This window comes from Hoplias malabaricus, chromosome 6, assembly GCF_029633855.1.
Source record: "Hoplias malabaricus isolate fHopMal1 chromosome 6, fHopMal1.hap1, whole genome shotgun sequence".
NCBI lineage: Eukaryota > Metazoa > Chordata > Actinopteri > Characiformes > Erythrinidae > Hoplias > Hoplias malabaricus.
Window position 1 is genome coordinate 25,943,321 of NC_089805.1, and position 72,089 is coordinate 26,015,409.

At 39.5% G+C, this 72,089-nt stretch overlaps 1 protein-coding gene across 1 annotated transcript; it reads right to left on the reverse strand.

Moving 5' to 3' along the window:
* Positions 1 to 12,209: 12,209 nt before the first annotated feature.
* On the reverse strand, positions 12,210 to 38,746 carry hs3st2 (heparan sulfate (glucosamine) 3-O-sulfotransferase 2). The gene is made up of 2 exons (XM_066674804.1): positions 37,461 to 38,746; positions 12,210 to 13,770 (listed from the first exon to the last, which is right to left on the reverse strand). The coding sequence occupies exons 1-2, from the start codon at positions 37,997 to 37,999 to the stop codon at positions 13,152 to 13,154; spliced, it is 1,158 nt and encodes a 385-aa protein (XP_066530901.1). The 5' UTR covers positions 38,000 to 38,746; the 3' UTR covers positions 12,210 to 13,151.
* Positions 38,747 to 72,089: the final 33,343 nt, after the last annotated feature.

The following is a 72,089-nucleotide window of genomic DNA, read 5'->3' on the forward strand; positions in this document are numbered from 1 at the left end:
TATCCCCACACTTAAAATTATTTTGTTCGGTTGTCATGATTCCCCTCAGATGTGCACCTGTACATTTTACCTCCAAATGAATAGCCATCTACACAATGCATTAAAAAAGCCAAACTGGTTTAATCTTCATAGAAAAGCACTGGTCACTCAGGGGCAGCTGCACATACAATTAATGTCACAAATCCTTAATGACAAATGTCACCATGAGGTCAATACAGTCCCTCTAATGTTGACCTATGGACCATTGCAACTCCAGAACTAACCATCAAACATCAGTACTTCACTTCACTGAAGTTTAATACCTAAATACCACCAGATTCTCACAAGTGTTCCAGTATGTAAAGCTTTCCTAGAAAAGAAGTACTGATAGCTTTCTTTTCAGAAGAAATCCTGGATGAGCATTTATACACAAACGTTGGGCCGTGCAGTGTAACTGAATTAAGTCTGTTGTGAATACAGGTGGCGAGAGACATTGTCAGTATCCTCAGAGATCTATAGGTCACCTCTTCTCATTATTTTCTCATAATCTATAAAAATTAGAGGCGTCCAGAAAACTGTAGGCTACAGTGTGATTAATAAAGCCCACGCTCAGTTTTAGTGTCTGCTTTTGTGAGTGTCCTGAATATAGTCAGTGACAGAAAACATTGGCTTTCTCATTCATCAAGCAACCACCATCCGAGTATGTGCAATCCCTCTCTCCTTTCCTGTCATAGGAATTTTCCCAACATACCTCTTGATGGCCCTGGGGGATTTAATAGTGCATTGACGCTAAGAGAATGCAAATGGCACATACACACTCACACACACATATAAATATGAATCTGGGACAAGATGGCCATGACCTGCAGAGGTCTTCAGAGTGAGTCGGGTATCTAGGGATTGGCTCTTCTCTCCAGCCGGAGCTTAATTAGCCTGCATGTGCTCCGGGAGAAGTGTTCTGTGGTTGACCTTTCCTAAAGGTAAGCGACCGGTGTGTGTGTTCAACAGGCTGAAGGAAAATGAGCAGCGCTGGGGAAGGAAGCTGACGAGCTAGACGTGGAGGTGAGGAGGAGGAGACAGAGGCCAGACACCAGTCCAGATAGAGATATCCGTTAAAAGGGCACCTATCTGCATTAAGCCCATTAGCTGAAAACTGTTGATAAGCCAGGACATATGTTGCAGTTCATACTTTGTGTTCTCCCTTTCGTTTTGTTCTTCAATATTCAGGACCACCACAGAGCAGGTATGATTTGGGTGATGGGTCATTCTCAGCGCTGCAGTGACACTGATGTGGGATCAGACACAACAATGCTGCTGGAGTTTTTAAACACTGTGTCCACTCACTGTCCACTCTGTTAGACACTCCTACCTCACTGGCCCACCTTGAAGATGTAAAGTCAGAGACAGTAGCTCCTCTGCTGCTGCACAATTTGTGTTGGTCATCCTCTATTCTCAAATCAGTGGACACAGGACGCTGTTGACTGGATATTTTAGGTTGGTTTTTCAGTCAAGCTGTGACACTGAGGTGTTTAAAGACTCCAGCAGCACTGCTGTGTCTGATCCACTTGTACCAGCACAACACACACTAATACACCACCACTATGTCTGAGAACGATTCACCATCCACATAATACCTACTTTGTGGTGGTTCCATATACAGATATAATAAACTGTCTAATTAAATTAATGTACATATGTAGATCACATTTCATTGATTTGAAGGTAGCAGTTGAAGGGCACTGGTTTTGGAAGGTAATAATGGATGATGGTTAAAGAGCTGTACCCAACTGAACTGAGTCAAATTACACTTAAGCATTTAAGCAGCTGAAACATGAAGGTGTAACTGTATCACTGTTGATGGAAGAGATTTACACCCTTATCTTCAGCTAATAGAAATAAGCAATTGCTTCTTAAAGTGTCTGCTATAAGTGAAGTACCCTATTACCTGAGTCCACATTTAAGAAGTGTAAGATTAATGATAAAATCTCTCAGGCTAGTTGCTACCATACTGCAGCAGCGCTACATGCTATTAAGTGTGTTTCCCTTTCACCATGCGAACATGTCGAGACCTGATCTTCATCAAAGCTGGACTTTAATAGCCCACCCTTCATTAGTGCTTGATGAGAGCTAGCAGGTAGAGTGGGCTAGTTGACAGTTAGAGCGAAAAAGTAAAGAGCAGCAACTTCCACGCTTCTCCATTAGGCCACATCCTCTTATCGGGGCATTTCTGCTTTATGGAATGGTCCGTTTTTTTGTAGTTCAAAATGTCTCTTTTGAGGTAATGGACGCCATTGTTTAGCGCCGGAGGGGCTCTCGGGGAGTTGAAGGCGCTGAGGCAGGTAGTAGCTTTGCTCGCATGCTCTTCCTGCACGTAATGAGAAATCCTTTGAGGGTGGGACATGCCTGTCATCTTATAAATCATCCATGGGCAAGTGTTCCTTCTCTCTCAGTGCACCGTGCGGTCGGGCACCATCCTCATTATCCTCTGTGGGTTTGCCTCAACGGAGAGAGAGAGAGAGAGAGAGAGAGAGAGAGAGAGAGAGAGAGAGAGAGAGAGAGAGAGAGAGAGAGAGAGAGAGACGAACGGCAAGGTGAGAAAAACACACTACAGATAGGCCATGGCTACTAGCTTGTGGCTGTGCATTTCAAGTCACTGTGATGAAGATAAGGACGGTAAGTCCTTATATACCATCTGAAAAAAAAACCTGAAGCCATATCACAGACTTTTACTGACACTGTGAGTTCTTAAAGACAGCCTGCTGTTTCCTAATCACCGTTTCTCACATTCTTTTTACTGTGAACCCCTCAGTGAAATAGTGATTACAGATCCCATCATTTAAATGCTGATTGAATGAACCTTAAACATTTAAATCGTTCCAGGTTTTACAACTGATTTGGTCCCACTTTATATTGAGTGTCTCTAATAATAGTGTAATTACACATTAAATATCCGTCCAACAGTGTAACTAGTAATGATGTATTTAAAGTTTAAGATGGATTACTTTTTTGTTTTATATGAATACACACATTTATCAATTTCAATTTTGACTGTGTATGTAATTACACTGATAGTGACTACATATTTTGTCTTGTTTAATTACATACATATAAAAAAGTGAAGGTGAAGCACCGCTGTGTCGCACCACACATTAACACGCCACGACGTTAGTGTCACTGCAGTGCCGAGAATGATCCATCACCCGAATAATACCTCATCTGTGGTGGTCCTGCGGGGGCTCTGACTATTGAAGAACAGGGTGGAGGTGGATTTAAAAAGTATGCAGAAAAACAAAAGGACTACAGTCTGCAATTGTAGAATTACAACATGAAACACTAAGGTAAGCAGTTCTGATCAAATTGAGTAGCTTTAATATTATTAGATGGTTGCTGTATACACACAGTAGTTTCTATAATAAGAAAATATTGCACCTCACTACACAACATTTAATAAATGGTATTTGAAAGTTTACATGGTGCACAATTTTAAAATGTAAAGTAGTTTTCTGAAGACAAACATCAGACAAAGGTAAAAGGTGCTGTGAATCTTTATTTACTTTTTTTCAGTGAATACATGCAGTTAACTCACCTTACTTTGATTTAATCACAGATGGAGTCAGTGCTGTGGCAGGACGTGAACTGGAAGCACTAGATTTAAGGTGTAAACATGGCTTGATTCTAACAAGGATGGACTAATATCAGATGAAAACAGACACTTCTCAGACATTGTGTTCATTAAGTGAGACAGCATGGTGACACTGGCAGTCTTTGGCTGTTCCAGTTCTTCGCCGTTCACCAGTCGTAGCTCTCAACACTCAAACTGCTTCAGGACACCAATTTGGCTGTGACCTGTAAAATGTGACAGGGAGGTGGCCTTGCTGAATGAAACTGGAATGCTAATTGAGAGATAGTGTTTCAGGCTAAAAGCTCAAGTTCTTGTTCTCAGATTGAAAAAGAAAAAAAAACCCTCTCATGTTTTTACTGAAATCATGGTTTATCTGTATAAAATTTATAGTATATTTACACCATTTTTTTTCTTGCAAGATTTCATAGGTTTATTTATAAATTTATTTATAAATACATTTTATACATTTGTTTATAAACTAATTTTATAAATTTTACTATTAATAGTATTTATTAAACGTTAGCATCAAAGCTAATGTATGATTTACTCAATTAAATAGTACTGTTTTCATGACTTAATTTCAACCAGTCCAAAGCCCAGATTTAATGCAGCTGTTAAATGGTAAGTTTTGCCGTTTTGATATCCAGCTTCTGCAATTTTGTAGAATTTTTGAGATTATAATATCATTCAAATGCTAATAAGTCACCACTGATGCCAAAGATATCAGTGAAATCAGTAACATTAGCTCCAGAGTTCACCTCCAACAGACTACACTTGAGAGAACTTGAAAAACTATGGATAAATCAATGAGCAGCAAACTAACAAAAGCAATAACAAAGTGCAAAGATAAAGCTACTCTATAAACATGATGTAGCCAAGTGGAAAGCGAGGCTACAATCCTGCATGAATTGAAACAGGCAGCCACTGTGGAAGTAACTGGACGTTCTTGTGAATAATTAAGCTGAACAACTGAAGACAATAATCAATTTGGATTAAGTTTATTTTGTGATCAAATTAATTATTAATTAAATTAAATTTTCATGAAATCATTTGCTTTATAACAAATAAATCACATTTTATTGTGGCCAAAATCAGCAAATAACACAACTTGTGAACCCTTTTGGAAGCATTTCCATTGATCCATATGCTGATATATAAAAATAAAACAGGAAAAAAAGGTGATTTTCTTTAGATGAGCTTCTTTAGATGATGTACAGCGATAATGAAAAGACTGTACAGCATGTGAGGTATCTCTTTGCTTTAACTTGCAGGACACCAAAGGTTATCCTGTTCATCTGAGGGTTTTTTGCACCAAAGAAGCAGAGCCATAAATACACTCCAGCGAAAGCTATAACAGGATGATTCCTCCAGGCTTGGATTGCACTGCTGTCTCAGGAGCTGGCTGCTTTAACTTTCCCTCATTAACACATCTCGTAGAGATATGGAGGTTATGGTGTGAAAGAGGTTGAGATCCACCAGTGCTTCGCTCCGATTGGCTCCAGATCACTACATGAGCAAGTTTAGCATCTGCTGGTTCCTCATGCAGCTGTGTGAAGATAGATAGAAAAAGAGAGAGAGAGAGAGAGAGAGAGAGAGAGAGAGAGAGAGAGAGAGAGAGCTGCATGGCAGAAATAGTCAGCTGTGTTTTAAACCTGCGGCAGGTTGTCAAAGCGGTTTATGTAAAAAGCCTGTTAAGAGGCATCTGTGGCATGAATCACATCTGTCACAGTCGTGTGTACAATGCTTTGCATGTGCACCAAAGACAAACAGCTGGAGCAGTAGCTATTTGTCATGCATGTTTCAAAACAGAACTTGATGTGCTGTGTGCAAATTGTTGCATTTATTATGACTGTGTCGGTTCTTTTTAAGTATCACATTTCTTTATAGTTGATTAGCAACTCACCAATGTACTCCACACAGCACAATGCAGTTTTGTTATTAAAATTGAGTGATTTTGATTGAGAGATATTTATGTCAGGGTTTATATGACTTCAGATTATATTTGCACATGCACAGATGTACAATACGGAAAGCAATCCATGCTGTAAGCTATATATTCATTACAGTTTATTCAAATGGCAGAAAATAATTTGAAACTGTGCATTATTGGTATTTTGCATAACCAAATGAGGATTTTTTGGAGGATGAAATGTGGCATTATTTTATTTGCCCTCCCTTTCATTTTCACAAGTTTCCACCAGTAATAAAAATTCACTGGCAACAACCAGCCTGAATGTCTGAGAGAACTGCCCCAGTCACTGAAAACAGATGTGACTTGATTCTAATGATTAAAATATGTCTAAAAATTTGTAGACAGCCCGTATCATTGCATTGAAACAAGTCAAAATCTGTTTTTTCATATTCTGTCACGACTTTATCCTGGTCAGGGTGATGGTGGGTCTGGAGCCTACCAGTGGGTGTAAAGCATATATTCATTCACAAACACACACCTATGGAAACATTTCAACAACCAATCCACCTACCAACTTGTGTTTTTTTATTGTGGGATGAAAACAATGCACCTTGGAGGAAACACATTCAGACACAGGAAGAACACACCAAACTCGTCACTGTGACATGAAGTGAAGCTCGAACCCAGTGACAGTGATACTACTGTGCCATCAAAATACAGAAACATGTACACGCTTATATAACAGGCTCAGTACCCGATGAGTAGACAAGACTCTTCACACTGAGTGAGTGCTCTTTTAAAGAGGATTTAATGAGGCTTCTTCCTGGATTTCAGAATCAGATGTAAACCAAATATTGGCATTTCAATTTTTCTGTAAGCAGCAAAAGGATTTTCATCAGGAATGTTTTGTCTTTTTTGTTTTTATTCTTCACTTGAATAAAAAGTAGGACATGGCAGGTAAATTATAAAACAAAACAAAAGTGTTTTAGTGTTGTGTTTGGTGTGTATCAGCTTTAAAGTGGCCATTAAACCCCTATTTCAGTGCATGTGTATGTTACTTTGGATATGCTGGGTGCCTAACAACCCACAAACTGCCAAGTCAGTGTTTTGTGGGCTGCCTAAGTCAGAAAAAAATGGGATAAAATTAAACTTTCTGACTTTACATTACTTCTCACCCCAAATGTGGAGACTTTGGAATTTTATTGCCCCCTCATATGAGTACCTCCACCGTGCTGGACGTGCATTAAATGGAGAACACAAAGGTGTTTAAAACAGACACAATGACAGCAGAGAAATGAGAGAACCAGCAAAAATAAGAGCAGAGAAGTAAGAAAACAGAGCTAAAACACCTGAAAAAGAGCTTCTATGTGCCTCAATTTTTGCTGCTGTGTGTGACTCATAGTCATTTAAAGGAACAGCCATTTAAACTGTCTGTTTTGACAGGTGGAGAACGGTGCTTTGGCATTTGACCCTTGTGGTATTTTGATCAAAACATGTCACACGTATTTAATTAAGACCCCAGGGAACTGCCTTATCTTGTGGAAAAGGGTATAAATGTCCCCTGTAAGGGTATACACCAGATTACTGAGCTGACATCCATGTCTCTCCATAACATTTTAGAAATCTAAGAACAGCTTCAATCTAATGCTTCAATGCTGTCTATAGAACTATTTGAAAAATTAGAACTGCTTAAAATTCCATAATTATTGTCTTACTGGGGAGCATGTAAACACACAATAATAATGGCACTTTTTGAAGGAAACAGTGTTGTTAGCATGGGAATTGCATACAGTTATCTGGTTTGTAAGTGTGTATGCATCTGGCAGACAGAAGAGCCGCTTTGCAGTCTGCAGATGTTCTGGTGTGGGTCATTACTGTGGCCAGGGCATGACAACGCCGTCAGGGGTCATGTCAGCAGTGTTATAGCAATGACAAATGAGCTTCACTTTGCGCACGTTGTATTCTGATTGCTAGAGACGAGTGAAAGCAGAGCTGTCTCTCAGAGCACTGTACTGCTGTAATTAGACACAGGTCTTTTATAATGAGGCCAGACAGCAAAACAGAAAAGCGAGCAGTGTTTCTGAAGGGAGCTGGTCAGGGAGCCAAGTGGATATAGGGTTGTGGACAATGCACCAGGGTGTTCAGGTATTCATATTATATTCCCTTAAATGTGTGGTGGATTCACAAGGAGAAGCAGAACGTAAGTCCAGTGCCTCATCCCTAGGTGCTGTAACACATTCAGATCTCTGACACTTCACAGGAAAAGACACTATATGTATGTCACTTTGTTTTTAAACGTATATAAAGCAGCAAGTCATTTTAACCATTTCTTTTTTTAACCATGACATGTTCAGCAAACTATATAAAAGGATTTTTAAATGGTACAGTCATAGTTTAAATTTAGAGTGACCCCTGGTCAAATGTTTGGCTTATGTTTCAAATAAAAATAAGCACAGAGACTCTGCAGAGAACACACATCTGAACATTTTAATGGACTGTTAGAGTCTTTGCTAAATTTAACATAGCAAAAGCTATCGCATGTTATTTCTCACAATATTATGAACTTGTTATGTGCTTAAATTAGCAATGTTTAGAAAAATAAAATCATTCCAATGAGAAAAACAACCAAACCAAACATTAAAACCTGACAGAGAAAGTGAATAACACTGATTATTTTTTTTACAGTTGTACCTGTCAGAGTGGGGTATATTCAGCAGTCGATGTGTGAGAAGCAGTAAAATGTGCAGGCGTAAGGATCTAAGTGGCTTTGACAAGGGCTACAATTATTATGTTCATAACTTAAGTATTAACTTTTCAGCAGTTTGTGCTTCAATAGATGTTCCGTGGGACAGAACGAGACAGGCAAGCCTCCCCTCCTCACATGCAACCGTCAAGAATTGGGCACTCGTAATCCTGTCGCCCAGTTCTGCGACTGTCCTGCTTTGCACCACTTGCTAAATGCACTCTTAGTATTAACCACTGACACCAGGAATGCAGAACTGACATTTTGCAGACGTTCTGACCAAGAAATGACGACCATCACAATTAGGCCCTTGTCACTCAGATCTCTTGTGCTCATTATTTTCTGCTGCCAATACATCAACTTCAGGATCTGAATGTTCGCTTGCTGTTTACTATGTGCAACTAGAACTAGTCACGTGCCATTTTATCAAGTTAATCAACCTTTTTTTACAGCTCGTGGCAGTGGTTTTAATGTTTTAATGTCTTATTGCTGTATATATTTTCCATGTACAACTGCTTGAAAGAGCATTTCAGACATTGAATACTAGTTCATATTTCTGAAAGAGTTTAAATGGTGGTTAAAAAAAAAGCTTTTTAAATTAATCTCACAGAAAGGACATGCTTTCATTTTAATCAGCCATTCAGTCCATGTGAGTCACAAGAATTTTTTTTCATTTGCAGGCCTGAATGAAGTGTAACCTCCCCAGTTCACACAAGAAAGACACAGGGCAACAGTAGACCAGTAGTGTCCTATGATGATTTCCAGGTGATTTGCAGCAAAATAAAAAACAAAACCAGAGCTACAAATGAAAAACCTGGGATGGTAAAACCTACAAAAACATGGCTAAAGTCATTAATAGTGCTTCAATTTTGTATTCTGCTCTGATATTCTAATTCGAGTTAGAGGCTGTAGCTTAAGGAACTCTATACCTACAGGTGTAAGATGATTGATTAGATCTGTCATTCCTCTGTGGTAGACCAGCGTCTTGTCAAAAACCGTGCACTGTGCAGTTTGGTTAATTCATCTTTCATTTATTTAAAGTCCTTCCACAGATGACATTTCTTAGGCGTATTTGCCCTGCTCTGATCTCTAAACAACTACAATGTATTTAATTTTAAGGTTTAACACAGCAATACGTCATTTCACCCTCTCATTGCTTTTCTTGTTATGAAACAGGGAATTATACTGACACCTAATGGCTTGGAGGTATAGAAGATTATTTTTAAACATGGCTAGAACCATATGGGGAACCTGCTTTGTGGAGCATGAATGAAGTTATTTCAGGAATTAAGAACAAAAAAAAAAAAATACTATACAAATGTTTTGGTGGCTAAAATAATATTTCCTCTAGGTAAATGCTTTCATGGATGATTTTGTCATTTAAAAATGTAATTTCTGAATTCCAAACAGACTTGCAAAGGCTACCACAGTAGAAAGTGAACACTCCAGTATTGGAAGTATTCAGGCCAGCCCTACAGCAATGATGTCTACATGATTCATTTCTAGTAGCTTGGACAACTGCACTGCATTGAGATGTTGTAAGTCTTTTTTTGTGCAACTGACTTTATCCCCAGGGCAAACAATATGCTTTGTGTGCCACAAGCTTACCTTGAGGCTGGAACATCCAGAGTAGGGTTTATATTTCCATAGAATCTCTTCCTGATGCGGCAGAAAGGAAAGATTAGTTATGAGTCTCATGATTACAGTGATTCTAACGAATCTGACACCTGACAGCAACAAAGTCACAGATCATTTGATTCAGACAAAGAGAGATCCCTTGCCCTTCTTTTACATCTCCCTTTCCATGGCTTTTGCTTTGAAACAGCTGATTGTTTTATTTTTATTTTTTTTGTCTAGTTCAAATACTCAACACCGTAACACTCTGTCTTTGGAGAACAGAAAAGCACTTTTAGAAATCTCAGTTGACATTTACCTACGAGACGTTATCCAGATTTTATCTTGGCCTATCTCTCTTGACTGATAATGAATGTAATACACTGATCAGCCATGACGGTTTCTTCACTCACAGTCCATTTTGTCTGATAAGTACAACACCATAAAGTCTGACAAGCTGAAGTTCTGACTGGGCTAGGAAACATGACTTTTTGCAAACGGAAAACTCACTAAATCCGTCACTGTGGCGGTAAGTTTTGCTGTCAATGTGGTGGTACCCTAAAAGGTACATATAAGTACTTTCATAATTATTGTAGATTTTAAAGCTGTGTTGATTTCATACACTACATTTCTACTCCAGGACTTTTATTTTGTTATTTTATTTTACACAATTCTATAATGAAATCTTACAACTCCTTTTCGAGAAGAGAATATACTTTCAGGGAACACAACTGGTACAGTTACGTTTTAAAGGTACATTTATACCTTCCACTTATTTAACTTAAAATATATAAAGAAAATGGGTCTCCTAATATCCTTCCACTGTGAAATAAGAACTAAGTGCTATGGGACTATACAGACGTGGAGCTCCTAACAAGCTGTTACTGAGAAAAAGAAAAATACAACAAAAAAGAACACATCCTTGTAGAAAAATATCACTGCACAATGTTTTTAATGAAGGGAAAAAACAGACAGTCTAATCATGGAAAAATGTTTTATTATATTTTGCTGCTGAAGCTTCGGTTCAATTTCATTTTCTGCTTTTATACTGAATACTGAATACTTTGTACTGGACTTTAAATTAATGAAGAGATATCTCTAACTTATGCGCAGCATTGTACTAAGCTATTTCAAATAGAAATTAATTTTTATGCACTTGTCCCAAATTGTGATGTATAGTTAAGTGTGTACCAGGTTTTTGCTTTTGGGTAATATTATAATGCCGTTATAGCATCCACTTAAAACAAATCACTACCATACTTCCTATAGTGCCATGAGGTTTATATATAGACATTAGCTGTTGTGTTACAGTGTTGTAGTTTTTACTTGTCCCTTGGTCCTGCAAACATTACGTTGTACACATAAAGCCACCCATTTAAATGCTGTACACAGCTGCAATGCACTGACATTTCTCAAAATCTCCAGTGCAAGGCTGTGTAATAGACAGAGCTGTGAAAACATCAACTCATATGTCGCTTTGTTTGACAGAGCTTAATAAGGCTGAGGTACAAGTTGCTCCCGAGAACCTCAAAGTTCATGACATTTATAACACGGCCTGTTTGTTTCTCGGTATTTACTTTGAAGGTTAAACTGGCCTCAAGCGGTAATTACATTGTAGCCTCTCCCATGATCATATCGAATCAATGGAAGACCTTTAAGGATGACACAGAGGATGTTTAGAGGACCAGCCTCTAATTTGCAATGCAGCTAATTAGGATCAGGATTTAATTCAATCATACAGACTACAAAGCATGTGATATAAACTGTGGTAGTACACAGAGAGCCAGTGTTAGCACAATGTTAAAAGCATTTTGTTTTTTTGAGTATTCACCATAACAATGTGCTGCTGCTGACTGTTATTAGGTGTACAAATATGTTTTAAAGTGTTTCGTGTAATGCATAAACATTCTCCCGCTCTTTGGTCATTTTACAATAAATGCTGTAATGAGTGGTATTTTAAATGACAATATTAATTTTATTATTATAAAAAAAAACTAAAAAAAAACTGAGCAAATGATGAACATGCTCTTTTTTCAGCAATTTTTCCTTCATGGAACTCATACTGAAGGAAGTGATGAATAAATTCTTCTTGCTTGCCATTTTCAAACAAAGCATTTCTAGGTTATATTTTTGTTTAACACTACGGCATATTTACCATAAAATGACAAAAGAGAGGATAACGTTTGAGTTTTAAATTGCAGTTTTTATGTTGCACAAAAAAAAAATACACTTTAAAACTTATTTGCACACATATGATATTTCTAAACTTTCAGGTATTCTTCAGTACTGTCCACATATGTTGAACCCTTTTTGTTTTCTCTCCCAGATTGGCTTAGTCAGACTTGCACACATTGCCAGTGGGGATTATCTGCAAAACAACATTGTAGTCTAAGACTAGCTGTCATCTATGTGTGGAAAGCCATCTCTTCATGTTTTGCAATAATGGCGTTTTTTTTTTTTTTGTATTATCCCAGGGGGGTTTGACAGGGGTTTCAGTCTGTTTGGAGGATCACATCTGTTATCAGATAGTGAGACGTCTGCTGATAATGTGCAGTTTTGAGATATCTGCAGAAAACGAAAATGACATACACCCTTAGAAATCATAATCCCACAAAAATCAGTCAACCGTGTCCAAACCTGAGCTCAGTTTCACAAAGCAACACAATGTTTCCCATTGTCCTGACGGAAAGAACTTCAATCGACCTTAACGTACACCAATAAGAATAAGCATGAAGCTAAAGTTCTTGAGGATGTGTTTAATTTGTTTTTCCCTTTTTACATTTTATGAAATATAATGACACACCTCAATAGTCACTGTATGCTGCACGGGTTTCAATTTCATATCAAGATGATTGACACGGTTGTTGTATTTTAAATAGTAACAGTGAACAGACACAGTGCTGTGCATGACAAATACTCTGAGACTGAACGACAGCTTCTCAGTTATTCTCTTGATTTAATGAACCAGCTTCAGTTCTAAATGTATTAAAGGATTTCAAGTGAAAGGCAGAGTCTCTCGAGCTACAGTACGAACACCTTTGGATTTTGCCTGCGTTTAATCGTTTCCGTAAGCTTATAAGCTATTTTAATATCCTAAGAGCATTTGGTCTTAATTGGTTTAAGGTGTCCTTTGAGGTTTTCCTGTTTTCATTTTCTCCGTATACCAACAATGCGCCAATGAAAACCTGTCTTGACTGGCAGATCTGATGGCATTCATCCTTTAACAAAGTGAAACACTTTCTACTCAGGGTCTGTCCCTGTACCTCCCCTCACTGCCCCTGTCAGTCCCATCTGAAGTCATGTCCTACCATTTCGTAAAACTTCACGTTGAAAGGCCTATAAAAGTCTCGCAGTTGCTCAATGACCTCTTGGTCGATCTGCACGTGTGTCCTGCCCTTGGACTTGCCGAGGCAGCGAGGAAGGCTGCTGCTCTCTGGCTTCTTCAGACAAGGGAAGCCTTTTGTTCGGTTGAAGTAGAAGTGCTTGTCCGTGATAATGCGCTTGAGGCCCAGGAAGTCCTGCACGCGGCCCAGCTCGCCGGCCGGGTCTGTGATGAGCCGCTCGCCGCTTACAAAGTGGATCTGCGAGAGCCGGAAATACTGAAGCCAGTTTTCCAAGTGCAGGATGTACATACCGATGCGTATAGCATTCCAGGAAGTGTCCACCTCCCCCTGGCTCCGATTCTTGAAGGCTAGCTCCTCAAAAGTGGGAATGTCAGGCTTTTTGGACAGTGTCTGAGTGTAATCTGAGATGGCTCGTGTAACAGGGTTCCGCACCACCACTATGAGCTTGGTCTCATGTGACATGCTGGCAATACGTCGTGGAGCCTCCCGTGTCACAAAATAGCTGGGCGTTTTCTCCATGGTGATCTGACTGTCCAGTGTGCGTGGCATTAGGCCTCTAGATGGGTTAAAAGAAAGGGCACAGGTTAATGAGTATGTTTCTACTTAATTTATTGAAAGACTTACTGTAAAAATGTTACAAGTTAAATGACACAAGCATTAAAAAAAACATAAGAAATGTCTTTAATATGCTTCAAACATCTGGGTTTATTTTGGTATGGCCAAAAAGATGATTCATGTGTGTGGTCTTAAACTTAATAATCACATACTACCCTTAGAACAGACCCTTTGACTTTGCTTAATTTTTTATGCCCACGTTTTCATGAAATTAAATCAACTACACCAATAAATGTGTAGTATGTCAGAAAACATACTAAAAACCTACGGAAATTATAAGCTAAGACCTGAGAATGTGAATTTAGCCATTCTACGCGTTAAGGTACACCACATTATCACTGATGTATAAAAAGACAAACTGTGGTGGTTACATCATTAAATGGTTAAACCTGTTAACAAATATGTGATGAAGCCAACAGGCTTAATGCTGACTGATGAAGAAGACAAAGGTCAGTATCTGGCAAGATCTGAGGTTTAACAGTGTAGATGGATGTGGATTCACTATTCGGCAAACTACAGGTCACTGTTGTCCTTTCTATCTATGTGTTATTACTGATTATTAATGACTATTAATGTATTAACAACATAATTAGTAACTTAATATACATACTGTAAACAATTTATATAAATCTTAAGAAGTGTAGTCCTATTCTAAAATGGTGCAATTTAAGTAACGTTTGCTCATTGTCAAATTAAGTATCTGGATGTAATTATTTAATGGATTTTCTTTGAGTGGATTTTCTTTGAATCCCATAAGTGTATTTTTAATTAGGTTTTTGAGTGAATACTGACCTACATGCTCTGAACAGCAGTCAAAGCTTTAATATTGAATGTTTGTCAATAGCAACTACTTTACACAAACTTTTATCTACCATAAAAATAATGTTACATACTTCTTAAAAGGACCGTGACCCTGAAATTGATTAAGTGGAAAAGATGATGATGATCATGATGATGACTTCTTAAAAGTTACATAGCAATGAATGTGAAGAAATGGTGTGTGGGCTCACTTGATGAGATTTTAATATTAGTATAAAAACACAGAAGAACTTTGAGGGATATTAAACGTGTGTAGGCTACTTCATGAAAAATGACACTTCATCACATACTTGCCATCACATACTTTTTCACATTTCATATCACACTTCAGACTGAGCTGTGAAACACCACTTCTTAACAAGCGACTTACAACAGACTGGAGCTAACACATTCATACAATTCAGACATCTCGAAGCAACACCTCTCCTCAGTGCCTCCTCTAAGTTGGGTATTAGATAAGAATGAGCTGTGGTCATTTCTTTAATTTGCTAATCTCAATCATACATTTATAGCATTCAGCCAATATGTAAAAACGATAATGATAATTTGCTCTTCAACTGTTCTAGCAGTAGCAGATTTTGAGAAACCACAGAGCTGTCCAGCATTCTCAGAAACAAAGGCCAATATTCCTGATGAATGGTAAAAATAACACTGACATTTTCCCCTGGAGTTGTATTTTGAAAAAAGGAAAATAAAGAGGATGGAGTAAAACGGTCAATGCACATAGGTGCAAGTCTCAAAGTGACAAATCATGATTCTGTTTTGGTCACAAAATCTAAACACACACACACACACACACACACGCACAGAAGCTTTTAATACTTCCAGCCAATATTTCCAGTCCCTTATCTCCCGAGTGAGTTTGATGCTGAAGGGCATGGGGGAAATTATCAAATCTCAGCCACATCCTGCACTCCTGGTCATAAATCACCATCACCTGCATTACAGATGCACAATGGAGGAAAAGGCTTTGGGAAATCTAGGACACGTGAAATAGGTCATTATTTTTGCAAGTTTTCCTGGAGAAACCCATCAAATCCTCCAACTCCAGAGTTGTTCGGACTTGAACTCATGAACTACATAAGGAGAAATCCAATCAGCCATGGTTGTTCTTTTGTTGTACGAACCGATCTGCCTTGCTTTTTCTTTCCCCCCACAGACTAGCACTGCAGCAGTTAGTTAAAAAAAAAACATCTGACAGGGCATGGTAGGCTTTTGTATTTCTCACCCGGAAATCGTATTCCTTCTATATCACAACCCGGAAATGATAACACCCGGTATATTTTATTTTTCTTAGAATTTCACTGTAGACAAACCACAGTGAGGAAGGCATCACATAAGATGTGAAGATTGAATTGTGTCATCACTCAAAAAAAAAAAATTCATGGATCACAGCACTAAGCTTGAGAATTTTGAAACATATTATGTTTAAGGATCGCTACAATAATTGATCAATTTTGTACTTTGCTGTGAGCAGATGTCGGTTTGATGTCATCTTTTTAACGTTTTAACGATTGAACGTATTTATTATGCTTCAAAGCACATTTCTCTTTTATTCTGTAACATAAGTGTATGATTATAAAATCTAACTTAATTAATAAAATAACTGTATTAAGTAAGTCTCATCAAGTACGCAGCCAACTGAAAGCAGCAGGTGTCACAGACCGGACTTAACACTTAAACTGAGTTTTATTACAGACTAATATAAGAGCTATTTTCATGCTATTTCATAAAATAAAAATCCATTACACACCAGACTATGACAGCATAGACATTTCTTTATGTTCCTTATGTACAGCATTAATAATGGGATTTGTGGTCCATTTTACATTCCTTTTTACACTTTTCCTTTTTTACTGCTCTTGTGAATGTCTTAAGCTGCATTTACAAATGGACTTTATATGCAATTAAATCAATGTCAATATGTTAAGTCAAGCTTTTATTGCCATGGGCCTGTATAGTTGACAGCAAAAGAATTTGTATCTTATTAGCACAGAGCAATAATACAGATTAATATTATATTGACTGACTCATAGCTGTGAAAGCAGGGGTCAGAGAATAACCTCACGTTTCCATCAGATGTGAGTCATTCCTCGTTTTTAATGGGCTTTCCTGGGGTAGGAAAGACTATAAGTTACCTCCACAGTCTCAGAGATATTGATCCATTTAGCTTGATTTATGATTGGTGTTCTGCTGGCCAGGGTGTCTCAGTTAGCCTTACTAGTTCAGGGCCAGAGGCGAACATTAATCTTACACAGAATGGAGCGGCGCCTCTCCTCCAAACAGCTTTACTGTGTATTTAAATACATGCCACCAATCATAACTTTATGTTGATGGAATGCACATTAAAGTGGCATAATCAGCCTTGTCTCTCTCACTGTTCACCCATCGTAAATGTACCCTTGAAGGATAACTGTGTTGTTGTGACATCGCCCTGAGTTTTATTGCCCATTTTGTTTGTGATTTATCTTAATGGACTGGTTTAATTAATCTAGCCATTTCTATAAATCATAACATTGTGTTTATATTCATTTATCTGCAATGTATTATAACCCAAAAACAAGTTGTCAATGTGTAGTTTTATAGAATGCTTTCTAAATATCAAAAAGAAAAAAATGAATCCAGCTGTGGTTTTAGTAAGCTTTAAAGGAATATGTAGCATACTAAAACCTTAGCTACATCATGTAACAAAATTATCTAAATTAGCCATGGCACAGAACAGCATATTTGGAATCCAAACACCATGTTAGCCAAACATTCCAACTCAATTTATCTCTTTCCTTGAAGCATTATTGTCAAGTAGTACACTGTTCTGTTCATAATGAAAGTGAAAGACGTAATTAATTATCTGAAGCCATATTGAATTCTAATGTTTCTACTATCTGTTGATTGGAAAACCAAACGAAATAAAGGTGCTAAAAATGGTATACTCAACAGAATTAATGGCGGTCCTAATTTGATCCATTTTTTTCCACTGGTCTTGCAGATAAATATCATTGTATGTGACATTTTGTTTAAAGACTCATGGCACCTATGTTTAACTATGTCAAGTAAAACTTACACAGTACACAGAAAAACAGCCCAGCAGTGATTTTAGGTGATGAAGGTTCAGTGTATAATAAACCTCAGGAGATCTCAACAAGCCAAATTATATACACAGACTAAGTGGGGTTTTTAAGGGGACAATCAAGTTCTGCAAAATGTTTATAATGTGGTCATCATTTTATTTAAGAGTCATAGTCCATGGTCCATGAACACACTTACTTTCAGTGCTAGTTGGCATGTTAACAAACAACTGTTCCACCCGAATTCATGTAACACTGAAGATAATTAGCTGTGACCAAACATCAGCCCAATGTACTTAGATGCACCGTGAAATGATATTGAAAATCATTATTATCATCAAAAAACTTGCCTCTTATTTATGTCTACAAAATACATAAGTTGAGCTTCCACAAAAAAAATGGGGTTGTCTCCCTTTATGCTGAAAGTTTTTGTTGGATTTTCACACTTCATCTCAGTTTATTCATGACCAGTTATTACCCACAGGCAATGGCTTCTCCACACAGTGCCGTCAGCCTCATGGTGGTTTTGGGGTGACTGGGGTTGGAGGCTGGGAGTTTCAGACCTCTGACCCAAAAATATCAGAAGCATTGTTGGGCACTGAACTTGCACAGCAAACAATAAAACAGAAACATCTGAACCATTTCTAACAGGTAGTTTGCTGTTGTATAGCTATATGATCAGATAAAAAACAACTTGTGTGTAATGCAATAACAAGATTCACAGCATGGAAATAGTCAATTTAAATTTTTATTTCTAAAAACACAAAAATTATAAAGGTCAAACATCCAGTGAGTAAGTGTTTTCAACTGTAAAAGATTTCTAATTTGAAAAAGCAGTCATAAAAAGACAATGTCAGGTGTTACTTCTTCAGCATTCAATGAAACAAAAAAGTAATTTTCTCTCTTTTTTTGTTTTACCTTTAATTTGTTTCAATGAACTGAAGACCATTAGTGTCAGAATACTGTTTTTGAATGTACAAAAAAAAAAAAAAAAAAAAAAAAAGGTTAGTCGATTTCCATCACTGGATGTTCTTGGTAATAATCAAGTGGATATATAAATAAATGCATCAATTAATGACTGCTAAAAATCTGTATTAATTAAAAAATAATTCACTTATCAGGGAAGTGCAGAAGGCTCAATGTTCAGACCTTTTTATCATTGCCTGTGGAAATAGCTTCTTAATTTTGAAGTTGGTCTTTCATAGCAGTGAGACAAATTAATTCCTAATTGAATTCCTCCATCAACAAGTCAGACAGTAAACAATTACTGTCATCTTTTAAAATGAGCAGCTTCATGAGATAAATACCTCTCCAACAATTACTTTTAAATCCTACAGAGACACAAAAATCTGTCCTCATACTGTACCTTTGAGACCTGCGCAAGGAGGGGATTCCTGATGGATGCTATCACCGGCTTTTGCTTCTAATAAAGATTGACATTCCAATTCATCCGAGGGCTTACTCAGTTCATTACTTCAGACGCATCTACCACCTTAATGTAATGAGGACTGACACTGGGCCATGGTCTCATATTACATCTCAAAGATACACCGGCATTAATTGTCTGCCATTTATTTGTCCTTGTCCCACACACCCACCTACTTTCCTGTCAGTTACAGGGTTTGGCTTGTGCAAGTTGGACAGTGGTATGAATGGGACCTGCTGACAAGGTCATGTTCACATATCAATGAGAAAAGAGAGATGTGACCTCAGTGTATAGGTGTGGTCACGTCAGACCGAAGCTGATGTGTTCCCCAAGAAAGCTCATGTCCAGGACACTGAACTGCTGTGTTGCAGAGAACTGTATGCTGTGCTTTACAGAGGACACTGTGTACGAGCATAGCTTTTTTCAACAATAACATTTTGCAGCCCTAAAAAGTCTAAGCTTACACTAAATTGGGTGGAAAATTGAATGAACAAACATAATTGGCTTTGTAGTTTAGTCAATTATTAAGCGTAATCCTTAATGTAGCACATAACTATCACATTACATATGCAAATTATTTTTTCTAAGTAGAAACACCATTTACAGAGAACACACTACACATTTTGCACACTGATTTGCACAATATAGCAAACTGGAAAATGTGGTCACTGAAAAATCTACAGTCATATAGACACATACAGTTGGAGCAACATAAAAACATTTGGGAAATAAAGTCTAATCTGATACCATTTTCATTTGTCAAGTGCTCTGGTTCTCTCAGATTTCTGGGCACTTTTTGAAGTATGCTTTGAGTCATTGTCCTGCTGGAAGACACATAACCTCTAATACAGATCTGGCTTTCTGACACTGGGCCCTATACTGTGCTCTAAAACATGTAGTTTTCAAATTTCATGCCATGCCATGCACAGTCAAAGCATCCAGAGCCAGATGTGACAAAGCAATATATAAACATCTGTGAACATCTGCCATTTGTAAAAGCTACAATGATTTGCTCTCAATTTTGGTCTCAGCTGTCTACACTAAATATTACTAGAAAGACTGTGGCTTCCTCAGGCCAAATTCAGACAATTGTATTTTTCTGTGTTAGCAGTAGTGTCTTCTTGCATCTTCTATACTAGCATCCCTTATCTTTCAGATGGCGAGGGATAGTGTGAACTGACATTGTACCCTGTGAGCTTATTTTATTTTATTTTTTTGTAAGTTGATTGAATGTCTTTGACCACCATTCAAACAAACCTACCTTTAATGTGCAGTGAGACCAGCTACAATGCTATGGGCTGTAAACATTTTAATGAGATTATTTACAGTGGACTCAGAAACTTTAATATCTCTGGTGATGGACTGGCTTCTCCACACCTTTGATTCTCAGTGCTCAGTGTGGTATGCATGGACACAAAGACTGAATCCACTTTTCTCCATTAACCTGGCCGAAAGTGTGACTTCAATATTGCCAGCACTTATTACTTGCCACATGGGAGTTTAAATGCAAATTAAAGCCGTGTTATAAGATTTAAATGCAATTATTTCTTACAATTTTGAAAAAGTACCAGTTATTTTATCTAGTCCACTTCTGGATGCCTGGAAAACAATCAGACGACTTTTGTTACTCATCTTTTTTCTGTTGTTCCAATGCAAACAACAGAAGTAAAATATGAGTAACAGAACATGTGTAATTGCTACAATTTGTCTAGGAGAAGTGAGGGAGCCATTGCAATGTCAAATTTTGTATTTGGTAGTTAGATGCCTTTTATTTAAAAGTGGCACATCCACAGGTTCATGGATGTAGAGAAATGTGGCAGTCTGATATGTCTGTGCTGTTGTCCTGCTGCTGTCACACCTTCACTCAAGTTTGTTTACGCTAAGCAGAAACTGTCCAATTTTAGGTACACTTCCAATTAGGCCTGCTGAAGCAACAGTTCACACTTCAGTTTTATTTTGTTCATTCATTCATGAATTCATTCATCTCTTCGAGCCATTTAATCCTGATCAGTGTTGCATTGGGTTTGGCGCCTACCTGGAACAAATTTATTGCAAGGCTGGCCAGGGCACTAGTCCATTGCTGGGTATCCCGCACTTACCCAGGCAGTAACACATTCATATCGTTGGACAATTACACACAGTCTATCTTCTCACCAACCTGATTTTTGGATTGTGGGAAGAAGGTGGAGCACCCAGAAAAATGACCAAGACATGGGGTGAACACACCAAACTCCTCAGTGAACTGTCCAACGTGGGTGGCAGTTCCTTCTATGAAATATTTCTGGTACACATGTGACTTTGAGTAGTGTTAAATGGCCACACAGCTTCAGAACTGAAATGTCCCACCTGTGGAGTGCCCACTATAATGCCTCATTCAAACTCTGATAATTGCCTTGTCCTGTGCACGCTGGGCAATCTTAATCTACATATTGTTATCCCATGACTTTTCACTTCTCAGTGTATATAATGTTGTAGAATTCTAAACCTGCTTGTCATTCTGAAGTCAGTATCATGCCCATAGAATCAACTTTATGCATGAGTATGTTTCTATGAGACAAACACCTGGTGTTTTTGAAAACACAGACTTGTGGAAAGCAATAATTTTCCAAACCTGATATGTTTGGTTCTGTGCACATTTATTCATCAGTCCCAATGTGAATATTGCTACAGACATGCCATGGTGGTCTTCTAAACCCCTTATAAACCACTAAATCACTGGTCTGTTATAGTAACAACTTAAAGTATACGTTGTTACATTGTTATACCATTGTATTATAGCACTGTGAGAGCAGCTATCATTTCACATTGGACTAAAATTTTGGAGAGGTAATTTTCTTTTTTTTTTTTCAGACATTCTTTCATGCCCTGGCCCTGTCCTATCCTGTCTTGTGTTTGTTTTCCCCACCCCGTGCTCTTTTAGCACATGGCTGTTTGTTGTTGTTCTTGTCTCCACCCTAGTTCCACTTTAGTGCTGCCCTCTCTCTCGTCAGTGTCTCCACATGTGCCCTCTCGTTATCAGTCTCAGGTGTTCCTTGTCAGTGCTTTGTATACATATACCCCTTTGGTTGCTGTGCTCCCTTGTCGGTTCTTGTGTGCGTAGATGTGTGTTTCTGTGTCTCTGTGTTCATACGTCTACCCCTGTTCACGGCTGTCTGTTCAAGTCGTCCTGTCAAGTCCTGTTTAGTTTATGTAGTTTATTGTGTTTGGTTTTGCTGTTGGTTTGTTTTGGTTTTGTGTAATTAAAATGATTCCTTCCGTGTACGTTCACCTCCTTGTCTTTTCCTGCCCAGCCGTGACAATCAAGCTTAGACACATTTTTAAACTGACCTTTGTTGCAATGTAAAGTTGTACAAGCTATTTCAAGTAAAGAGCATGCTGTGAAGTAGCTAAGTGACAGATTAGTGAATGCCTGAGCTATTTGAAATTATAGTAACATGTTAAATTTATGCCATGGAAATCTTCATACAATTTTGATCATAAAAAGTAAGCATCACATATAAATGTGAATTATGTTATGGGAATAAGGGCATCAAAAGCAAAGAGCAGATTTAAAAAGGAATCTACACTGAAGCCTGATGCTTCTCTGACATTAAAAGTTTGCAAAGACACTGTAATTTCTTGTAGAACTTGGAACATATTACTTTCCTGTATATTCCAATATATTACTTGTACTGGCAGTAATGCTGTAATGTAATACCTTACTTTGTAAAAAATTATCTTGCAAATCTTTTTTTTTTAACTCTCTTTACAATAATAATAATTTGGAAGTGTACAACTCTTCAAGGCTGGAACACAGACAATGTACATGAAAAATATGCAACCAAAAGCACTAAATTATCATTAATAATTCTGTCACTCTCCGATTTATTTTCCTCTTTTTGTTTTAATGTGCTCTGTAGGCTATGTCATGTCTTGAGACTGCAGGGGTGAGCTGAGGTGTAGGTGTACAGATTTGTGAAATTTTGTTGTTGCACGCACTGTTGCCCAAGGGACCAAAGTTTATTTAATGTTTCCTTTGTAGATAAAAAAAAAATATGAAAGTTGCTGTGTCTGGAGTGTAGCATACTTTAAAATATGCTGGAGTATACAGCACATCCATCGAGACATGATGCATTTGTAAAGATACAGTTCCTCCTCACTCACACCCTGCAGATTACCCTACATTTTTACTAACTCCATTTCCAAAAAAAATTGGAACACTGTGCAAACTGTAAATAAAGCTAAATGTAATGTAGGTAGTGTCACAGTCACACAGCTCCAGGGGCCTGGAGGTTGTGGGTTCGATTCCCGCTCCGGGTGACTGTCTGTGAGGAGTTGGTGTCCACGTGGGTTTCCTCCGGGTGCTCTGGTTTCCTCCCACAGTCCAAAAACACACGGTAGGTGGATTGGTGACTCAAAAGTGTCCATGGGTGAGCGAATGTGTGTGTGTGTGTGTGTGTCTGTGTTGCCCTGTGAAGGACTGGCGCCCCCTCCAGGGTGTATTCCCGCCTTGCGCCCAATGATTCCAGGTAGGCTCTGGACCCACCGCGACCCTGAACTGGATAAGCGCTTACAGATAATGAATGAATGAATGAACTACAGAGATAATATTTCAAACGTTGATAGCTTTTGAAGCATGTTGCTGGCATGAAAATGGGCATATACTTTATATTTTTCAAAAACCTACAAATGTAATAAATGTTCAGTTTCAACATTTACAATGTTATCTTTGTTCTACTTTCAATCACATATCAGGTTTTAATGAACTGCACATGGCTGCATTCTCTTGTTATTTACATTCATATTTTGGCAGCTATGGATATAATGTTCATCATCTCCAGAGTCTAACACTGTCAATAGCAACATATGTATGTTGTGATGTTCAAAAACATGTCATTAAAAGTATAGCTGGGAGAACAAATGCAAAGTTAAAATTCCAAAAGTAGGTGATGAGTTTTTTTCACAGCACAACTCAAATTCTAGTAAATCTAAAAAAATCTAGTCTTCATTCTCTTCCTGCAGTCACAGCAGACAAAACACTTTTTGATTTGCTATGTTTAAGTACAAAAGCTTTCTTACCACCAGTCAATTGCACTGTACTTTAGTTCCCTGGACATTAAAGCAAACAGTCTTGGTGAAACACACAGTGTTGCACTGGCCTGCTCATAAGCAAAATACTGGCTTGGGCTCCGGTCACTAATCATTAGTCACTCGAGCTTCTGTTGCTGCTTCAAAAGCAGCTTTTCAGAACTTTGTGCTGGCACTTGCTCAAATGAGTAAACATGGTGCAAACGTGTTACATATGCTGCAGGTGCATGGAGCAGATGGTTAAAAGATGAATAAGGCTCTTTCACACACAATTAAGGCCACATATACTGTGGTTTTAAATCATCTTGTTGTTTGGTGACACCAAATCATTCATTGTGTTGGCCATAGCCTTAGATTGAAACTAAATCTGCAGTATTAACTTTCACACCTTAGTCAAACTAAGCACAGACTGAGTCATTTAAAAGGTACTGCTTTCAGTGTGAAATAAGAGTATAACTTTGATCTGAAACAAACTGTTGGTTTTATGTATCTGATAAAATTCTATTCAAATATTAAATGCAGGTACATGATGTAATGTCAAAACAGTGTTTGTACATTTGCACTAGTATTTGTTAGTTCCATCCACATAGTGTCTACATCAGTTTGATGTTGTGCAACAAGTTTTCTACTTTGAAACAAATATAATTTTTCACTTAAAGTAACCTTAGGACCACTATTCAAATTTACAATGGTGCGATTATTTATTGGGGCCATTGTGTATTGGCTGACTTCGCCATAGTCATTTTACATACCACGTATGATTAAGGCCATGTTAAAATGTGACCTTGTCTTGTGTTTGTGAGCAGTAGTGCCTATTTGCAGTGTGAAGATTAATGCTGATTTCCTCTGTGATATTTAAATACTGTCACACCTTCTATATCAATTTTCATTTATTTGCTTGAGTAATTTACATCACAGCTGCCTGGTGAGGTTATCTATTAAAGTCAGGGCACATTAGTGGTGTGACTCTGACATTTTAATCGTTCTGGTAAAATTAACACTGTCTTGAAGTAAATCCTAACATGGTGTGGCTACGCTGCAATAGGTTTATCATGCGTTTGGAGAAATGTGTTAACGTCATGATTAAACAACTTGAAGCAAAGGTAGGTTTTTAGTCCATCACCAGGGGACATCTACAGCACTCACAGGATTGAGCAAAATACAAGTCAGCTTTCACGTTCCACCTTAAATGGTGTGGCAGGTACCTGTTGGCGCATGCTGCACAGTGTAAGGTGGAATATCAGATCTGGCTAAGACAAAGCAGACCTCATGAGGTTGTGAGAACTAGTATTGTATTTTTGTTGGTGTTGTGGCTGTGAGCTGGGGATAGTTTTCAAACATCTACAAGAAACACATCAAAACATTCTAACAAGACATTTTGAACAGGAAGCTGCTTTCTGTATTATCCTGAAGTAGTGTAATAGCAAGTATTGGCTCATAAGCAGCTTTTTCTGCAATGTTCAGTCAAATTCTTGCACTTTTCTGCCTCATGAACAGTTTTTGGTTCTTGACACAAGCTCCATGTGGTTTGTCAGATGACATGATTTTGAGCAACCATTAATGAGGCAAACCACACACTTTATGAGAGCAATTGATAGAGCTCCCTGTGTTTAAAATCCCTTCCTGCCCTGCATCTGAAGTTCACACCATGGCGTGACATAATTTGCATAAAATCTATTGGCCTAAATCCTTTACACTCACTGGCCATTTTACAAAGTACACCTTCCTTGTATCTAGTCTTTGTAGTTCATACTGCAGTTAGGGCTGTGCCATATCATATAATTTGTGATAATATCGTCATAATTTTTAAAATGATTGAACAAAATAAAAAAATTATGGTGACGTTCTGACTTGTTTATGTAATGACATCATGCAGGTACACACAATACGACATAAGCTCTTTATATGAGTCATTTAGTCAAAGTGAAATACAGAGGAAAGTGGCTCTAAAATGAAGGAATTTTTCCAAATAAAGGGGAGTGTCACTTCTGATTGTTTTAAATTGTTACATTGGTAGTAAAAGAATGCTTTAATATTAATGTTTCAATCATTTTAATAGTGTTCTTGAAATTAATAAAAAGTATTTTTCAGTGTTTAGTCATATCGCCAAGAATATCGCTATTGCCAAAATACCCTGAAATATCGTGATATTATATCGCCTACCCCTAACTGCAGTGACACTGATGTGGCAGTGGTGTTAGTGTGTGTTGTGCTATGTGAGCACAACACACTCTGTCAGACGGCTCTATCTTGATGGTCCTTGTAGATGTAAATACAGAGACAGTAACTTATCTGATGCTACACGTCTTGTGTTGGTCTTCCTCTAACCCTTTAACCGTGGTCACTGAATGCTGTTGGTTTGAAATTTTCCTTTGGTGGACTGTTTTCCATCCAGCAGTAATACTGAGGTGTTTTTTTTTTTTTAAGTGGAGTTGATAAAACAGATGAGTGTATATACAGTGGGACAGTAGATTTAATACATGTTGTTGCAACAGGTAGAGTCGCTGTCATACAGCTCCAGGACCATGGGGTTGTGGGTTCAAGGTCGCCAGGTGTTCTAGTTTCATCCCACAGTCCATAAAGACACATTGGTAAGTAGACTGGCCATGCAAAACTCTCCATATGGTCTGAGTGTGTGAGTGAATGTGTGATGCTCTGTGATGGACTGGTCCCCATATAATGTCTGTTCCTGCCTTGTGTCCAGTGATTCTAGGTAGGCTTCTGACCCACCAATACCCTGATAAGCGGTTATAGACAATGAATGAATGAGTTAAGATACAAGGCTAGGGAGGTGTAAAACCCACTGGAAAAGGGAAGTGGAGCAGTTTTGTAGGCGCTATATATTTAAATTTGATCTTGAACCAGAAAATTAATTCCCAGCTGGTTCTTCAGTGTGAAACTTGTGCGAGATAAAGAAGCTCCAGAAAGAGCACGGAGCCTCAAATACAGTGTTATTGTGCACCAGGGCTGAATGGGGTAATTTGCAGTGTGTTATATAAACAAATAAAAGGCATTATACCACAGTTAGTTCCGACCCTGCAATGTGATTGGCTGAGAGTCTTTCCAGGCGTGCCACTATTACACGATAATGGCATTCTGACCGAAGCCCTTCAGGTATCACTCCTCAAAATACATATAACCTAGCAATGATGCCAGTGCTTACAAGACAGAACTGTGCCTGGACTTTTTCACCCAACAGTGATCCGGTTCATTTTTTTTTTCCACACACATTTTGAATAGACTTATTGCCAGTGGACCATTATCTGATTTCTGATTATTAAATTAAAAAAAATCAGAAATAAATAAAAAGTAACTGTCTATGTCTATGTGGTTTCTGTGCTTGTGTTTAACTCCAGCCGAGGCAAGTCTTTATTCTCCGCTTTCGTTCACCAGCTCAGCAGCACGGCTCTGGAGCAATAGTCCTAAGTACTCACTTTTAACTGAAACACAGTGAACCTAGCATCATTTAGTGTATGATATATATTATTATGATCTGTATCTGCAGTAAACAATGGTCAAACCATGACATTTTATTGACTTGATGCACTTATTTCTGCTTCTATCCTGATTTATACAGAGAACAGCTTGTTTCCCAGCAAATCTGGTGTGAACACTGACAGCTCACTGGAGAGAACCAAAGTTCAGAAATCCTGGATGGGTCCAACATCGGACAAGTTAAAGATCCATTGTTCATTGAAAAGAGCAAAAAGGAATGTGTGACTGATTGGAACTATTCTACCCCATGGAAGGTTGATAAAAAAAATTCCACTGTTTTCTTTAAAATCTTAAAGCCTAATAATAAACGGCGATAATGAACTGTGGTATAATTGCAATAATACACTCAAGGTTCGTGCTATAGCGTGAGATACTAGCACTGGTGGACTGATCTTCAGTGCCAATATCTCACGTTATAGCACGAACCTTGAGTGTATTATTGCATAGATAAAAACAGGAAAGTGCTGCATCTTTGTGTTTTCTGGGGCTGTGTTAAGTGTGACACAAGGCCTGTTGGCTGCTTTTCTCCACTGTTCACAAGCTCAGCGGGACGGCTCATAACTCAACGTGCTATAAACTGGAAAAACCATAACACTTTCCTTACTCTGTTCATTTATCGATGGCTCTGGTTCTGGTGCTGAATTCAGCCACAGCCATGTTGTAACCGAGCAACAGTTCAAACCCCATTGATGACGTATCCTTGGTTCCCATTGAAACTAAACACGAGCTGGTTCACTGGAGATCATCAAAAATACTGAATGGAATCAGTTCAAGAACCACTGTTCTTTTGTTGGAAAAGGGTTAACAGTGTATGTGGACATGCACAGTGCACAATGTACCTTGATGCCTCCAAATTGCACATGAACAATTTAATCTTCAATTTCTAAAAACTGCAGCTTATCATTCAAACGGTGCACAGCCCTGCCTGTTAACTGTCAAATAATTTAGCTGCCAACAAGTTTGTGATAAAGCAGAAATTTAATTGATGAATAAACTGGGGTGTTGATAATCGAAATGTATCCCACCAAAACAAATCAAGGCTAAGGAAATTAAGTTTTTTAAAATGCTAAAATTGATTGCATGCAAATGCTGCAGCTATCACAGAATATTTAGCGCGGAGTGTTCTCACTTGCTTCCTTTGAATCATGAGACTTTAAATGGTGTTATTTTGAGGGTAAACTCTTTTATAGCACATTTTTGAGACTTATGTCTCTGTCTAACTGCTGTATCAGCTACAACAGATTGTTTAAAAAATTCTCTTGACAAATTTGGGTCCTCAATGTTTTAACAAAAAGATTTGATAAAGAAAAACACATTGAACAGCTCTTTAAGGAACCCAAACCATGGTTATTGTATGCCATTGCTTGAAATAACCCCTTTTCACATGATTTGTAATATAATAAATTAAATGTGCTGGTGAAATCTTTTTGTTTCACACAGAGGGTCTGCAAATTAGGACCTTGTAAGAATTCAAGTCTGGCCTCTTGGCCAACAGAAATGCCTCCCAAAGTCTGAGGTAAAGGTCAGTTTTGGATGCGCGATCAATATAAGCTGACCTCAAAGCCTTCTCCTGATGGCGTTCAAGTAGATAGGGGAATAAAAATATTCTTGTAATCTTCACTTAGTGTTTGCTCAAGCAGCTTCAGCCTGGCACACCTGTCCCCTGATGCTTTACACAGATTCTGTGTGAAATCTCCCCAACCGAGGTAGGAGAGTGTTTGTGCTTCATCCTTTAATATACTCCTCTGTGAAGCCGTCTTTTAACCAATTTATGCATGGCTGCTGACTTGCGTTTGCTTTGGGCTTATGCTTTCAAACACATAGTGATCCTTTCTAGTCTCCCTACAGGAAGCTCCACAGAAATCTAATGGCTCAATCCCAGACGTATTAAGGTTAACCTTGGCATATTTGGATAATGCTTGCTTGTAGGCTCAGCAATATTGCATTAACTGCAGTCCCTTCGAACCGCTAACAAGATAACGATGACAGTGTTTCTACATAATTAATCCGAGCCTCATTGTGCTAATGAAAGTGCTTTATGACGAGGTGGAGGTTTGGACAGTAATGTTTAAGACGCCACTGATTGGTATTTAAATTGGAAACCATCAATCACGGCCAGACGGCAGAGACAGGCTTACACAATGCCCTCCATTTCCGGTAAAGGAGCAGACGCTAGCCATCAGCCACACTAATACTGAGCCTAACAATATCCTGTACTAAAGGTGCAGTCTTACAGAGGATTAGGAAAACATCAGAAGTGGTCATAATTTACTCTGGACAATTTGCCTGCCAGCAATTCTACACATGTCCACATTTCATCAGTAAATCCTCATTAAGCCTGCATCAGTGTCTAGTCTCATCAAGTCTTTATGCAGAATCACAGCTGATCAAGCCAAGATACAAAATGCCAGATTTTCCAATCACATGCGAGCAGTCTTTCCAAACATGATGCATTTTTCATAATAACTGAGCGTTTCAATTCCCCCTCCTTATCATATCTGTCTTTCAGCGCAACAGTACCTACATCTGTGGGTTTTACTTCCAGTACTCCATACTCTGTCACTTCAACCTGCCTTTTGCTGTAGAGTGCAATCACTTCCAATCATGAGATTTTAAATACTTATTTTGTGTTTAACCTCTTTATTTCATCACATGTTCAATGCTCATGTCTCTATCTAACAGCTGTGTCTGCTGCAGTTGTTTGAGGTGTCTCTCGACAATATGCATATTGCCATTTAAAATAAAAAGTTGGGAATAATCATTGCCAATCTGGTGCCTGCAACTTGTATACATTAAGTAAGTCAAGTGCAGTATGTCCTTGTTTAGCGTAGTCCTCAATCATGCCTAAAGAAGAGAAGCATTTAGTATTATGTTTTATCTTCAAACACACTAGCAATATATGTGCAGTTTCTTTAAAGAAACACACAATGAAAAGCTTTTTCAGGGAACCAAAAATTGTTATTCTGTAGCATTGACTGAAAGTACCATTTTTAAGAATGCTAAAATATTTGTAATATAACGAATAAAATATGCTGCTGAAAAATATTTGCTTCAGATAGAATCTCTGCAAATTAGGAGCTTGTATGAATTTAACTCTGCCTCTTCTACCTGTGTTTTGCATTAGTGCGGCAAACACTTAAATTATGCATATAATGCTCAAGAGCAAAAAATGTATTTACAATGATGTTTGTAATATACTCACATAAATGTGAATACACTACCATATAAGCAGCTTGTTGAAATTTTGATTGAATCATTGTGCTCAAATCGACCAGAACCTAGACTTGAATTGACAAATCGCAAAGACATAGGTTCTTTTATATGTGGAAAAAGCTCCAATAAACAAAGTCTCAAATAATCCCTGAGCCAGTGAACAAACTAATTACTAATTGCAATCCACACTCCATGGCCTGATAAGAAGCAATGACTTAATTCTGGCTCCTCTGGAATACATTAGCTCATTAATATTTCATTCACTCACATTTTCTTCGGGGAGGATGTCTGACCATTAATCACCAGCTGCTGAGCCTGGAGGAAGTCTCGCAAGAGTTAACTAAAAATCACTCAGACAGCCTCTGAAACACAGCAGTTAGGTAAGCTATAACACTAATATGACAAGGAATGTCGATAATATGACAATGTGAATTAGGGCTTCTTCAAAATGACCAGTCATAAAGCTCTCATTATTAATACAACAGATTCACATCAGCCACATTCCTGTTGAATAATACATGGCAGACTCCATACAGATGCGCTTTAGTACAAGGTGCTTTTGCAACTCTCCCACCAGCGTATATAGATTTTTTTTTTATTATTGTATAGATTGCATTTTAATTGAAACATATGAAACCACACAACGGCGGGCTGTTGGCATCATTGATCTGTCCAGATATACTGAAAGCAATTAGATCACTGCCGGCTCCAAAATAGACTGCAAGGCTAGAGTGCAGTGGCAAACTGAGTGATCATTTTTCCTCACACTACACTGTGGTGCATCTAGGCTCAGCAGAGAAAAAAGTACATGCCGACGCTGTAAGGTTTCATGGGTATTTACTCAAAGAGACTCCTCCTCAACAGATACTATAAAAAGATTAAAAAAAAAGAGAGACTTGTCAATCCGCAAACTCATTTGTGTCACAACGAATACGTCTTTTCACTCTTCAGCAGCACTATGATATTTTTGGTCTCATTTACTTCAGCTATGTTCTCTGCGAGGGGAAGCTCTCAAAAAGGTGATGTCTGATGGATGATGGATGGAATTCTGTGCAGGCTGGACCCACACACTCATGCTTCACAGTGCTGGGTGACTGTACAATACCACCCTATGACACTGACTCACAATGCAGTGAGCTAATAGAGTATCTAGAAACTATACAGTGGTGGGATGGTGCCCTTATAGTGATACAAGGAGACTATCTAGATGCTATGTGCTGCATGGAATTTAGCACCTCAGAGATCTAACTCTGGAATGAACAAAATTAATAATAAGTTTATTTATAAGCAAACAGACTGGAATCTTTACAATTGTTTCTATTTATTATTATTACATAAAGCCTTTGATATGATATGAATTACGTATTTATAGGTGTCATTTTCACCGAATTTGACTTATAAATTGAAACAATTCTGCCATTAAAATGTCTAGGTAGGTAGAACACAACATTGCTATACTTTTCAAACTGCGTAATAAGCTTAAAAATAAACTAAAATCAAAAATATGTAAATGCAAAAATATACATATCAAATTTCCCCTGTTGTACACCATTTCTCCACCTCAAGTTTCCTTCTCTTCAATGCAGGTTTACCCTATTTATTTGATTAGTGCCACCACATGGAGTAACCTAGCAGTGACTTTAGTAAGTCAAACTGGAGTCATAGGAAGTTAACAGTGCCTACATTTTAATAAATACATTGATATTAGACCCCACATAATGATAATGTATCGCAAAAGAAAACAATACAATATTTCACTGTGTCAATAATTTGTCCCACCCTTAATATATATGAGCCTAATTAAGCTAACCAGAATACGACTTTCCAGCGTAGTGCTCGCAAATTGCAAGAGAACAACATGGACGAACTGGAACACAGGTTCACGACACAAAAGAAGAACCTTTTTTATCGTTAAATCAAATTCTGTGCATTTATATCTTGTTAAATGTTCTACTTTATTTGAAAATTCCACAAAATCATCCATGATTTTGGTGATGCAGGAATCATAAGGCCCTATCTATATTTTGAAATAAAATATGTTTCAAATTGAGATGTTAGTCAATAAAACATTTGAAGGTAATTTTAGACAAGGTGCCAGAACATTCTCATGCATCTCTTTTCTTATATTTTACATGAAACCTATCCTCCAACAATGACATATTTCATGACTTCGGGTACCATTTTACAATTTTCACAGAAACTTAATCGAGTTGGTTTGGTTGTGCATGAGAGCTTTTGTCTCCTAGAATGGACTATATTAATCTTTTATTTCAAAAGGCATACAGAAAATTGCTTGCTTCTGAAGATAATTCTTGGAGGCAAAAAAGTGAAGAGAGTCAAAATTCCTCTCATTTTCTGACAAAGAAACAGCTCCTAGGATGGTCAGCCGGCTGCATGCTCTCCAATGAGCTATTCTATGAACTGTCATTGTTTCAGATTAATTAACTGCGGGTACACTCTATTGCATTCTTTTTCTTTCATAAGGCAGGAAACTATATAAATAGCCCACTTTTACTCAGGACATGTCAGCTTAGCTGAACTTTTCATTCTGTTTACTTGCGTCTTTGGAAGTTTTTCTCTTTTTTTGCCTTTCCTCCTCTGCTGGTTTAAAAGGCTCATTGCAAAGCTGCAGGAAATAATGGGAACATTAGCATGGCATAATGAGACGAAGCCTGGCTTTACTCGTTGTGAGGCAGAAATGCAAATGGCTGGCAGGCCACCTGAAAGCAGCCAGAGCTGTGCATTAATGCCTGCACTTACTTGTCTAATGCTTGTGCTCTGAGTGCCACCAAGCCCCTTCATGAGACACGATAGAGATTCATTATGTATTTACTTACCGCACTAACAATCTTAGACAATAATACAGGCTGCATGCTAATAGCAGTTGTGTTAGAAGTACTGTGATATTGCCATAAAATGAACATTGACATGACATTGTCTACACTACCATGAACATCTCTTATACTATATATTTTTTTCATATTTTTGAACACAAACTGCGGTCTTAATTAGATCAGGGTGAATATAGGAACTTGCCATGAGCTACTAAGACATCCTGTGGTTAGCCTCCAGAGTCACTCAGAGCAAACTGTATTCAGCCATAATCCAATCCATCCCATAATAGATTCCCATAGGTAGACATCCCGAGTCTTTGAGTGGCTCATGTTTACCTCCGGCTTCCGCTGATGCCACTCGGCCCTAATGAGTAATTTAAGCTAAAACCCACTATATCAAAACATCCCAGCACTCGGGCCTTTTCCTGAGGGACATATCTATGGGAGAGTTGTGTTGATAATTAATGTTACAGTAAGTTCTCCAACTCTCATGGTTCTACTGGGATTAGGAATTCCCATTAGTGATGGCGGCAGGCTTGCTCACATGTTCGCAGAGGAACATGTATTTTTCCCTACTAAATGAGCTTCGCCCAACTTTCTGTCCTCGTCAACCTCTCTTTACTCCAGCGTTTCTCCCCTTCGAGCCAATTAATGGTGGACCAGGAGGAAATTCTGGGCCGCAGCAAATGTTAAAAGGCCTCTCTCACGAATTGAGCATTTCTCTGGAAATCTACTTGAAGTGCCCCTGGCTTCAGTAAAAATCAATAGATGCCCTTTAAAGTTTAGATAGTGTGTTGACGGAGGTAATTGTTTTATTTCATGATCCGATGGAAAATAGAGCCAATGGGATCTGGAGTGTCTGTGAAATTGTTTGTGGTTGTGAACGAAGTCCATTTCTGAGTCCAGGTAGGTTAACTGATAATCGGGAAACTGACTGGGATAATACCAATGAGCCCATGTGGGCCGTACTCTATTCTGGAAATGCATTAATGAACATTGCAACATTTGTCCTACTCATCTCTCACAAGCTTTTTTGGTGGGAGCGGGCGGGAAAAAAAATGGTCCGTGTGCTCACAGACCTCAAAAATTAACCAAGCGACTCACACGTCGTCTTTGGGCATCAACCACTGCTTATGAGGACCTCATTATTTTAGATGTGGACACTGTAATACTAGCTCAAGGTAGCTCAGCACGTAGTTAAGGCTCATGAACTGCCTTCCAAGCAGTGCCCATAGAATTTAATGGATAGACCCTGTCATTAGCAAGACGGAAGTCAAATGAATAACAAGGCTCTAAAGCGAATTATTAAGGGAACTTTCTGAGGAACTTTTGAGTTAATCAGACAATCATCTTTTTCATTACTTATGGCCTTTATTGCAAGATGTCAAGAGCTAAAGTAAAATTGCTTTCAGAGAGGATTAGGAGAACTGTTTCAGTGTCTTGGCCTCCATGGCATTTTAATTAACCAGTCCACAAATAGTATTGATGGGTTTTGTGTGTGTGTGTGTGTGTGCACAATGATGACAAGAGTGTATCAAAGTAATTGCTAGGATTCTTTAAAATTCTAAGACTAAGCTTCCTCTGCATCTACGATGGTTAATGGTGTCTGTCCCCGTGACCCAGTCCTTTGCATGTGATGCATTAGTAATTTTTTCCTGAAACGTTACAAAGATTTAGTTAGGCATGCATACCAAATGAGCAAAGATTGTTATATGAGAACATTGCAGGGTTTCATTGCCACTGTGTGCTCGTATGTGATTAATATTTTTTATCTTTTCTAAAGTCATAGAGCATTGAAAAATTCTAATTTGTTTTCACCCTATCTCTCATGCCACCCACATTTCCAGATACAGTCGATATGCACATCTCACAAACATGTTTTCTCCTGTCACCTTCAGTGCAGCTGCCTAAGGATTGGCTCTTTGGCCCCTGTAAAAACACAAGTAGTGCAAAGTGTATTTCTGCTTGGGTTTCTAGACCACTGAGCAGACAAGAGTAGTCGGAAACACCTGCTAATGGCTAAAGGGCTCTCCCTCCGCTCTATTGTCTCTTGTACATTCCTATAGATTCTAAGTCTCAGGGGAGAAGGTGTGCACACTTGCACTCTCCAAGCCCGTGTTCTGTCTCAGCAGAGCTGTGATATGTATGTAATTACTGAGCCCTGAGCCGTAGGCAGTGTTGGTAGTGGGAGGTCTGCTACATTCAAACAGAACCTCTTACTCCCCAGCCATCATCCCATCTACCATACAGCCATGGTGCTCTCTCAGCTACCAGCCCAATGGCTCCCAAAGGCACAATTGAATGGCAGCCCATCAGAAAAGAAAGGTAGCTCCGATCCAGATCAGCAGCCAATGCTCAATATGAGGCGTGTTTTTTCTTGGCAGGGTTTAATGAAACTTTACGACTGGGCCAGAAAATAAAAAAGCTAGGTTGACCTTTATCTGTACATTTTCTTCCTGAAATATAACACCGCAATCATTCTGTGTCATTTCACCCCAGCTCCCTCAGCCAAGTTATCATCCTGCTCTCTGTATGTCTTCACACACACAGTTTCATCTCAGCAGTTGCAGTGTTTGCTCTGCTGAGTTTTGCAAATCTGTCTTCTCCTCCTCCCCCTGCAGCTATCCTCTGTCTTCTGAGTTCGACACTTCAGGCTAAAACACATATTTGTTTTTCTCCTTATTTATAATATTTGTAGATGCGTTTGCTGCAAATAAAATATATAACATACTGCAAAGATTTGGTTAAATGATACATTTGCTCGAATAATAACAATATCTTCCATCAATATCATATATTTGCCTTCTAAATAAATCTTACAAAAACATAAAAGGCAACATATGGAAAAGTAATGGCTTCTTTTATAATTTGTTGTATTTTTTTAATATGTTAAATTCACCACATAAAGGGAAAATGTGCAATACACTGATAAATGTTTCTTTAAAGCTTGTTGCCTGCAGAGAATTTGCAAATGCATTTTCACTTAGGAAAGCCACATATCATGAAATATTAACATCAACAAATCATGTCTTTGAACACCGTTGTCCAAATTGTATGCACATGTAATATGACAATATATTAATATTTCATTTTCAGATTCTTATAGAAAAGCTAGTCTGCAGTGATGATTGTTTTAATGTGTTGCTATATGTGAGAGAACAATGTAAATCTGTGAGATGTTTCTCACATTATATTCTCAGCCCTGGTCAGATCTGCTACTCTGCACTTACAAAGATTCACATCAAAAGCCCTGCCCTCTTAAAGACAAGTTTCCCCCTTAAAGACAAGCACCCTCCTCCCCACTTTAAAGAGAAGTCACCCCCTCTTAAAGATGAGTTTGAGGTGTTGCCCCAAGAGAAAATGTCTGCCATAAAAACAAGCTCCCCTTTTAATGACACGTTCACCCCCTTCCACGCTCAAGTACAATTTCCCCCTCTTCTAGACGTCTTCTGAAGAAGTCAGGCTCCCTCTGTTAAACACTGATCCCACTTCCTAAAGGTTAGTTCTCCCCCTTTGAAGATTCCCCCCACAAGTTACCATTTTGAGAATTTCCCCTTGTAAATGACAAGTTCTTGCTCTTGAATTTCAGGACCCCACCTGAAAGAACAGTTCTCCCTCTTAATGAAATGTCCCACCTCTTAGACTAGTTCCTCTCAGAAAGCAACAGTTTCAGCTAACTCCCCCCGTGTCACCTCTGAGCAGAAGGACTTACCTGTACCAGTCCAAGCCTTTGTCGTAATTTCTGTCAAAAAAGTGCGGCTCGGTGCCCACCGCGCGCACGTCCGGGTGAATGCGAATGAACTCGAGCACGGCTCTCGTGCCGCCCTTCTTCACGCCCACGATCAGCGCGTTCGGTAACTTCTTGTTGCCGTAGCGCTGCGCGCTCGTGCCGTTGCTCACTTTGAGGCGCACGGAGTCGTGGCGCCCGCTGATGTTACTGCTCCCGCTGCTGTGCTCGCGCGCGGGACTCGCTGCCGCCGCCGCAGAACCTGCCGATTCTCCGCGGGGCTCCGGACTCTCCACCGCACAGAAAGGAGACTTCTGCAGCAGCTTCTTGGCGCCGGCGCTCTCCGCGCGCACGCAGCCATGCTCCTCAAAGGCGTGCAGCCGCGGCATGACTGTGCCCGAGCAGAAGAGCACGCTGTAGCATAGATAGGAGAAGGAGAGCGAGAGCGTGAACACGAACACGAACCTTCGGCTCAGCTTGTTGGAGGGCGGCACGATGCGGCTGGACAGGACTCTATATGCCATGTCTCCATGCGGGAAGAGACGGCATGGTGTTCGCTCCGAGGTCTTCAGGCGCCGCGGCGAACCACTCTCCTCACTCCGTCCAAACACGACCCCGAGAACTCCAAACCGCTCCCCAACACTGTAACGACATCTCCTCACAGGGTATTCTTCCTTCGTTGATAAATTAGTCCAGCTCCTAACCTTGAAAAACTCCGTCAAACTCGAAGAATGAACACAGTTGCGCCGTTTCCTGACAGGGATATTTCTGGTGGCACATCAGTCCAACTCCGGCAGTCGCTAATAAAGAATGAAAAGTGAAGGAATAAAACCTGCAGCGCCATTTCCTACAGTAGCGGCTCCTGCTGAGGTGTTAGTCCGGCTCCCGCAGTTGCGGAAAAGGCGGGAAAACTCGAAGCTCTCCATTTCGCGCTGTGGTTCTCTGAGAGGGACTCGGTGTTTGTGTTGTTGAACAGCTCAATCTGAAAACTAGCCAACGTCAAGAAAATAACCACTTTGAAGTGTTTATTCCGGACTTTGGGTCTGGTGCCCGCTACGTCAGTGTTCCTCTTCGCCGCTCACTCGTATCGTGGAGCCGTTAAAGCCGGGAGCGCGCACCCCTGGGTGAATTTCCCGCGCGCTGATCAGACAAACGTCTCCCGCCGGACACACTAATCCGAGTTGGACACGTCCATTTGTGAAACGCTCACTGTTCTCCTTCTTCGCCTCACTCACGCACCCCTCCTGCTCCTCTCCTCCGCTCATGGTGGGCTTCTCAAACTTCTCGCGAGTGACGCGCCGCCTGCTCGACATTTAAACGCGGCGCCTGACGTCACGCAATGCTTAAAGGTGCAAACGCTCGTGAAGCGGCGACACGTCCACATAGAACAGGACAGCAGAACGGCCAAACCTTTACCTGGACACATGAGAACGGTGAACTGACCAGCGGAAGTCAGGGAGGGTGATGAGAGGAAAACTGAGACCAGCTTTATGGATTCACACAGGCTCCTGTAGACTTATGTAGGGCTATTTTTTCATCTTGTAAAAGTAGCCCACCTTTCTGGAGATACTAGGTTTTGTTCCCAGGCTGGTTGATTATCATTTTATTATTGGTTATTGATTATTGATCGATTATTAACAGTATTGTTTATCAAACACTGATTATATTTCAATATCAACTACACTGCCTTTCAGCCTTTTCTTCAGTCCCTAAATCAATCTGACCCACTCACGTTGTGTATGTTTCCACACAGACAGAGGCATGTATCAGACATGGAGCAAATACAGTCTCTTGAATGCACAAGTACACTCAGTTCCATATGCAGGTGCAATATGAAAAAAAGGTGCAAGGCCTTCAGCCCTGGTTCCTCTTGGCCTTTTCTGTTTGTGTTCTTAGCTTCATCCATAGGATGATCTTCGTTTGTAATTTCTATATCAGCAAGAGGACCATTTCAGAGGGTGGAAGGCTGGAAATGAAAACTTGCACTAACACTTACTATAAATCCTTTATTCATTTTAGATTTATAAGCCATTGATTGGAATACATGATATGATATAATACCTTATTATGTTCTTACAACACTACATATAACAAGATTATATGGCATCTTTATATCAGGCCTCATATTCATTGACCATAATGACCATAACATTTTTTTGTTTTATTTCAATAATTTTGTGTATTTCACAGATTAGACAGTGTATTTATTACTGTTTATTATTGTTATTTTTTTATTTTTTATTTATTTTTGAAGTGTTTTTTTTTTTTGGCATTTTCTAAATGCCCAAGCATTCATTTTGTAATATAAATATACAAATAATCACAAATGAACCAGTGGCACAGCAGACAGTGTCTGTGGGGTCCTGGGGTTGTGGGTTTAAGCCCTACTCCAAGTGACTGTGAGGAGTTTTATGGGTTTCAGACCTGAAAGTACATCTGCAGTAGGATGGAATCATGCCCTTATTAGGAGGAAATCCAGCTCTACAACAGAAGCACTGCTTTGTTGTATACTAATTTAAACCAGATTCAATTACAGAGCATTCTGTGAACTTGGAAGTGTACAGCTTTGACATAGATTAATACATATTGATTTTACAGTTTTTTATTCCTCCTGAAACAATACAGATCTGTCATTACATGTCTCCTAAAACACACCTTAAACATCATCTTCATTCTGACACTACTTTTATATTCCATGTTACATTATTATACATGTCATCCACACTGAATACACGTCACCAACAATGCTTTATTGCCAGTAATCCTAGGTTTGGGTAGTATAATGGAACATCATATTCAGCGATATTAAAAATGTGTACTGTATCTCAACATGTGGGTAGTATTTTTAGTGTCTGTTGTATCAAATGTCTGTTCTGTGTCTGTTTTGATGGTACATAGCAAAAATCATGCGGATTCATGTGCATTTAAGAGAGCCATGGGAAGGGGGCGCTGTGGTAGCTCACTGATTGATGATGTCATGCTCTGAAAACAGAGGTGAGGAAAAAAAATCACAAGCCAAGTAGCCCACAGTAGGTTTGGGTTGAGCACTGAGGTTGGACATTATCCAGTCCAAACAAAGCTGAAAACACTCCAAAGCTCTTTAAATTGATTTGAGCTCAGAGTTATGAGGCTCAGTTGGTGCTGTGATTTGAGCCTCAGTTGGCTGGGACACAGTCTGTAAACACCACCACACAGACCATTGTGAGAGGGCTGTGATCTGAAAGAATTCTGAAAGGGAGGCTGAGTTGGCAATATTCTTGATATAGAGGTAAGAAGATATTGCAAACTAGCTTGCTAATGCTTTTTTTTTTGCCTCATATTTGAAATCAATGAATCACAATTCTCAAACAATTTCGAATGCTATTGCTGTCATTTTGTAAACACAAACCTTATGACCACCAGAATATATTCCTGACTGTGCAGATGCTGTATACAGTGATTGGGTATAGGCTAACCAGCTGCAAACAATAAATAACGTTTGTTTGTTTGTGGTGAAGAACGCAAATGATTAATATTACATTATAATATATATTTATATAGTGATTTATATAACATTAATATAATACTTAGAATAGCATTAATTTATAATTGTGGAGTTAAAACAACAACACAATCCACCACCCTTAGCTTTGACTCATACGGTCAGTGCCGTGTGCTGTTAGCCCCATAGCTGAGGTCGGTATGTTGCCTGCACCACTTTTGTTTACATTGTTCATGCCTGTTGTTTGCGTCTTCCAGTTTGAGGCAAGACAGCGTTTGAATGCAGGTCTCTGGGATGTGCAATAGTCAGACTGGGAAGAGCAAATAGAGAGCCCTAACAGCGTTTATCGATGGCTAGTGATGTTTGCATGTTGTAGACAATATTTGGCACATACTGGACACGGTGGTTAAGTTTGTTACATATAAAAGGTTTGTTTTGCTATTGCCAGTTATGGTAGTAATTTCAATAAATTTATGCGTTCAATTTTGCTGTTGTTTGTTTAATTCTCTGTATTTATTTTCTTGAAAATAATGTTATATGGTCTTAAGTATATATCCATCCATCCATCCATCCATCCATCCATCCATTTTCCACCACTTATCCGAGTCCGGGTCACGGGGGAAGCAGTCAGAGTAAAGAAACCCAGACCACCATCTCCCCAGCCACTAATTCCAGCTCCTCCGGGGTTATACAGAGGCGTTCCCAGGCCACTCGAGACATGTAGTCTCTCCAGCGTGTTCTTGGTCTTCCCCAGAGCCTCCTCCCCACTGGACACCTCAACAGGAAGGCATCCAGGAGGCATCCGGACCAGATGCCCGAACCACCTCAACTGGCTCCTCTCGACGTGGAGGAGCAGTGACTCCAATCCGAGTCTCTCCTGGATGTCCGAGCTCCTAACCCTGTCTCTAAGGGAAAGTCCAGACACCCTGCGGAGAAAACTCATTTCAGCGACTTGTACCTGCAATCTCATTGTTTTGGTCACTACCCAAAGCTCGTGACTATAGGTGAGGGTTGGGACGTAGATTGAACGGTAAATCGAGAGGTTTGCTTTTCTGCTCAGCTCTCTCTTCACCACAACGGACCGGTACAGAGCCCGCATTCTCCCTTCAATCTCCTGCTCCATCTTTCCCTCACTCGTGAACAAGACCCTGAGGTATTTAAACTCCTCCACATGAGACAGGATCTCACTTCCAACCTGGAGAGAGGACTCCACCCTTTTCTGACTGAGTACCATGGACTCGGACTTGGAGGTGCTGATCCTCATCCCTACCGCTTCACACTCGGATGCAAACTGGTCCCGCAAGAGCTGGAGGTCCCAGCTCGATGAAGCCAACAAGACCACATCATAAACAAAAAGCATACGTGGAATCCTGAGACCACTGAACCTTCTGCCACTTGGCTACGGTGAGAAATTCTGTCCATAAAAATTATGAACAAAACCGGTGACGGAGTCCAACTCTGACTGGAAACCAGTCGGACTTACTGCCAGTCATATGAACCAGACTCCTGCTCTGTTTATACATGGACTGGATGGCTCGTAGCAAAGAGCCCAGTAGCCCATACTCCCAGAGCACCCCCCACAGATTATCTCGATGGACACAGTCGAATGCCTTCTCCAGATCCACAAAACACATGTAGACTGGTTGAGCAAACTCCCACGCACCCTCCAGGAGCCTAGTGAGGGTAAAGAGCTGGTCCTGTGTTCCACGACTGGGGTGGAATCTGCATTGCCCCTCCTAGATCTGAGGTTCAACTGTCAGTTGGACTCTCTTCTCCAGTACCCCCGCATAGACCTTACCGGGGAGGCTGAGGAGTGTGATCCCCCTATAGTTGGAAAACACCCTCCGATCCCCCTTCTTAAAAAGGGGAACCACTACCCCAGTCTGCCAGTCCAGAGGCACTGCCCCCGATGTCCATGCGATGTTGCAAAGACGTGTCAGCCAGGACAGCCCTACAACATCCAGAGCCTTAAGGAACCCAGGGCGAACCTCATCCACCCTGGGGCCCTACTGCCAAGGAGATTTCCTACTACCTTAGCCACCTCAGCCCCAGTGATAGACGAGCCCTCCACAGGATCCCCAAACTCTACTTCATCTGTGGAAGACGTGCTGGTGGGATTGAGAAGATTAATTGGAAGGTCAACAACTCCCTGCCCCCACCATATATAGTGTTGGTGGAAAACTATTTTCCCCTCCTGAGTCGCCTGATGGTTTGCCAGAATCTTCTCGGAGCCGACCGAAAGTCGTTTTCCATGTCCTCACCGAACTCCTCCCACACCAGAGTTTTTGCCTCAGCGACAGCTGAAGCCGCGAGCCGCTTGGCTCTTTGGTACCTGTCAGCTGCCTCCGGAGTCTCCTGAGCCAACCAGGCTCGATAGGACTCTTACTTCAGCTAGACAGCCTCCCTCAGCTGGGGTGTCCACCACCAAGTGTGGGGATTGCCACCCCGACAGGCACAGGCAACCTTGTAGCCACAGCTCCGTTCAGCCGCCTCAACAATGGATGTCTGGAACATGGCCTATTCGCACTCAATTCGCACTAGGTGGTGATCAGTTGACAGCTCAGCACCTCTCTTCATCTGAGCGTCCAGAACATATGGCCGCAGATCCAATGATATGACTGTAAAGTCGATCATCAAAATACGGCACAGGGTAACTGTGATGGGCACAGAAATCCAATAACTGAACACCACTCTGGTTCAGATCAGTGGGGCTGTTCCTCACAATCACGCCCCTCCAGGTCTCACTGTCATTACCCACATGAGCGTTGAAGTCTCCCAGCAGAACAATGGAGTCCCCAGAATGAGTACTCTCCAGCACCCCCTCTAGGGTCCCCAAGAAAGCCTGGTACTCCAAACTGCTGTTCGGTGGATAAGCACAAACAACTGCCAGAGCCCTTTCCCCAATCCAAAGGTGTAAAGGTAGACCCCAACGTACAGGTGCTAAGCCGGGGGGCTATGAGTAAGCCCCCTCCTGCCTTACACCTCTCACCCTGGGCAACTCCAGAGTGAAAGAGCATCCAGCCCCTCTAAAGGAGATTGGTTCCCATACTGTGTGTCGAGGTGAGCCCAACTATATCTAGCCAGTACCCTCAACCTCGCGCACCAGCTCAGGCTCTTTTCTGACCAGAGAGGTTACGTTCCATGTTCCAGGAGCTAGTTTCAGTAACTGAGGATCAGAACTGTAAGGCCCACACACTCGGTTGCCACCCGATCCACAATGCACCAGACCCAGATGACTACCTCTCCCACAGGAGGTGGGCCCATGGGAGAGTGGACCTATGTTGCTCCTTTGGGCTGAGCCCAGCCAGACCTCATGAGTAAAAGTCAGACCACCAGGTGCTCGCCATGGAGCCCCTCCCCCAGGCCTGGCTCCAGGGTGGGGCCCCAGTAACCCTACTCCGAGCAAGGGAAGCTGTGTCTCTGCTGTTCTCTTCATCTGGGTCTTTATGGATCACTCTTTGTCTGGCCCATCACCTAAGAACAATTTGCTTTGGGAGACCCTACCAGGGTCTATTGCCCCCAACAACATACCTCCTAGGCTCACGCAGACACACAAACCCCTCCACCACTTTAAGGTGGTGATCCAGGGAGGGGGTCTTAATTATATAAACGTTTTATATCCTTTGATGGCATTTCCTATTGACTGAGGTCTCTCTGAATACACATCAGATCCATCTGCTTTGAAAAAAGACCACACCACCACGCACCTTTTATAAATACTCTTCCACTGTGCAATTATAGATCTCACCAGAAAGGTCTTTAAATCCAAACAAATCCAAAAACTTCCAGACTGCCACTTTAAAGTTCCTTCATTACAGATGTTCAATTGTGCACACCCAGTTTGCGTAATTTCCATAAAACCATGAAACAAAAGGGGGCACACCCTGGAACAGCTGTAAAACTTAAAACTTAAAACTTAAAACTTAATTTACCATGTTCCAAGTCAGTGGTGGCCTAGAGAGGTCTAAAACACCAGGGCTCGTCTGTGAACAGTGGTACTGTTCTCTGGAGTGGTGGAGCTCCATGCCTTGTCTTTAAAATGTGTTGGAGTTTGTATTGAAGAACTAATCATTCAACAAAAGTTTCTGACCTCTGTAATACTCTAATGGCTAACGCAAGCAAATTGTCACAGCTATGTTCTGAAATCTAGACTGAGGTTAAAGAAATGAGCTGGAGGGTTGTTGGTTCAATTCCCGTGAACAGCAAGGAAAAATTCATTCACGGCTAGCACCTAACCCTCAAACTGCTCCCCAGGCGCCAAGGTATTTGGCAGTCCCCAGCTCCGGTTGTGTGTGTTCACTGCTTCTAGCGTTTGTGAAGAATTGCTCACAAACTATTGTGATTGTGTGTTTACTAACACAGATGGGTCAAATGCAGAAAAGTAATTTCCCTAAGGGGATCAATAAAGGTGTTTCTTCTTCTTTTCCAGAAATGTTGGTTCCTGTGTTGTTGCTGTCAGAAACAAAGCTTGGATCTTCATGATTTCTCCAGGTTCCATTTTGTTTTTCTGACATGAGTTTAAAACTGCATCTGTCATCATTTTGTGATGAATGGACCCAGAGGAATCCAAAATGACATAGAATAACTACAGGCTCCATTAGCTTCCATTGAAAGGGTGTACCATTGGACTGTATGAAGAGTCTATTAATCTTACACTCTTTCTCTGTCTGTCCCTGTGTCTTACTCTCTGTGTCTCTCTGCCTGTCTCTCCATCCCAGTGTCTGACTCCCTGTCTCATCGGTCTGTCTATCTGACTCTGTTTTTCTCTATATATTATGTCTTTCTATTTCTCTTCTGTTCCCTTCTGCTCTTTCTTTTTTCTATATATATGTTTGTCACTCTTTCTCTCTCCACTCTGCCTTCTCTCTCTCACTCTCTCTCTGTCTATGTATCTGCCTGTCTCTATTCTCTACCTCCTCTCTTTCTCTCTCTCTTTGTCTATGGGCTGTCTATGAAATGGTAGGGAAAGGACATCCTAGGTGAAAGATATTGAACAGTGGGAAGGCACTGTACGTGCTTAATGACCTCTGAACACAATTATCAAGACAAACAGGCAGGAAAGCCCTTTAATCCTCATTACCTAATCTGCTGCTCAGAGCTTTATTTCCAACGTATTTGTTTACAGGACCTTTAACGTCGGCAGGTCTGCTTTTCCCCAGCACGGAGAGACCATATCAGCTGAGGCTTAGGTCTGCAAGGGCCAAATCCCTGTGATTCAGAGCTTACAAAGATTTTAGTGTCCGAAAAGGTCTTAGTGTGCGGAGCCTGGAGGCCTGGGGTGATAAGCAGACGCTCCTTATTATACTCCAGCTTGTCTGTTTTTATATTCGCCATAATCCTGTGAGGCCACCTCTTCTGCTTACTGGACAAGCTGGTTTGAAACTTTGGTCACCTCCAAAGGGTTTTTGTTGTTCAAGTTGGATTGCACATGAGGTAGAGTTTTGTTTCAGTCAGCAGTTCTAATATTTGGCTCATTTGTCACCAGGTTTGATGCCTCCCAAAAACTCACTGAATGAGCAGGTTGTATTTATATACATGATGACACCATGAAAAAGAACAACCTCTTTCTGCTAATACACCAGCACCGTCTGGCACTGATTTGCCAGTTGTTCATTTTGCCTCCGTATGTTTCATTTGCATGGATTGTCTTAAATTCATATCTGATTGATGGCAACAACTTGCCATGCAAAGCTCAATGTTGATCGGCACGAGAAAGAGAGAGAGATGGAGGGAAAGCCAGACAGTGTAACCCATAATTTTCCCAATTAGTTAGGCCCCACAGAGTCTGTCTCTAATCAGCAAGGCCTCACTGTGGCTGTGAGTCTGCTATTAGTGAAATGTGATCAGAGGCGAGATCAATTGGGTTAACAGTTCCCACCAAGATGACACTGATACAATTAATGGGGGTTCATTAAACTTTTTATGCTGGCAGGGCTAGAAAGCCATGGCCATGATATCTTGAAACACTATCAGTGGAACTCCCAGGGGGCACTCACACAAAGGTTATTGGTTCCAGAGGTTAGCACTGAGTGTATACTTACGACAGACAGTGGCTGAAATAAAGCCAGCTCCGAGAGCTGTCACACTGGGAGATGTCCTTTCATTTTCAGAGCACACTCTTAAAGACAAATGTGTCAAAAAGGGTTTGGGGTTTGTGGGAATGTTGCTGTACACTGTAAGCAAAGGAAATGCTGCTTTATTATATTTATATATATATATATATATATATATATATATATATTTTTTTTTTTTTTTTTGTCATCACAAATGCTAGGTCTGGTCATTTTGTTGTGTTACTTCCACAATTCCGGGGAGTTTTTTTGGTTCCGCCACTGGAATATTGATGGTGTTGTTATTTCAATCCAGCCAATGTGGTAACTTCCAAAAAGCAAGAGTATTAGAGGGAGTAATAAATAGCTTCTCTTCATAGCAGAATGGAGTCATGGCTGACCATTACTTAAAATGACATAAATAAATACACAGCTTTTAAAGGAAAATAGTATTTTAAAAAAACAAACAGAAATTTTCAGTTCTTTTGCCCATTAATTGGCATCTAGAGTTCCTACCAACTGTCACGCTCCTGCCCCGATTCTTGTTTTCAAGCTTTGTTTTGTTTCCTGGTAAGCCATGTGCTTGAGGAGCACATGACTCTGTTTTGTATGTCCTGTTCTTCCCCTTAACCACACCTTGTAATCAGTTTCCCCATTTGTGTCTCCTTTGTTGCCTGCACCCTCATTATCTTTCCAAAGTGTTTCTTGTCTGTGTTCTTGTATATAAGCCCCCTGTTTTTACGTTATCTTTGGTGGACGTTACTGCTCTGTACTCTGGTCTGTTTGTGTATTCCATGTGTTCCAAGTCTTTAGTAGTTTCAGTATTCTTTTTGTCTCTTTTCAGTCTGTGCTTGATGCTTTGTTCCCAGGTCTTTGTGTATATTTTCTGTATGTTTAACCTCAGCTCCATTTATCCTTTAGTCCTGTCTCTTTTTTTTTATTATTGGTTCAGTTTCATTTGTACAGTCCCTTGTTTGTCTCTGTTTCAGGTTTTTGTTTTCCTATTTCTTGTTTTAATTGTGACTCTTTCTGGTTTATCTCTATTTTGTTTGTTTTTCTTGTCTTGAATAAATCTGCTGTGTTATTGCATTTGTGTCTGCCTGTCAGTCACATAAGACCATCAAGACAGCTTTCTAGGGGCTGCCTATGTCAGAAAACATAAGCTACAATGATATTTTTGAATTCGCTCTACTTCTGATGTCAAGTGAGGAGACCATAGAATCGTCCTGCCTTCTCTTCTGAGTATCTCAAATCAGTGTGCCAGACCTGTGTTTATGTGACCGCAAATAAGTTGGGTTAAACCATTTAAAATAGACAGATGAGTGTGGAGAGATGAGACAACCCAGCGATGCAAATAGAAAAAGCTTCTGTGTGCCTTGCTTGATGCTGCTGCTTGCTGCTGAGCTGTATGTGGCTCATTGTCATTTAAAGGTCCTGAAACTGGTCATTTCGAACAGGGCTGTTTAGACAGGGAGAATGATCCTGTGGTGTTTGATTCTAGAGAAATTTTGTCCAAAGCATGTCACTGATGTTTTATTAATATTCCAGGGAACTTTTGGAAGTGGAATGACAAATTTGGTATTTATTTCACCAGGCTGGTTACAAAAGACACAAGCATTCATTAGTTCTTTTGTTCACTCGTCCATTCATTTATGTGAGTGAACACATGTGAGCTGACTAGTACACAGACTATTTACAATTTTCAAGAAATCCACGTGTGCAAGCAAGCCACTTTTGCTGCCGTCACAGGTCACTAACCTACAGCAAAAACTCAGTGCCTATTGTCATGTGGCACTGTAAAATTGTCCCAAAACATGGCTCTGTGGATATCAGCATATAGTTCTGAATGCTGCAGGCTGGAGCACAAGTGGATGGGGTACATGTCAGTCATATTCAACTACAGCCTATCAGAAACAATAATTTAATTATCAGTCACATTCTCTTAAGCTAATGGACAACAGGAGTTGTTTATCAGTCTCCACTGCAGCCGCTTGGCTTACAAGTTCTTCTAAATGAAGGCAGTAACTACTATGCGATTGGTAAGTGGGTGAAAAATTAATTGCTAAGGACCTTCATGACACAGTGGTATTATATTCATCTGTTTTTGAGGTTTAAAATCTGGCAGCCTCATGCCCTGTCACACAGTTTGAAATGTCCGGGTCTAAATAAATAATTAGATAATGATTAAAATCACAAAAAGTTATATTTACCATATTATTGGAGTATATATAAACACTCATGATGCAGCCAGTTGCTTTATTCATTTCAACTCAGCAGTGCTGGGTTAGTTTAACCTAGCATTTGTTCTGTGAAATTAGTGACTCAGCAGTGCATTATGAAAATGATCCTAATGAGGTTGTTTTCAAACAAGGAATCACATTCTTTTAACTCAGCAGAAAACTCTCAAAAAAAGAAAAATTCTAGCAATTAAAATGTTCATGTATATATATATATATATATATATATATATATATATATATATATCATGCCAAATTTGTGCACAAAAAGTCCACAAAAACTGATCAGCCAGCTTTACTGGCTCAGTCATATTCCATTTCTCAATGAATGGGGCTGGATTCCCTGTTAAGGCATTTGAAAATAACTGTCCTTGGGCGAGACTAACTTTTCATTGGCGTATGTAATATGTAATTTGTTCTGGACTACAGCATGTGCCAAATACTATCAGTGTTGGTTTGTTTGTTTTTTCTTTTCCTTTTCATATGTTACTTTGTTTAAAGCCCTCTAGTCCTCATTCTTGATTAGCCACACTCACCAGTCTCAGTGTTGTCCAGAATTTGAGGTCTGTTTGTTTCTAGCGTCTCTGTGTTCCTAGAGTTCTTCCTAGAGGTCTTTAGTTTCTAAAGTCTTTGTGTTCCAGGTCCACTGTTACTAGTGTTTTTGTGTTCATAGCTTTCTCTCTTGTGGTCTTATTGTTCTGTGTTTCCATGTTTCTGGTTTTCTCTGCTGGGGTTTTTGTTTGTTGTTATTCTCATGTTTTCTGTTCTTTCTAGCCATCGCCTTAATTACATGTTTGTGTTTTAGCTTAGTTATTGTTTGTCTTCATATTCGTCAATGTTAATTTTATGTTTTATGTATTATTCCTATGCCATTTCTGTCAGTAAGTGTATTAGTTTATTATTCTTGTCTTTCTATATGTTCTTCAGTTTTTTCTGTCATCATTTAATTTTAGTTTCTCAATCCATCCTGATCTTTGTTTAATTTTTACTTTTTAGATTTTGCTGTCTTGTATTCAGTTTTGTTTCTCAGAGGCTTAGATATTGTTGGTTTTGGTATTTTCACTCTTGTTTAATTTGTGTTTTCTTCCTGTTTGGTTTCTTTGTTTGTTCTGTTTAATAAAAAGATCCCAGTGCTTACCTTCTCATTCCTCGCACCCCTTCATGACACCTGGGCAGAGTGCCAGTTCATCACAGCCTATAAACATATTTAAAGTTCATTCATTTCGATGTTGTGTGTCTGGTTGAAGGAATATACAGATAGACTTGTCCCTCATCCCCTGCCTTATCTGTCCAGAATATCCTAAAATGCGCTCCAGTTTCAGTGAATGACGGTTATTTATATTAGATTTAATGCCTCTAGTCTCTGAGCACTTACTGAGGCCTGGTGCTGAACTGTAAAGTGCTTACTCTGCAATGAGCTATGGTAAAAGAATGATGCTTTCCCCAAAATCTTGTAGTATGTCAGTCTAGACAGTTGACAGACATGTTATCAATTCATGTCAATGAAACTACTCAGATACTGGCCAGGTTGGGTAATTCTGGATGACTGAAACAATGATTTAATATGTCAGACAGAGTTTTAGGGTCATGGCATTGAAAAAAAAAGACTCTGAGAATAAAGTCAAAATAATTCTGGGAGTAATGTCGAAATGATTCTGAGATAAAAAGTCAATATAAGTAAGGGAATAAAGTCAGACTTCTGAATCAGAATATTTAGAGAAATGCTGTTTGGATTATTATTTCTAATAATATTTAGACAGACAGACTAACCATAGAGTTGTGAAAGAATCAGTCAATGAAGTAACATGACAGCTAACCCTATCAGTGCATTTTTGTATTTGTATCCTGTGAAACAACATGCCCTCTTCTGAATAAGCATGTTCTTGCACTTATTCAGCATTTAAATACTAATCAGTCAGGTCCTGATGTGCTAGATGACTGAGTATTTATTTCTGAAATCTATACCATAGTATGACTTCAGTGATACACTGAATTTTTCAATTACACTCTACCACATTGCATGTGCAGTGAATTATTTTGACATTATTCTCGGATATATACTGACATTTTTCTCAGAATTTTTCCAACTTTTAATCTCAGAATCCTTCCGACATTATTCTCAGAATTATTCTGACTTTACTCTCAGAATTCTGACTTTATTCTTGGAATCATTTTTTTTTTCAATGCCATGGCCCTAAAACTCCATTGTGAAGATGTGTCATAACAAATGACACAGACATTTTGAATGTAGAAACATCCAGGTGAAATTTTTTGTGGTCTGTTTGTTTATTCAGCTGTTTTTCCAGATGAGATGCTTTCTTTTCCCACCTCAGAACAGATGACAGAGATATTTATATTAGCATTTGGGAAGCCAGTAACCTGCTAAATGTAGTATACACTGCATGTCCAAATGTGTGTGAACACTCCTTGTAATTTGCAAATTCAACTCCTTTAGGGTACACCCATAGCTAGTACAGGTGTTTAATTGTACAAATACAGCTTGTATAATCTTCATAGAAAAGCTTGGACTGATATAATGAGATGTGCTGGAACATCTGCGCATAAGCCTAATGACACCATACTCAATGCCAGTCACTGAAGAAAGGGGTATAAAGCATTGGGCTGTGGAGGAATGCAGCTTTGTTCTCTGGTATGACAGAGCATCATCCAATACCTTTAGGGTGAGTCAGAGTGGTGTTTGTGGACCAGAGCTAATCACCCAACATCAGTGTCTGACCTCACCAATGTTCTTGTGGCTGAATTGAACTCTAACTCTCTCTCTCTCTCTCTCTCTCTCTCTCTCTCTCTCTCTCTCTCTCTCTCTCTCTCTCTCTCACACACTCACACACACACACACACACGGATAATATCACACACCTAATCACTCACACACTCACCTATGGACAAAATCACATTCACCCAGTTACACAAACACTGATAGCTGTGGACAATTTCACACACTCACCCTGTCACTCACACACAATTTCACACAAACACCCAGTCACTCACACACCCACACTTGTAGACAATTTCACACACTCATCTAGTCATTTGCACAGTCACTGCTGTGTACAATATCACACACTCGTTTACACACTTACACACTCCCATCTACAGACAATTTCACACACTCACCCTGTCACTCATACACAATTTCACACAAACACCCAGTCACTCACACATTCCCATCTACAGACAATTTCACACACTCACCTAGTCACTCACAACTTTGAACAATTTAACACAGCCCAAACAAAGCCAGACACCTTTATTTCCAAGAGTCCAGAGCCTCTCTGTTTCAGATATAACCTCGATAATCTCCCACAGTTCCCTGCAGGGGAACCACAGGAGAGGTAGACAACTTCTCATAAAAGCTTTGCAAAGACACATTAAGGGATGGTTCTACTAACCCTTGCCTGAAGGTGGAACCATTATGTCATGTAATTTTTTTTTTTCCTCAACTTGGAGATTAGTTCTGTGTGCAGTGACAGGGACCTGTGGGAGGACATGGCTATTAGATCCAGCAATTCTCCAGGTTTCAGAAGAGTTCTTCTCTACTACTCAGCTTTCCTCACTTACCAGTCCATCATAGCCAATAGCGAAAACAACAACAGTAGATATCTTGCATCTGGCCTTATTGAACCACATCTATGCTTTGCTTCTTATTGTAATATGCTAGTAGGGGGGAAAAGCTAAATAAAAAAGAAGTGGTCATTTATTTATTTATTATAATTATACAGATAAAAATCCTTTTCACTGTACAAGTATTGGAAAAAATATAGAGTGATGTTTTGTTTTTAACTCTGGAGTGTGTTCAGTTGATTTTTCTGAGAACAGCAGAAGCTCATGTGCTTTGCATGTTTTCTTCTTTTCTATTTTCTTTTCTCCAAAAATGAAGCTTTCAGTTAACATTTCTTATTGCATTGGTTGAATGTGTTAAATGAAATACATTTTCTAAAGTACTCCTGAGCCCATGAGGCTATATTTATCACAGTAGCAGGACAGTTTCTCATGCAGTGCTGTCTGAAGGCTCGAAGGTCATGCTCATTTGAGCCAGTGTTGTTTCTCACAGCAGAAGAGTGACCAGAAACACTGTTAACTCGTCTTAGGCATTAAAGATAAATCAGATAAATCATCCCTCAGTGATGAAAATATTAAGAATTGTGTGATGATGATTCTTTAAGTGGTGTACAAAGTCTTATTTGTTCGTTAGCATTCTATATTCGCAATATATTTGAATCATTTTCTGAACTCCAGTTTTGGAATATGCTGCTTGTACTAAATACTTTTATTTGACGTGAAATTAAATAAATAAAGGGGATGTTTCTGACATTAGGATATTACTTTACATTTCCAATACTGAGAATCCATTTTGAAGAGTGCAGAGCTAAATGATATTTGAGTGTTGGTAAATGAACACGGCTGAGCTGTATTTTCTTCTCTCTTTAATCCCATCTCTCTGACTCAGGGGAACATAGTTATGAAGATGGATGTGCTTTGTGTTACCTTTTGGCCGAGAAGCTTACCTCCAGGCTTCAATCACTGCAGCGCGCCCCTTCGTTACTCCAAATTCCGTTGTCATGCTATCATTCAAGTGTAATGAGATAACAGACCACACTTGCATGCATCACCCCAGCCTCAGAGGCGAAAAAGAAACGACTCATCCCACTGTTTGCTCTAACCATCGCAGGTGGAACATCAGCATGATCCATTATAGTGCAGTTGACATTAGCACTATGTCTCATTTAAATTCTATTTGAGGGAACTATTTGATCTTCACGTTCATACGCTTACATCTGTAACAGTGTTATGAAGAGGTTTCACCTCAAATGACGTTCATTTTCATTTAGGCACCATCTGTATGTTGTATGTCTAATGCATCTGTTTTGTTTTCTAAGTAAAAATACCAGGAGCTTGGCATACAGCCTTAAAGCAGTGCTTAATTTTACATCAACTTCCTGGAGAAATTTGCATACTTAATCTCTTGGGGCCCATATATGGAGACACTCTTAAATTCTTAAGATACGTCGAGCACTGTGCAAAAATCAGAGATTACACTTTATTCTTCTATGAGATGATTCGCTTGCATAAGGAATATAAGCAGGGATATAAATCATGAGTTTCAATTTAATACTAAAAAGACTTGGAGAAAGTGGGTCTCAACAAAAATGTAAGACCTGGTCTTATAAAAACAGCCAACAATTCTCTTTATCCCCTGTTTCTGAGGAGTTGCGAAAAGTCATTATAATGAAAATTTAATCAGCATAATGAAGAAGACAAGCTGACTCCAAGATTCTGTTGGAGCACTCAGAACAATGAACTGGCTGCTCCAGAAATCAGACCTCTGTTTTTGGTTGACTTGGATTGCCAGAAACAGAAAATTCAACCATTCTCTATGAAAGAACGTTGAAGAGTTGATGCATGTTGTTTCACATTTCTAGAGAGAATTGAATGCAAACCTCTGGACACACATGGAAGCTGTAATAAACTGTTTAGAGTTGACTTGTTGTACATTGAAAAATGTGAGAATTCAGTATATTTGCTGTCATTTCTGTGTCATTATTTCTAATGTTTTTTATAATTATTTATAAATGTATTACATATAGTTTTTGAAATTTCTATTCAATATTTAGTCACCCTCCATTCCACCCATTTACTAAGTGTTCCACAAATGCACACAGTTCCATGGTCAAACAGACAGAATGGGGACCATTACCAACTCATAGTGTGAGACCAAGTTTGGATGGTTGAGGCATCACAGGGGATCCAAATTGAGCTAATGCCAGTCAAGAGCTATGCTATTTCCAGCTTCGTTTCCTGATGGTGAAAAATGAAGTGTACTGATTAAATATGGGGAAAACGAGAACAGAGAAGAAGGAGAACAAAGTAAAAGTGCTAAAATCTAATGCTTCGGTTCCTCATGCCTAACTGCTGGGCACATTGCTTTTGCAGATTTATTTATTTTTTTCCTTGTGACACTTTGACCAAAGCTCAAGGCATATAACAGACATTTCATTAAGACCCCAGAGAACTGTGATAACGTGGAATAAGGGGTACAATATTTCACATTTAATGGTTGTTCTGACTATATAGGAAATAAATAATAGATAAGTGTGGTCTCTAGCTTTTGCATAATGCTATATAAGATTCATATTACTAAATAATGTATATGACTATATAAATTATTATTATGTTAATCCATAATATTGTGCTCATATAATTGTGCAGTTTTTATATTGTGTATATATATGAAGTCTACCTTTAAATGGGATAATATAGATTGTTGCTAAGAACATATTTAAATTAACACAAAATTAGTGAATTGAATTTATAATTTTTCCCCAAGGCATAGAAACACACACACACACACACACAAAAAAACTGACCCTGTTCAGTGCTGTGCCTTTTTGGCTCCCCTTACAACCCCTCATCCTCTGTAGTGACAGAATTAATATCGGCGAGGCCAGCCTTCCAGCAAAGGCCATTGAACAGCAGGTCACTTCTTCCCCTGCCAACCAATCCATCGGCTAATTGTTACTGACATTTCGCCTGTGTTGTTCAAATCTGAACTATTTTGATCCATCGATCCCTAATGTTGTTCACAAGAGGGGGACATGAGCTAGAAATGTCATGCTTTTGGTCGTCAGACCACAGTCTCACTGGAGCTGTTTTCTTAGAACCTGGTAATTGTCGCGCGATCCGTATTGGCGGCGGTCAGCAGGCACCCAGCAGGCCGGGGCATTTCCTCTAAAGTCTCCAGATACTTATGTACTGAGCTCACAGTGGAGGAAGACTTAGAGCCCCGTTCACCATGTGCACACTTGAGATCGGACGCATTTATGCCATTTCCCGTCAGCCAAGGTTGCACATCATGCGGCAGGCCGTTTGTTCGGTTGGTAAAACAAAAGCCATGAGATCAAATTTGCTAAAGGTTTCTTTTGGAGAGATGGAACAACCAGTGAGCAAATATGTCAAACGCGGGATCAACAATTTCCTCCAAAACGTCCGCTCAATTGCGAATGCTTGGTGGCCGCTGATGGCAGAATTATGCTGGCTGATGGATGGTTTTGTGACACTAACAACAGCGCACAAGAACCTTTATCTAAAAATGTCATCTGGGAAATTGCGGGTAATTTATCTAGTCTATGCCACCCCTCTCGGCCAGACAGCTGAGCATTTCACTGTAAAATATTATTAGGGTGTCGTAAAGGTTTCTCCATACATCACAAATGTGTCACCCATGCATTTGATTCTCCTCTGAGGTAGAGAGCAGCCTAATACCATTTATATTTCACTGGGCTCAGGTACTCAACCTGTTTGATATGGTAACACTTAATCAAAGGTGACTCTCTGTAACTGTACCTGTGGGCTTCCGTATGCTTCAAAGTCAATTGTGAAAGAGTAGCTTACACATTTTTTTACACTTCACTATTTAAAAAGATGGTTCTTCAAGGTTGCTTGATTAAAGACAATCGTTCTATTCAGATGTGTTCTACATTTAACCATAAATGTTTTTCTGCATGGTGTAATGATTTCTCAGATTGAATAAAAACGTTTTGTATATAGTTTTATCTAGCACCAAAAATCATTCTTCTATTGCTGTGATGTCCTGCTTGTAACAAAACAAGAACAACGTATGGAGCCACTTTTAAAACTGTTCTATATGAAACCATATACAACACATACTACACAAATGGGTTTATATAGAATTAAAGTGTATGCTTTTTGTTCAGGCGTTAGTAGGCACCTCAAAGAAGATGCGTTTTCTTATTAGTAAATGTGGCCCCATAGTGCTCTTTCAACTGTGCACACACAACTCGTATCGCTCCATACAAATGCATAAAATGAAATGGGACATTGGAGCAGCTGCATGTGATGTTCAGTGTCAATGTTCAACGAGATAGGTCTAAGGCCCCGTAGCGCTGGACTATGGAGCAGTGTAACTACATTCTCTGGACTGATGGAGCTATATCCAGCACCACTGGGATGCTGCAGTAGAGTTGTAGTGGAGTTTGTGGTCCAGAAATTTTCTTCAGATCATCATGCCATTAGATACTCACAGTATTCATACATCAAGCCTCCCCAGAAGAGCAGAGTCTGAACCTGCAGCCACCAGAATAAAGTACCTATGACTACCTTTAATTCAAAAGACATTTTGGACAAGCAGGTGTCCACAAGCAAAAAGAATGTATCTGTAAAGAAATGTGTTTATGTGTGGTGTAAAACCATATGACCCACTCATTCATACATCATCTTTATTCACTTCATCGTATTCAGGGTCACAGTGAACGCTAATCCTACCCTGTATCATTGGTCGCAAGGCTGGAAAACACCCTGGACAGGGCACCATTCTATTTCAGGGCATCACATGCTCACACATGGGGGCGATTTCATACCAAAATTCTCCCACCCACATGCATTTTTGGACTGTGGGAGGAAACCAAAACACCTTGAGGAAACCCACACAGACACAGGAAAAACACTTCAAACACCTCACAGACAGTGATTGAAAACAAATATTAAACCCAGGACACCAAGACCCTGGAGCTGCATGGCACTGACGTTACCTGTTGCGCCATCATGCTGCCCTCATATTGATTCAAAGCAATTAAATATAAATGACATTTGTAACAAGGGAATTTATCTGCAGAAGCTGAAGCATTATTTTACAATCCCCTCTGCCATGTACTCATGTATTCAGCCTCGCGGCAACTCTACCCAATTAGAAAGCATTGTTTTTGAGGTATCACTAACACTGATAAAATGCCGTCACAGATTATACACTGTTTCTATGTCTGTAAATACTTTCCGCACACATCCACACACCACTCACATTAGATAGATAGATAGATAGATAGATAGATAGATAGATAGATAGATAGATAGAGATGTACAGAGGCAGGAAGCCCTCAAGGGATTGACCCACCTCCCTCCTTTTTGATGAAGGGGAGGAAGCTAATTTTGACACATTTACTGAATGGCTGCAGTCTAATTAATTCTGAAATTTCATCTGGATCACTGCATTCTTGGAATTTGTTGCCCTGGATTTTTTTTTCCTTGTGGGAGTAGTTGTCAATTTTATTCATTGGTTAATAGAGACCTATGGCTTTATAATATTTTGAACAAGAATAAATTCTGTATTTCTCATCATTGCATGTTTGTAGAGGGAGAGGTGGTTTCTTTGATTTGTGAAAATGTAAAATCATTTACAACACATGGCCAAAAATATTTCAAGAGCTGACCATCACATCTACATTACAATGCTGACATCAAAGAGGGCAAAGGACATATAATGCAAGGGCAAACAATGGTCTTCTATTGGCTGCAATCCTGTAAAGGCATGAGATTACCCATCCCAGCCACAAACACCCACTAAATGATACTAAACTCACCAGGGGTTTTCAATTAAAATCTAGTGAGGTCCAGTTGCTACATTCTTTTTACAGACCTCTAAACCTGTATCAACTTTCCTTATTTTAAATTAAGCAATCACTATTTTCACTCTCACTTCCGCACTTCTGTTTCTGCTGTCTACTGCCATTGTATGAATGTATGAAAAAATCCCACTTCATACACAACATAATTATTTATTGTATTTATTCTGTTACAAATTCCAGGTAGGCTCTGGATCCCCCGCGACCCTAAATTGGATAAGCGGTTACAGATAATGGATGGATGGATGGATGGATGGATGGATGGATGGATTCTGTTACAAATTGGTCAAGGATCAAGGTAAACCTGACCAGGTATGGACTATACTTCTTACTATAAAATAGTAACAATAACAATATACATAATAAATTAAAATAATAGATTTTTTTTTATGTCAATCTCAGTAATTGAAATCATTTTAGCCAAGTAGCGTATTACATATATACAAATACTACAAATACATCTATTGAGCACATACTGGACAGGTCAACTGAATACTGAATACAAACATGTGTGGATTATTAAGGGAGCCAATTAGAGACAGCTATGGTTTATAGGAGAAAAACACTGCTTTTGGGTCCTTCAGCATACAGGCCCTTGTGTATGTCAGATTAAATGACATTATCAGATTTTAATGAATCCAGAAAGAGTACAACAGGATTGGGAAGAACATACAAGGACAGTGGGCAAACACACAGCACAAACAAAATCACTTTTATCAGGGGGAATAGAGTTCTGGCACCCATGGCAGATGCCACAATGTTTACCAATACAGGTTCTCTTTGAAATGAAAGTGGAAGCCTGCACCAAGAAATTAGAATTTTTCAGGATGCACCATGCTGTAGTGAGTTTATTGGCGAGATGCTAAGCAATGTTAAAGGTGCACTTCCTGTAATTAGAAAGAAATCTGATTACTGAGTGGCTGATGTAGACTCTGAGCTTTCTCATGATCAAATTACTAAAGGGCTTGTAAACGTGTTGAACGGATTATTCCTAAAATCAAATTGTCTGAAGTTATCAGATTAATGTGTGCCACCAGTAAACTTTCAAAAGCCCAGACCGTAATATCTATATATGGAATTTAAGACAATTTAAGACATTTACATATATAGCTTCTACAGCAGTTTAGTGGCCATTCATGTTGAAGTTATAGGGAGTGATTTTGAATGAGACAAACGATACAGCCCAGTATAGCAGAGGTCATTTACATACATTAGCCTTAAAGACACAATAACAAAATTAGCTTGTTGACTTAGAATCACAGCATGTAGCAGACACTCATATATAGTCACTAAGAGTTCTAATGCAGGTTCAGAGGTAGGCAAATGTATAACAAGGAGTCCTTATTGAATTCTATAGTTTGCTTTGTAGAGGACACAAATGCTACCCACATACACTGTCAACACAGTGGCTGGAGATATGTCATATTAAAACATGTATTAAAATTTAATAACAAACATCATAAGTGGATCTGAGGAAAAGATAAATGAAATGACACATTATTAATGTGTTGACTAACTATGCCACTTGGTATTTCATTGCGTTGTGGGCAGTCATCTTGTCAAGGATGAGACAGGTATGCTAATATGACAATTCCCTACTTTTCAAAGCTTCTGGGGTCTTGCGCTATTTATCGCTCTCCCCATGGCACAGGAGCCTAATCTCCAAAAATATTGGTAGCTTCATGGGTGTGGTGAAGATTTCAACACATTCTCAACACCCCCCCCCCCCTCTTTTTTAGATTGCGTGTCTCACATGTTCACTTTAGCATCTGCTAAACTGACACCTCTGTGAAAGGCATGCAAACAAGTAGCTGCCCCACTGCAGTGTCACCCACACGCAGTGCTCCTAGAGAAATTGAATGCAAGCAAAATGGCGGTGAGATGAGTGTTGCCCTCCTCATTGGTGCCATCTATCACCGAGGCTACACTGGCAAGGACTGGAAATTATTCCCCCCCGATGATATATGCTGAACCTAGCCTTGTGCAAATGGATCTGGAGGGATGCTCAGGTCATGGATGACGATTAGAAAGACATTGCCGCCTCCTTTGCAGATGGTACTTGTTGATTTGCATACTTTTCGCTGGGCTGTGTACTCGGCAAGTGTTTACCCGGGGAGAGATAAGCAATTATTAATGTCCATGTTTGCTTTGAAGGAAGCTGGGAGGGGACTATGTGTACATGCTGTTACTTTTGGCAGATTGGAGTTAAAAAAGAGGCTACATAGTTTTGCTCAGACTGGGTAAGGGTGCTAAAGGATTACATTAAATAAACATCACAGAGAGAGTGAACAAGCAGAATACATACTGAATCTTAAATCTGACGAATTCTGTTTACACTTGACATTAACATCTGACCACTGTGATCTGAACATTGGCCCTGTTTACACTTACCATTAACCTTCAGTCACTGTGACTGGACCATCTTCCAATCAATACACAGTGCTTTTACACTTGACCATTTTCAAACACAGATTCTGATTGGCTCTTAGTTTTCCATGCAATATTTATACCCGTGCTCCACTCACCAATGGCCTTCCAACGTCTTAGCAGTGAGGATTTGGGAACAATGCTGGAAGATGAAGGGTAGAGATACATGATGTCAGGCCATGAATATGAACAATCAAGCTTCACTGTACTTATACACCATGCATTTATACACACATCAATCTGTTTTAACTTGCCTTCTGTGATTCATAGTGCACATTAGTCAGATGTGCATAAGTGTATACATACATTCAAATGAGATCTGTGTGTATGTAAATACAATAGGATTGGATCTGTGTGTGGACATAAACTTGCCTGATTGGATCTCCAAATATTTACAATATATTGTCAAATGTATTCACTCACCCATCCAAATCAATGAATTCAGGCCTTCCAATCAACATGGCCACAGGTGTATAAATCCAAACACCTAGGCATGCAGACTGCTTCTACAAACATTTGTGTAAGAATGGGTCACTCTCAAGAGCTCAGTGAATTCCAGCATAAAACTGTGATAGGATGTCACCTGTCTAGTCCACAGTCAACTCTCAGTGGAATTATAACTAAATGGATGTGATTGGGAATGACAGAAACTCAGACATAGTGTACAGGGGTCTTCAACATTCTGCAAACTCAGTCGCTGTAGATCTCCAAACTTCATGTGGTCTTCAGATTAGCTCAAGAACAGTGCATAGGGAGCTTCATGATATGGGTTTCCATGGCGGAGCAGCTGCGTCCAAGCCTTCATCACCAAAGGCAAAGCAAAGGATCGAGTGGTGTAAGGCACACTACCCGTGGACTCTAGCGTTCTCTGGAGTGATGAATCACATTTCTTCATTTAGCAATCCAATGGATGAGTCTGGGTTTGGTGGTGGCCAAAGGAACAGTACTTGTTTGACTGGGGTTTTATGGCGTTGGGTTGTTTTTCAATTTCATGCTCCCAACTTTACAGGAACAGTTTGGGGATGGCCACTTCCTGTTCCAACATGACTACACATCAGTACACATAGCAAGGTCCATTAAAAAATAGATGAGTGAGTTTGGTGTGGAAGAACTTAACAGACCTGCACAAAGTCTTCAACTTGATAGAACACCTTTGGGATGAATTAGAGTGGAGACTGTGAGCCAGACCTTCTCATCCAACATCAGTGTCTGACCTCACAAATGCGCTTCTGGAATAATGGTCATAAATTCCCATAAGCATACTCCTACACCATGTGGAAAGTCTTCCAAAAAATGTTGAAGCTGTTATTGTTGCAAAGGGTGGGCCAATATTATATTAAATGATTAAGAATGGGCTGTCATTGAAGTTTATGTGTGTGAAGGCAGACAAGCGAATACTTTTAGCAGTATTTTGTAAGTACATTGCAATTGAGGTGTGTGTATGTCAGTGTACATTTTATTAGATCTGTACATGTTTACATAAACACATTGTGATCAGATCTATTTGTGTCTATGAGCATACTGTGATTAGATCTTTGTGTATCCAATGCAGCCAAATGTCAGTGTAGCTCCACCCCTACCTTCCAGTATTGTCCTGTCCTCTCATTTATACATGACCTTAATATCTCTTTTGCAGCAATGATAAATATTAAATATAGTCAGACAAACCTGTGTATCTCTCTTATCCCATTGGATAAGATTTTAACTTGGTAATACTTTTTTTTTGATGGGCATATGGAGGGGTCTTTAGGGAGCACAGATGACAGAAGTGCTGGAGCAAAGCATTTTCAGTATCTGTTCCAATCCAGTAAACAGTGCTCAAACGTATTTATAATGTTGAACAATTCTTTAGTTATAGTTTTGCTCCAAGAAATAATGTTTCATGGGGGAAAAAATGAAGGAAAAGGAAAAATGGTTTTCCTAAGACAATTTTATTGGTCCATTCATCATGAAAATGTTCACATAATATAAGGCACTTACAGTCTTTTTTGGGAAAAGGCATAAAATAAACACAAATCTGTGTTTCTTTAAAAGGTAAAAGTGTTATTTAACTGAAAAAAGTACAAATAAATAGGTTTCCAATGTTTTAACTGACCAACATAATTTTATTTTGTAAGTATAAACACATTATAAATTTGATTCCTGCAGCACACAAAATTGTGACAAGTGCAAAATAAAAGTGAAAAGCTCAGCACATTCAAGTTACATGGTTGTCAAATATTCCACTTTAAGCAAAAGTATATACAAGTCAGTCTTTGCAAGTGACCCAACTTTGTCAGAAAATATTCAAACACACCTAAAAAATTAAATTAATTAATTAATAAAAAAATTAAAGTAAAGTGTAAATGTTAACATGCTCAGTGTGTTCCCACACACACACAAACACACACACACACACACACACACACACACACACACTTAAATAAATAAAGATAAATCATCCTTATCACATCCACCACAAGGAGATGAGATCAAATGTTGAATAGCAGAATATTGGTGAAATACTTGTTTTCAGTTCATTTAAATCCAAAGTTGAGTGAAAGATAAAGAATCTTAAAGAAACATAAAAATGTGCACTTGACTCACTCTTTACATGCCACAGCAAAAAAAGAAGATAGATGAGAGGAGAGGAGTAGGAGGGGTGGGAGACAAACCAATTACAGTTACCACAGCAATACCTTTAACCCACTACAGTTTCCACAATACCATGCAAATCCAATGATTTACAGCTTATGGTTTCCAGGTGCCACACATGATTGAATAATTACCATATTTACCCCAATGGTCACATAGAGATTGCTGTGTATTCTCTGTGTGACTGTGCATCAAACCATGACCCCCAAACTGTGATGGTTTGGTTTGAATACATGTGCCATACCACTCCTATGATCTACATTAGTTGGTCCCCCAAAATATTCATGCTAGTTGAGTAGTGTACCAGCTTATGCTGATTTTTTTAAAAGGCTAGTTTGTGGGCTTTTTTAAATGGCACGATAAATACCTTCACTTTGGTGATGAGTGAAATTACTGAAATTGTTACTCCAAATATTGACAGCTGGTTATAATTTAGGAATTATAAGATTATAATTATAGGCAATTATAGGAAATAAGCTTCTGAGTGCATTCTGTCTGTATGCATGGCTATTCTAAATGTAATGCTTGTTGGCCATGAGCACGGCAAAAATATCTCCCTCATGTATGTGCTATACACATATGTTGAAGAAGGATGAGGCAAACATGGGAGAGTTGCACACAAATTGAGTAGATATTGCATAGACATATTCCATTTGATTTATTTAAGATACCAAGGCCAGCGTTTGCACTTAAAACTAGGTGTAAATTACTGCTGTTTTAAAGCAAAGGCCCTGAGCATTTGCTGAAAAAAAAGGAAAAAAGATTCTAAGACATTAACAGTATTTCAGCTTTCAGGGCCATATGCACCAGCTTTTAGTGAGAAAGGTGCACTGTGAAGCTGAATTTTCTCTGTTATCCTGAGTTTGTTGACAGCTCCATATTTTCTTGTGTTTCTTGTAAAACCCTGTTTCTCTTGTAAAAGCCTAGCACAATTAGGTGACTTTGCAGATTTTGTAATTAGCCACAGCCTTGCTGAGGGAAACATTCATTTTAGATGGACTGCGAGATAATGCTGTGATAGGTTTGCAATCCACCTTCGTGCATATGAACATCTGAACCAGAGTGTAATACTGAAGATGTGTGTAAGAGTCCAGTCTAGAAGCTATACCAATGGAGAGGAGGAACCTGAAGTCAATTCTGTATTGGAGAAGGAAATGGTGGAGATTGTACAGACGAGAGCTAATGTGATCACCAATTCTGGTGTGAGTGAGGACAGTTGGTGTCTACTGATGAGCTTGGGTTGCCAGATAGTGGATGATTGCTGTAACCCAGTGTGCAGATGAACATTATAAGAGCACAATCACAAATGTGTTATTACTGAAGGATTATTAATAATAGTCCCCATAGAACAGTCAGACATTTTCTAAAATGATTCTCTTAATGTTATAAAACAGCCATTATATTCACACTTAGAGGTCTAATGAATGTGTTGGAGATACTAAATATATTTTTAACAGTGCTTTCAAATTTTTATTTTTACACCCAACTTAATCACAGAATTTGCAGCAATTAATCTCACTGTCACTTCTTAAGACTGAAGCTTTCATTCATTCATTATCTGTAAACGCTTATCCAATTCAGGGTTGCGGTGGGTCCAGAGCCTACCTTGAATCATTGGGCGCAAGGCGGGGAATACACCCTGGAGGGGGCGCCAGTCCTTCACAGGGCAACACAGACACACACACACACACACCTACGGACACTTTGGGGTCACCAATCCACCTACCAACGTGTGTTTTTGGACCATGGGAGGAAACCGGAGCACCCGGAGGAAACCCACGCGGAAATCCGGGAGAACACACCAACTCCTCACAGACAGTCACCCGGAGTGGGAATCGAACCCACAACCTCCAGGTCCCTGAAGCTGTGTGACTGCGACACTTCCTGCTGCGCCACCGTGCCGCCCTAATGATTACAATATGTCTAAAAATTTGTAGACAGCCCGTGTCATTGCATTAAAACATGTCAAAATCTATTTTTCATATTCTGTCACAACTTTATCCTGGTCAGGGTGATGGTGGGTCTGGAGCATACCAGTGGGTGTAAAGCATATATTCATTCACAAACATACACCTCTGGAAACATTTCAACAACCAATCCACCTAACCAACTTGTGTTTATATTAAATGTAAATTAAGTAATCAAAGTAAGATCATGTAACGTGTTCCTTTGTCATGTGATCTTGTATCCAGTTATGACACTACAAAGACAAGATATTTAATGTTCAAATAATATATGTGTAATATAAATGTATAATGTTATTTTTATTTTTATTTTTTTTGGCAAATATTCACTCATTTTTTATTTGAGGCCTGCAACATGTTCTAAAACAGTTGGGACAGGGGTATGTTTACCACTGTGTTACATCATCTCTCCTTTTATCAACACTCAATAAGCAACACTAATTGTTAAAGCTTTGTAGGTGGAATTCTTTCCCATTCTTGCTTGATGTACATCTTCCATTGCTCAACAGTCTGGGGTCTCCGTTGAAGTATTCTGCGCTTAATAATGTGCCACACATTTTCAATGGGAGACAGGCTGAACTTCAGGCAGGCCAGTCTAGTACCCGCACTCTTTTACTATGAAGCCACACCGTTATAACACGTACAGAACGTGGCTTGGCATGGTCTTGCTGAAATAAGCAGGGATATCCTGCTTAGATGGCAGCATTTGTTGCTCCAAACCTGTATGTCAGAATCAATGGTGCCTTCACAGATGTGTAAGTTACCCATGCCATGGGCACTAACACACCCCCATACCATCAGAGATGCTGGCTTTTGAACTTTGCACTGCTAGAAATCCAGACAGTCCTTTTCCTCTTTGTCCCAGAGAACATAATTTCCATGATTTTCAAAATCAATTTGAAATGTGGGGTGGCATGGTGGCACAGCAGGAAGTGTCGCAGTCACACAGCTCCAGGGGCCTGGAGGTTGTGGGTTCGATTCCCGCTCCGGGTCACTGTCTGTGAGGAGTTGGTGTGTTCTCCCCGTGTCCGTGTGGGTTTCCTCCGGGTGTTCCATTTTCCTCCCACGGTCCAAAAACACACGTTGGTAGGTGGATTGGCGACTCAAAAGTGTCTGTAGGTGTGAGTGAATGTATGTGTGCCTGTGTTGCCCTGTAAAGGACTGGCGCCCCCTCCAGGGTGTATTCCCGCCTTGCGCCCAGTGATTCCAGGTAGGCTCTCAGGTAGAGATTTCTCCAGATTCTCTGAATCTTTTGATGATATTATGGACTGTAGATGATGAAATCCCTAAAGTCCTTGCAATTCTATGTTGAGAATCATTGTTTTTAAACTGCTGGACGATTTGCTCATGCAGTTGTTCACAAAGTGATGAACCTCACCCCATCCTTGCTTGTGAATGACTGAGCCCCTCGGGGATGCTCCCTTTATACCCAATTATGACAGTCACCTGTTTCCAATTAACCTGTTCACCCGTGCAATGTTCCCAACAGGTGTTTTTGTTGCCCTTGTCCCAACTATTTTGGAACGTGTTGCAGGCCTCAAATTCAGAATGAGTGAATATTTGCAATAAAACAATAAAGTATATCCATTTGAACAGTGAATATATTGTCTTTGTAGTGTATTCAATTGAATATAGGTTGAAAAGGATCATCAAATTCTGTTTTTATTTATGTTTTACACAACGTCCCAACTTCATTGGAATTGGGGTTGTACATTTATATTAGTAGTGTCTATCAATTACTTTTATCACAACAATGAAGTTAAAATACTAGTGCTTCCTTGTATTTTTTGGAGGGTGGCAGGGGATAAGGGTGTAGTGTTATGTGCATGACAAACTGGCTGGAGTAAACCATTTTTTTTTACTTTGCATTATTTCTTAGTGTAGTTTTAATGCTATTTAAATTGAGTGTGTGAGACACACAGAGAGAGAGAGAGAGGTTATGACACTAATTTTGACAGCACTAATTGGTAAATTGGCTGCTGCCTTGTGGGGGACCCTCTCCATGGAGTATAAACTGCACATTTAAGTATTAGGTGCACTATAAAAAAAAAAAAAAAATATATATATATATATATATATATATATATATATATATATATATATATATATATATATATATATATATATTTTTTTTTTTTTTTTTTGCTAAGACAATGGTTAGCTGCTTTAGTAAAGAAAATAATCAGATATAGAAGTGCACCAACTTAGTATAAGAATGATTACTTCACAAGTTGTTCTATGGCAGAAATGGGACAATTTGAAGTTTGTGAGGAAGCTGTGAAGAATTCAGCTGAATAGCTTTTGCTTTTGAAATCAGTACAGGAGGCAGGAGAGATGTCAGTAGGAATAACAAGGTTTTGAGATCTTAGCAGGGTAGATTTAAATCCAATAAAAGGAAGAAATAGAAATTTTACTAAGTGGCCAATTGATTACCAATCACTGTTCCAGAGAGAATCCTGCTATGTCAGAGTTTGCTGCTTCTTAATGCCACAAAGGGATATTGTACCAATTTGCAGCAAGGTTTAGAGTAAATTTAGCCTCATTCATGGTCTTGTTGTTTCAGATTCCAGTTCCTCTTCATTGCTGATAGAGTAGTTTAGTGTTTACAGCAGCTATTACAGAAGTTTAATTCACTCTAGGCCTTTAGTGGGCCCAGAGGTAGTTTTGTGTCCAAAAGCAGGCAGAACTCTTAGAAACAAACTTAGTTCAACAGCAATGTGCTCTCTTGATTCAGGGCAGAATCTAGGTGGGGCCACAGTGGTCTTAGCCCCTGTAGCCCCACCAGAGGGGTTGTAAATGCCCCACTAATGTCACTCGCCAACTCCAGGCATATCAGTCATTGATTAAATGGTATAATTCATTAATTTATTCATTCATTATCTTTAAGCGCTTATCCAGTTCAGGGTTGTGGTGGGTCTTACCCAGAATCATTGGGTGCAAGGTGGGAGCACACCCTGGAGGGGCCACCAGTCCTTCACAGGGTGACACACACTCACATTCACACCTACAGACAATTTTGAGTCACCAATCCACCTACCACTATGTGTTTTTGGACAGTGGGAGGAAACCGGAGCACCTGAAGGAAGCCCCAAGCAGACACAGGGAGAACACACCAAACTCCTCACATAGTCACCCAGAGCAGGACTACAACCCCAGGATCCTGGATCTGTGCGACCTCGACACTACCTGCTGTGCCACCATTCCACCCCTATTAAATAGTATAATGCAATTATTAATATTATATGCCTGCAGCTGAATATAAGAAATATATTCCAGCTGAATTATATATAGAATGGACAAATTCAATAGTTTGTCAGAAGCATGATAACAAATGTATAGAGTATATACAGCACAAAATGTCCCAAAATCTTTACAAACTTTACAACTGCATTGTAGCAAAATGTTAAATCTTATTAAAATTATTAGTGATATAAAGGTTTAGTGGTTGGAAAAAATGTGACAACACAAACTGGAAGCCTGTAGAAATCTCTGGAAGTGCAGAATGTCCTTGGAAACTGTCAGGTAACTGCATTTGAATGACAAGATTCAAGATTTGTCCCAAACATAGATATCTCTTTGGATTTGAGCAGCAAGCCTGAATACTGAAAGTTTAATTATAAACTCTTTCACACACAACCCGAATATAAACTGCAATTAGCTCAATGTCAAAGACTTGCACACAGCTTCCTCACTGCCAGCGGCTTCTATGTGTAGATTTTTTACAGCACCTTATAGCTACACATTACAGATTGGTGTATTAGTGAAACACATTTCTTTCCCCACAGTTATAAGGAATTTGAAAATGCCTGCAGTCTGTTATACCATATTAACATGTCATGCTGAATGGAGCAATAGACAATATCTCATCATCAACAGAAATTCTAGATCTGTTAGCTTCCATTCAAAGTTAAGATCATTTCTGTTCCCTTCTGTTTGGTATGACACTGACCATGTATTTTCTGTGCAAAAACATCAACTGTTAACAAACACACAAGGAGCGGCACTGTAATGTCGCTGCCACACTGCTGCAGGATCATGGGGTTGTGGGTTCAATCCATGGGTCATTGCCTGTGAGAAGTTTGGTGTGTTCTCCCATTGTCTGTTTGAGTTTCCTCTGTGTGCTTTGGTTTAGTCTCATAATTTAAGCCATGTTGGTAGGTGGACTGGCTGGCTGAATGTGCCCACAGGTGTGAGTGTGTGAGTGACTGGGTAAGTACATGTGAGAAATTGTCCAAAGATGTGAGAGTATGAGTGACTGGGTGAGGGTGTGATGCCCTGTGCTGGACTGGTGGCCAATCCGGTGTGTAATAGAATAATGGTAAATTATGAAAATAATTTCCCCCAGAGTTTTATTACTATTATTATTATTATTATTATTATTATTATTATTATTATTATTAGTAGTAGTAGTAGTAGTAGTAGTAGTAATAGTAGTAGTAGTAGTAGTAGTATTTATTTACTTATTAGATTTTGTCAAAGCTAAATACAATGACAAACACGGTACATTCATAAAATGTAATTATGGTCATTAATACAGGCTGCATAAAGAACTTCCTATTTCATAATTGCTAACCCCGCATAATACCAGTGAGTACCTTGAGCTAGACCCCAAATCATATTTTCAGGTACTTCGGTAACAAGTTTGCAGTTCTAAGTTTCATTGTATAAACACTGTATAAATCTGAATTACCTGAATACCATAAAATTCAAAGTTAATGGAATAACACTTCGCAACACAAAAGTGGACAAAGGCCAGCAGCTTTTCCTGATTGCATTCTAAACTGATCCAGCATTGTGAGATTTAATCTCATGTATTAGGCCCATTGCACTTGGTGATTCTGCAACTTTCGGTATTGGCTATGTAAATCAGCACTATTTGTACCATTGACCCTGGCCACAGGGAGAAGCACTTGTCTGTGAAATAGGTTGACACAGCCCATTGATCACAATTATAGCAGGTGATTTGCTTCAGGCTCTGGTCAAAACAGTGCTCTGAAATGAGGGCTCGGGAGTGGAATCCATATTGTATCCTGAGGTAATTAACATGGTCCAAACCCCTGTGGACTGTGTATGTGATAATGAGGGAGAGTTGCAACCAAGTCTAAAGTAGTGTAGTAGTGGCCTCGTCTGAAGCCTGAGAGACAGCCACATTGTTCAGGCCACTGGCGAGTTGTAAAGTCTCAAAGAGTTCAGTAGCTGCTGAGCGTGTTGCCTTGCTCTTTATAGAGAGATCTCCAGCCCTGGCTTATCTCCCAGCCAGCAATGCTTTCTCTCAAGACATGAATGGAATACGCATGGTGAGCTGTGATACAACCTCTGGTTATCACTTCAGCCGACCACGCCACTTTGTTAATATGCAATACTTATTTATTTATTTCATTATTCATTCAAATGTTAGATAACAACAACCCTCCGGGAGGCCTGCGAATAATTAGCATCAGGACCCAAGCTGGTTTGATCTTAGTTTCAGAATTTACATTTTTTCCTTCACTTTATTTCAACTGTTTCATGTCGTCAGCAATCACAGAAAATTACTGGTAGGTTTAACAGTTTCTAGATATTTGCTCAAGCATGTTGTCTGATATTACTGGCTTTGTCTTTTGCTGCAGTAAGGTACAGTTTTTATATTGCTGTGAGGATTTGAATGCCTGGAGAGCATGTCCTGATAGTGCAGGTTTAGATCTGCTTTACGAATGCCTAAAATACTAAATGATGCCATTCACCATGAAGCTTAACTAGAACTACACAATATTCTAAAAAGCAATGTTGAGGATTCTGGGTTTTTTTTATATATATACTGTTAGAAGCTCTGCATTGCATCTGTTAAGGTGGAATGGTAAGTTTGAGGGAGAGAAGTTCCACCTTAAGTGATCCGAAACAGCAAAAATTAAATCAGTATTACCATGGTTTACCCACTGTCTAATTAATATACTCCCTTTGTACACAGTTCATTGTTGGTTTATGTCAGTTCATGTCAGGTTCTGTAAGGTTTGTTTTGGTTTGTGTATTCTTGTGTCCTGCTGGTGTTTAGATTTGGCTTTGAGTTTGTTTGTTTTGAATAGTATTAATGGCACATTGGTCCTCCTGCTTGTCCCTGGTCAACTGTGACATCAAGGAAAGAGAGCTGCAAAAGCATGTGCACAGATGTGTGAGTTTTGATTTAGACAATTTAAAGATGGTGATTTTGATGTTAACCATTGTGAACATAGTATATTAGCAATCGTGAATGTAGAGTATTAATACCTAATTTTTAGATATTTTTGTTGTTGTTGTTGTTGCATAAAATGATAACTGTCGTTTTTAATACTACACAACAGTTACAGTGACTTGCGAAAGTATTCGGCCCCCTTGAACTTTTCAACCTTTTGCCACATTTCAGACTTCAAA

What these genes read in the sequence shown, in the direction of transcription:
- hs3st2 (XM_066674804.1), bottom strand. Translation starts at nt 37,999, where the DNA reads ATGGCATATAGAGTCCTGTCCAGCCGCATCGTGCCGCCCTCCAACAAG. An exon ending in AAAGGCTTGGACTGGTACAG is followed by an intron (nt 13,771 to 37,460) that starts GTAAGTCCTTCT and finishes TAACCCATCTAG; the next exon opens with AGGCCTAATGCCACGCACAC.